This window comes from Pelobates fuscus, chromosome 4, assembly GCF_036172605.1.
Source record: "Pelobates fuscus isolate aPelFus1 chromosome 4, aPelFus1.pri, whole genome shotgun sequence".
NCBI lineage: Eukaryota > Metazoa > Chordata > Amphibia > Anura > Pelobatidae > Pelobates > Pelobates fuscus.
Window position 1 is genome coordinate 206,162,613 of NC_086320.1, and position 72,089 is coordinate 206,234,701.

Here is a 72,089-nt window from a genome sequence, read left to right on the forward strand (position 1 = left end):
AGTAGTACATTGCCAAGAGCATAACACTGCTTCAACCGGCCTGCCATCTCCCCATAGTGCATCTGGCTGCCATCTCTTTCGCAGGTAAATGACGCACACATACACGACCATCCACCAGACCTAAAAGAAAACATGATTCATCAGCCCAGGCACCTTCTTCCATTGCATATATGCAACATATACAATGGGAAAATTACAATAGCTGGGATTGGTATTTAGTAAAAGTTAAGATTTATTAATCTCAAAGACTAAAAATAAAATGATGTACTGTTACCAAGTAAACTAGCAGAAGCCAAACACAGAGAGATGGATGCAGGTCTTCAGGAAGTAAGAAGTCTTTATTAACATACCGATCGGGCCTCAGATGAACTCCTGTTCCAAAAATATCTGAGAGACCAACACATGGTGTACATTCCTTATATAGCACTATAACTCCTCCCATTAATAGCTACACCCACATATACCTTTAACCAATCAATGAGCAGAATATAGACTTGTACATCTGGTCAGACCACATGGCTCATCCACGACAAAGGAAATAAGTGCAATTTCAGTTCCTGCATTCCTGCACATGCTCAGTACATTGATGACAGTATCCTAGCTACGTGTAGCTAACTGACACAACACACATATGCCACATGGAAATCTTGGCCTACTAAATTTTGACCATGCTGGATTCCCATCACAGTACAAACGGTACTATGCATTTTGTCCATGTAGTGGACTTTCTCAGGAAGCCACATTTTACAAACAGGAGTAAAAACAAAATTACAGAACCATCAGATGTATAAAGCCCTCCTTAGTCACATTTAAATGTCCCCCACTTGGATCCCATCGGTCCGGCTGTCAGTGTAACTTCTCTTCCCCGGGGTGTTACATGTTCCTTCTCCCTAATCTTCTTCTTATCTTCTTAACTTAACGTGTGTTTTGAGAACACTTTTGTTTGTGTTTCAATCCATTGCACAATGCATTCCATTCGTGGCTCTTTCTAAACCTGGAATGTTTATGCATGCGTTCCAATTCATCCCATTCGTAACATTTAGTATAGGCTTTATTTTATCCAGAGCCTTATCTCGGGAGGGGCACTCATAGATTATTTAAAGAAACAATCCAGGCATAATAACCACAACAGTCCTCTGTAGTGGTCATGGTGCCTGGAGTGCCGTGGTGCCCTCCCAGAGTAAATAGTCAATTTGACAAATTACCTGGGGTCTGCCAGGATAGGGGCTTTAGTAGGGGATGGGCCTCTAGTAATGTGTGTGTGTGTGTGATTGTGAGAGTAGGCAGTGTGTGTGTGTGTGTGTACGGGAGGCAGTGCATGTGCGAGGGCTGCAGTGTGTGTATGTGGGACAGTGTGTGTATGGGGGTGCAGTGGGAGCACTGTGTGTAGGAGGGGCAGTGTGTGTTTGTGTGAGAGGTGTAGTGTGTGCATGGGAATGCATTGTGTATATGTGGGGTGCAGTGGGAGCACTGTGTGTGTATGGGGCCAGTTTGTGTATGAGGGTGTAGTGGGGGCAGTGTGTATATATTGTTTTTTGTTTTAATTTAAAAAATATTCTTTATATCCCCATTCCCTTTTACCTTTGCCCAGGGAGGGGGGATATTATTTCCGATCCCTGGTGGTCCGGTGGAATCCCTGGCGGTTCTAGTGAGAGTGAACTCTAGCATGTAGCTCCTGGGCTAGAGTTCACTCTCGCGAGAACGAAGCGTTGCCATGGTAACTGCGGCAACGCTCCGTGCTCGTGAGAGGAGACCCGACGGAGCTGCAGGCTGAGCTCCCGGTCTCCTCTCCCTCCTCTCTCCCTGCCGGCTGCCCAGCAATGTGCCTGTGGACCGATGAGGGAGATCTCTGATCTCCCCTCCGGTCCGTGAAGGCACTTAGCAGGGCTGGTGCTTGGATAGCACCGGCCCTGCAGGAGAGAGCATGGGTTCTCTCCGGGGGGCAATTGCCCCCCACCCCATCCTCCCTGGATCCGCTTTACACTTACTACTTTACATGGTAGCAGTGTGTCATTTCTTCAGTGTTGTCACATGAAAAGATATAATAAAATATTTACAAAAATGTGAGGGGTGTATTTACTTTTGTAAGATACTGTGTATATATATATATATATATATATATATATATATACATTTCCTAAAAAAAAAAAATAGCATATTAATATTGAGTTTTAAAAGGTAACCTTTAAAAAAAAAAATCTTTTATTCCAGTGCTAGTATATGTATATGATATAATTCCTTGATATAGTGCAAGAGGGAATATTTAGAAATATATTGTTGGGGCTTCTATTCTTGACCTGGTGAGATATGTTTAATGCAGCCAAAACTTGACACGCAGATTAGATTGTCACATTCTTGAGCTCAGGAAGCCATAATTCAGACAAACATGCATGTGCGCTGAATAACAACTTCGGTATATTAGGTGCAAGCATACTGTTTTTATAGGCTTACAACAGAATGTAAAAACAAGCTTCTCAACCCTGAAAGGGCACACACAAAACCAAAGTAGTTACAATATTTGGCATATGATCACAATTGTTGGATACAAAAAGTGCTGTTAGACAGGATGTTCAGTTCTTGTACATTTGAGAAAAACAAACAAGTACAAAATATTAGATCAGCAAAAACAAATGCTTACTTGTCAATATAGCATGATATAATAACCCTTTCCCATATATATATATATATATATGTGTATATACAAAAACTATTATAAATCACCTTAAATAAGGAGCCTGCTTCCAAGTACATAATTTATTCATGTTATCCATGTTACATAAATTCTTACAAAAAACTAAAAATAAAAATCACAAGAAAAATTTAAATCTACATTCAATCCCTTAGGTTCGAAAGTTTCCAATTTGGCATTGTGGCCAAAGACTTATCACCACCTGTTCCTGAATAGCAACACCCTTGATAAATAGCTGTCATAAGCTAAGGCCAATCCTCAGCTACTGCCCAGCTACAATTCATGTAAATTTCTTTCTGCACAAATGTATTGAGTATATGTATGGAGTATACAGAGACTCCCTCCCTCTGAAACACATACATACATACACTCACACACCATCTAACACAGGTGATCTTTAACTTTGATGATAAAGTGCAACAGGGACGGGCTACATAGGCAATTCCATGATTGACCCCAGAGAAGGCAAAATCAGGGCATACTAATACTGTTTCTATCTGATTTCCACCTTGCCCAACAGTTCTGTCACGTTATGTCTCACCTAGTGTTTGCAAAAATTTTTGATGTAACCTAAATACTTAACTTATATTTCTTTGGAGTTGTACAGTGTTAGATTTATTTAGAAGAAAATGAAGCCTATACTAAATGTACAATAATAATTTTGAAGCTATACTTCTAATATAATTATTTTATGTCTGATATTCACTTTTTTGTTTTTGCTGTTTTAAATATTTTGAGACTCCACAACCAGTGACTAAAGACCATAGCTTATTTAATCATACATGGTAAGACGGATAAGATTTTCCATGTTGCTAAGCCACTAATGTGGCTTGTCATAGATTTTATCTGTAAACTTAGCACAGAGATAGCCATTTTAGTTCTTCACACGTTTAAACGGACAGTCTAAGCAGCAAAATAACCACGTTACTGAAGTGACATTTGAGCATAAGTGTTGCCCTGCAACCTTGTAAATGAAAACAGAGTTGTTTCTAAGAACCGACACTGTTTACAATTTGCAAAGCGCCTAGTAGTAGCTTTCAGAGAGACAGACAGCACCCCCCAACTAAATTCAGATTAATACTAGATTCAGTTATTGAATATATAGGAAAGCCGTCATATTGTTCAGTGCTTATCTGTAAAAATCACTGCTTCTTACAGAGAAATAAGTGATTGGTAGATTGCAGAAATTGACACGAATGTGGAGTGTATCCTCAATGCTTCTCCAGAGAAGCTCAGGGCCAAGCTGGCCCACCAGGATACCAGGAAAAGGATACCAGCAAACAGCCCTAAATTAGGCTACCGGTAATTTCATTTAAATGATTTTCCCCTGAGACTGTGACAGCCTGTGTCAGTCAGATTGAATTAAATAGGGAGATGCTGATGCTGGTGTGGCTGCAATTAGGCTCCTGGCACTTTCAGTCTCTTTTTTAGAATTCCAAGCAAATTAGTGCGCCCCACCCCTACACTTAAGACCAGCTTCCTGCACACATGCTCTGCCTCCCACATGCATCCTGCTGACCTCGTTAGAGGGAAGAAGCCAAACAATGGCAATTTAACCTACCAGTGCCAGGTAAGCTTTAGTCCATGGCAGTGATTGTGTGTGTGTGTGTGTATGTATGTGCCTGCTAGTGAGTGAACTTGTATGTGTGTGTGTCAGTGAGCTTGATGTAGAATTATTAAAAATCTTTATTGAACTTGTATTGAATTATTGTACTAACTCCATTTTAACTGCATACTGTGAATCCTCCATTTTGTCCTCCTAACCTGACTTCTTCAATCCTCCATTTTGTCCTCATAACCTAACTTGTTCATTTTAAAACTACATTACATGACAGAATTTCCCAGCACATCTAATACAATAGACAAAGACTGTATTCTCTATAAAGATATGATTAACTCAGGAACTGCTGACTTTACTGACTTTCCCCTAACTTGCAACATAGTATAATTTGAAGGCCACGAGAACACAGTAGTAATGAAATGTTCTATTCATAAGAGACCTTGCACCTGGACATGAGGCCCGATATCACTGACTGTGTAAAATGACGCTCAAGCCCCCCTTTCCACCGAGTAAACCTCATGCTGGGAAAGATGGCGCCTGAGCCTTCTGTCCACACCCTTGTCCAGAACAATACCACCTCCCGGTGGGAGGACACCTAGCTGGTCACTCAAACCCCTGAGCCAATTAATAATATTGGTGGGTGGACACGAAGTTAGTCACATAATGTTTAATCCAATTAATGATGTTTATTTGTTATTATCTGATATTCAATGATGATGTCATTTTGCTTTTAAAAAGATCTGCACAACTGTTTTCCAACCAGATTGTATTAAATTTTCTGAAGTGCTTTTAACCTGAACTCCATGTGTCAGTGTGAGCTTACTTCTGCGTATACGCAATTTAATCATCTCAGATTTGGACAGGAACAGATAGACATTTAAACATATTTGTTTATTTCTAAATTAATCTACATCAATTTGGCGCATCCAACGTGGGGCATCGGGCTATGGCCTCTGGCCGGTGAGCCGTCCTAAGGAAGATACTGTTGGACGGGGGAATCCTGGGGGTAGGAAAGGAGACTGATCACCTCCAGATACACGGTAGAGACTTCTGCAGAGTCACCGGTATGTTCCGGCCCCTTTGATTGACCCGTCCACGTGTCTGTGACTGCTTCCCGGGAGGACATCAAAGACAGGTAATATCTTGCCCGGTGTCTCGTTACTCACTTGTTTACCTGCATTTTAGTCTATCTGTTGCCTGGGTGTGTTTGAATTGTTTGCCTGTTTCCCCATTTTGAGATAAAGGGGGGGGGTGGACCTGCAGGGGATTTGCCTGGGGTTCTGTCTTGCTTGTTTTCCCCTTTTTGGGATAAAGGGGGGTGGACCTGAGGGGACTTGCCTGGGTCTTCAGTTTGTCTGTCTATCTGTTTGTATTTTACCCCTTTTGGGATAAAGGGGGGTGGACCTGAGGGGATTTGCCTGGGTCTTCTGTTGCCTGTTTTACCCCTTTTAGGAACCACGGTGCTGTGGTTGTAGGGAAAAAGGGGGGTTGACCTGTGGATGTGTTCCTGGGGGTCATCTTTTCCTGTTTAACTCTTTTAGGAGCCTCGTGGCTGGGGCTGTAGGGAAAAAGAGGTGTGTTGGATCTGTGGAGATTGTGTAGACTCATAGTTTCCTGGGGATCCTTCTTGTGTCACTTTGATAGCCTAGCTAGCTTCTCTGTGCACGTTACTCTGCTTGCAGAGTGGTGGTACCCTCCAGCTTTGAGCGCTGAGCTGGAGCCATTCCAATTTTTATTTGGTGGTGTGTGAATTCGGGCAGGCATTGCTGTCTTCATCACCACGGAGTAGTGGGACTTATAAAGTGGGTCTTTATAGGGGCACTACAAGAGTGAGGGTAGCGCAGACACTATTAGTGGGCTGCTGTGACGAGGGAGGCATATGGATTTCGAACCGGTGTTAGCTGTTATCCTTGGCCGCTGGTAGTAAGATACTACGGGATTGAGGGAGGTGACTTTGGAGTAAGCACACGAGTAAAGGAAAGGGATTATTGTTGATTTCATTTGAACTGTGATGCATGCACTGTATTTCAATTGTACTGTTGTTTTGTTTGTGTAATTAGGAGTTATTTAAACTCCTGTGTCTGTCTCTAAGGATTTTTCCTTGCCTTTTCCCTTTTCTATACTTCCTATATTATTATTCTATCCTCTCCTATTTCTATTGTGAGAGAAGTGATTGGTCACACACTTCTCACCTCCAATTAGTGACTAGTCTACGTTTTGGGAAGACGCACTGGGGGGGGACCCACCCCTCTCGAGTGTCAGTCCACCATTGTAGACACTGTTTAAAACCTTTTCCCCCTATATCTGGGACGCCTGTATAGGAGGGGAATGGAACAGGGTTAGAAAAGCCCAATAAGGGCTGGCTAGCGCGTGTGATCTAGTTGAAGATAGAGATTGCTAAAGTGTGTAAAATTGCTGTGCCTTCATGTGGTAGATTACTGACAGAGAAGAAAGCAAGCTTACTGGTACAGAGTAGCACTGCTATTCAGCAGGAAGGTAGGGTTGAGGAAGAACTAGATCACAAAGGGTTAAGAATGTATGTATATTATAATAATTGTTTTTGTATTTTGTGTTAGCCATTACCCTGGTAGAGGGTGGGGGTTTTGTATTGAGTTTCACTGAAGAGTATTATTAAATGTTGTGTTTTTGTGTCTCTTTGCTTTTGCAATAATTGTAACGTAACTGTCTTTCCAGCGCTGACATGGTTAAAAAACTTCATGCTGGCTCTCTCCTTGCCTTCTGTGAGACGCGAGGGGGGAGAGGGAGGGGTGACATTCCTGGTTTTTCAGTTCTGCGTTCAGTAAAATTATTCAGAAACTAATGATAAGATTTAGCAATGGAACAAAGTATTTTCTCCAAGACTGTTGTATAAGATAAGGAGTCAGGGATGTAGCTCAGTGTTTATTACGAAGGTTAGGAAAGTGAATCTGATGCAGGAATAGAGAATTATTTGGACGAGTTAAAAATGTAAAGGCAAGTGTGATTTGTTGCATTACTATGCAATGTGGATAGAGGGAATATGCAAAGTTGTTAAGCTAGATTGTGAAGAGGAAAAGTGATTAATGGCTGTAGGTATATTGTTTGCATTCCGTGAGTTTATTTATTTATTTTATTTATTTATTTTCCGCCCGTGTATTGTGTCATGCTCATCCTATCTTAAAGACATGCTGTCTTCCTTAATTCCCATATATTATGAACAAAAAGGTTACGGTTACTAGGATTATCCTGCTATTAGTTTCCCTGTGTCAGGAAGGTGTCTGTGACAAGTATTGGTTAATATGTAGATAGAATATATATGTCTATCGTTTCACGTATAAGTAACAAGTGTGTTTTAGCTTTGTGTACAAAGATTGATAGATAACATGCTGAAAGAAGGGTTATCTTAAAGAACATTTACTAAAAGAAAGTTCTAATAAACCAAGATTTCTTGAACAAATTAATAAGCCAAGTTTAAAGACTGACTAACATAATTTTTGTTGTAAGCCCAGATATTTTATTATTGCATATGCGTAGGAATTGAGACTTTGGGCATTATAGTATATTAATTCTAGATCTGTTACTAGCAGCAAGTGCTTAGCCTTATGCCTATCCCACGCATGCTTAAAACACTTCTACTGAGTTAACCTCTACCACTCCAGTTGGAAGGCTATTCCATGCATCCACTACCCTCTCAGTAATGTAATACTTCCTGATATTATTTTTTAAACCTTTGTCCCTCTATTTTTGAGACTATGTCCTCTTGTTATGGTAGTTTTTCCTTCTTTTAAATATAGTCTCCACTTTTACTGTGTTGTTTCCCTTTATGTATTTAAAATGCTTTTATCATATTTCCCCTGTCTCGTCCTTTCACCTAGCTATACCTGTTAAGATCCTTTAACCTTTCCTGGTGAATTTTACCCTGCAATCCGTGAACCAGTTTAGTAGCCCTTCTTTGAACTCTCTCTAAGGTATCCATATCCTTCTGAAGATATGGTCTCCAGTACTGTATCCAGTACTCTAAGTAAGGTCTCACCAGTGTTCTGTACAATGGCATGAGCATTTCCCTCTTCCTACTGCTAATACCTCTCCCAATGCAACCAAGCATTCTGCTAGCATTCCCTGCTGCTCTATTACATTGTACATTGTCATTAACAGCCAGAAACTGGAGGAAAATAAATGTGGATTAATGTATAGCCATTTATAAGCTTAACAAAATCTCCATTATCTTTTCCATTTATTTTGCAGAAGGCAATGTTATTTGTCTATTTTGTATGTTTTAAAAATACATTATCAGTGAAGAGTAGAATAAATTTTATCCCATTTACGAGACATAAAATTGTGATAATGTATATTTGTGATATAAGTAGAAATTACATTTTGAGATGTTAGATATAAATTATTAAATTAAGAACGAGAGTCAGGGATAGCGTCTGTCTCCGCGGGCACAAGACCCCGTGTGGAGAAGTGGTGGGCAAGCCATCATGGGCCACCCATGGGAGTGAAACGTTCGAGGCTTGTGGAGACAAGATGAGCATGTTAGCCTTTTATTATTTTTCTCTAGGGAAAGCATAGGGCCAGTTAATAGTTGTTGTACATGGGCTATTTGCAGCCTCCATTGCATTTCTACCTAGTCTTGATTTCTGATGTATCCTCCATTGCTACATCACCTGTTTGCTCCCTTACCTGCCCATCCCCGCTTATTCCTCCCACCGATCCCTCCCCTTCATCTACAGTCCCCCACTTTCCCCTACTGCCCCTCCCTCTACTCCTCCTTCTCCTCCTCCTACTCCTTCTTCCTGCTCTTACTCCTCCCTCCTCTTCCTACTCCTCCCTCTACTCCACTTTCTCCTCCTACTCCTCCCTCTACTCCACCTTCTCCTCCTCCTACTCCTTCTTCCTGCTCTTACTCCTCCCTCCTCTTCCTACTCCTCCCTCTACTCCACTTTCTCCTCCTACTCCTTCCTCTACTCCACCTTCTCCTCTTTCCTCCTCCTTCTCCTCTACCCCCCCCCACTCCTTCTTCCTGCTCTTACTCCTCCCTCCTCTTCCTACTCCTCCCTCTACTCCACTTTCTCCTCCTACTCCTCCCTCTACTCCACCTTCTCCTCCTCCTACTCCTTCTTCCTGCTCTTACTCCTCCTTCTTCTTCCTACTCCTCCCTCTACTCCACCTTCTCCTCCTCCTACTCCTTCTTCCTGCTCTTACTCCTCCTTCTTCTTCCTACTCCTCCCTCTACTCCACCTTCTCCTCTCTCCTCCTACTTCTCCTCTACTCCTCCTTCTCCTCCTCCTACTCCACCTTCTTCCCTCTCACTCTATCCGCTACTCATTCTTCCATCTCCCCACCACCATATCTATATCCTTTATATGCTTCCTCCCTTCTTATTCCTTACCAATTTCCTCCACCCATAGACAACTCTGCCTCTACCTGACAACATTATATTTTGAAGAAAAGTTGCTCTGGCCACTCTTCCGCCACTCCCCAGGGGGGAATACCACACTGAAAGAACTGTTTTGGGCACTCTCAAGGAAATAGTGCGGCCCTGACCCAGATTCCCATGGAAGTAAGGGAGGTGGCTGTCCCTCATGTTTTTTCTTCACTAAGTCCCCAGAAATCTCATGAAAGGAACTTGACTCATTAGAACAAAACATGAACATTCAATTTACAAATCTCTACAGAGGGGGGTCAGCAAGAGAACTGTGAATAGAAAGACAAAGTAGCTTTACCAGATCCTGACTCCACTCTGTTTGCGGATAAAGAGGAAAGGTACCATACTGGATTTGCTGTTGCTACAGAAGATCAGGTACGTCAAGCACCTTCACTTTCCTCACTCACATCTGCTCAAGACGCTGAATTGACAGCCTTCTCAGTGGCATACAAAATGCCTGAAGGAAGACATGCCAATACCTACACTGACTCAAGACATGCCCTGGGTGCAGCACATTATTTTGGATCAATCTGGAAGATAAGAAGCACCACTCAGCTGACTAAAAGCTGCCAACCAAGCCACAAGTGCACCAAGGGAAGTGGACAGAATGGTGTCCGCTAAAGAAACTTCTATACTCACCATGTAGATCCTACCTACAGATCTCAAGCTTCTAAAAGAATGACAAAGCAGCTACTGACCCTGAAGAAATACAAAGCTGGAAAAACAGAAAGGGGCAACCCTTGAAGACGGGCTGTACTCCAACGCTCTTAAGCTCTGTTTACCCAAAAACATGTACTGGGCAGTGAGCCCATGGAACTTTATACCTATCCAAGACCCTCATGAACTCTTTGATCTCTAAATACTCTAAAGCACCTAGAATTACTCCTCTAATCACCAGTCACTGCCGATCCTGTGTTATTTGTGCCAAGGACAGCTCAGGCAGAAGAGGAGGAGAATCCTAAGCACCTAGCTAACTCTCAATATCCCTTTCAAGAATCCAGGTGACAAAGAGCTACTGGGTCAAATATGCACTAGTTATAATAGACATTTTGTCAGGATGGCCAGAAGCCTAGCCGGTCATCAATGTGACAACCAAGACCATATATCCAATAGTGCATTGTGAAAGTTGCAGAGATCACTCAGTGGATTCATTGTTCCAGATTCAAGACTCTCTCTATCTCTGCAACATGAGAAGTAACATTTGTTGATTTTGACACACTTTTGACTCTAAAGAAAAAAAATGACTTGTTAAATAAAAAGATACCAGCAAGTAGGTGTTTGATGGCCATAATAATGCCTGACCACCTGCCATCGATGGAAAGCCGAGGACCCCAAAAGGAGACCTCGTGAAGCTGAAGAGATCCAAATGCCAAGCTTCCTCAGGATTATTTGCCCATCCTGAGTTTGTGGTGATATTAATATTGACTAAATGATCCGAGTCCACCTACGCTGATGTAGCGTGGGACAGGTTTAATACTACACCCTAACCAAGGTTATTATGTCAATACACATAATACATGACAAGGTACTCTTGACACACCACATTCATGCTTCAGAACATAAAAAGGAGCACCCCTCTAAAGGGAAAGTTTGATATATATATATTGATGCCATAGGTGTGCCAAGGGGGGTACCAGATGATTTTGCAGTAAAGGGAAAGTTTGAGTCCATTTTCTCAACCGTCACTGCTAATAATAATAATAATATTTTGATTTGCTTTTATTATATCTATTGCAACCAACAACGTTTACCTGTCACCATGACTTGTTGTGCCTATATTCCAGATAACACAGGTCCATATGGTAATGTAAGCTTGTCTATTTATGATGTCCCTCTGAAGAACTAAGAAGACTTTAAGAACCGTTACTTCATAGGGTTTTGTGCCTTTGGGCTAACCTGTCTTCTGAAACTAACTGATAAAGTTTATCTCTTAGAATATTAACATTTCATAGGGGGGACTGATGTAGAATTATTAAAAATCTTTATTGAACTTGTATTGAATTATTGTACTAACTCCATTTTAACTGCATACTGTGAATCCTCCATTTTGTCCTCCTAACCTGACTTCTTCAATCCTCCATTTTGTCCTCATAACCTAACTTGTTCATTTTAAAACTACATTACATGACAGAATTTCCCAGCACATCTAATACAATAGACAAAGACTGTATTCTCTATAAAGATATGATTAACTCAGGAACTGCTGACTTTACTGACTTTCCCCTAACTTGCAACATAGTATAATTTGAAGGCCACGAGAACACAGTAGTAATGAAATGTTCTATTCATAAGAGACCTTGCACCTGGACATGAGGCCCGATATCACTGACTGTGTAAAATGACGCTCAAGCCCCCCTTTCCACCGAGTAAACCTCATGCTGGGAAAGATGGCGCCTGAGCCTTCTGTCCACACCCTTGTCCAGAACAATACCACCTCCCGGTGGGAGGACACCTAGCTGGTCACTCAAACCCCTGAGCCAATTAATAATATTGGTGGGTGGACACGAAGTTAGTCACATAATGTTTAATCCAATTAATGATGTTTATTTGTTATTATCTGATATTCAATGATGATGTCATTTTGCTTTTAAAAAGATCTGCACAACTGTTTTCCAACCAGATTGTATTAAATTTTCTGAAGTGCTTTTAACCTGAACTCCATGTGTCAGTGTGAGCTTACTTCTGCGTATACGCAATTTAATCATCTCAGATTTGGACAGGAACAGATAGACATTTAAACATATTTGTTTATTTCTAAATTAATCTACATCAATTTGGCGCATCCAACGTGGGGCATCGGGCTATGGCCTCTGGCCGGTGAGCCGTCCTAAGGAAGATACTGTTGGACGGGGGAATCCTGGGGGTAGGAAAGGAGACTGATCACCTCCAGATACACGGTAGAGACTTCTGCAGAGTCACCGGTATGTTCCGGCCCCTTTGATTGACCCGTCCACGTGTCTGTGACTGCTTCCCGGGAGGACATCAAAGACAGGTAATATCTTGCCCGGTGTCTCGTTACTCACTTGTTTACCTGCATTTTAGTCTATCTGTTGCCTGGGTGTGTTTGAATTGTTTGCCTGTTTCCCCATTTTGAGATAAAGGGGGGGGTGGACCTGCAGGGGATTTGCCTGGGGTTCTGTCTTGCTTGTTTTCCCCTTTTTGGGATAAAGGGGGGTGGACCTGAGGGGACTTGCCTGGGTCTTCAGTTTGTCTGTCTATCTGTTTGTATTTTACCCCTTTTGGGATAAAGGGGGGTGGACCTGAGGGGATTTGCCTGGGTCTTCTGTTGCCTGTTTTACCCCTTTTAGGAACCACGGTGCTGTGGTTGTAGGGAAAAAGGGGGGTTGACCTGTGGATGTGTTCCTGGGGGTCATCTTTTCCTGTTTAACTCTTTTAGGAGCCTCGTGGCTGGGGCTGTAGGGAAAAAGAGGTGTGTTGGATCTGTGGAGATTGTGTAGACTCATAGTTTCCTGGGGATCCTTCTTGTGTCACTTTGATAGCCTAGCTAGCTTCTCTGTGCACGTTACTCTGCTTGCAGAGTGGTGGTACCCTCCAGCTTTGAGCGCTGAGCTGGAGCCATTCCAATTTTTATTTGGTGGTGTGTGAATTCGGGCAGGCATTGCTGTCTTCATCACCACGGAGTAGTGGGACTTATAAAGTGGGTCTTTATAGGGGCACTACAAGAGTGAGGGTAGCGCAGACACTATTAGTGGGCTGCTGTGACGAGGGAGGCATATGGATTTCGGACCGGTGTTAGCTGTTATCCTTGGCCGCTGGTAGTAAGATACTACGGGATTGAGGGAGGTGACTTTGGAGTAAGCACACGAGTAAAGGAAAGGGATTATTGTTGATTTCATTTGAACTGTGATGCATGCACTGTATTTCAATTGTACTGTTGTTTTGTTTGTGTAATTAGGAGTTATTTAAACTCCTGTGTCTGTCTCTAAGGATTTTTCCTTGCCTTTTCCCTTTTCTATACTTCCTATATTATTATTCTATCCTCTCCTATTTCTATTGTGAGAGAAGTGATTGGTCACACACTTCTCACCTCCAATTAGTGACTAGTCTACGTTTTGGGAAGACGCACTGGGGGGGGACCCACCCCTCTCGAGTGTCAGTCCACCATTGTAGACACTGTTTAAAACCTTTTCCCCCTATATCTGGGACGCCTGTATAGGAGGGGAATGGAACAGGGTTAGAAAAGCCCAATAAGGGCTGGCTAGCGCGTGTGATCTAGTTGAAGATAGAGATTGCTAAAGTGTGTAAAATTGCTGTGCCTTCATGTGGTAGATTACTGACAGAGAAGAAAGCAAGCTTACTGGTACAGAGTAGCACTGCTATTCAGCAGGAAGGTAGGGTTGAGGAAGAACTAGATCACAAAGGGTTAAGAATGTATGTATATTATAATAATTGTTTTTGTATTTTGTGTTAGCCATTACCCTGGTAGAGGGTGGGGGTTTTGTATTGAGTTTCACTGAAGAGTATTATTAAATGTTGTGTTTTTGTGTCTCTTTGCTTTTGCAATAATTGTAACGTAACTGTCTTTCCAGCGCTGACATGGTTAAAAAACTTCATGCTGGCTCTCTCCTTGCCTTCTGTGAGACGCGAGGGGGGAGAGGGAGGGGTGACATTCCTGGTTTTTCAGTTCTGCGTTCAGTAAAATTATTCAGAAACTAATGATAAGATTTAGCAATGGAACAAAGTATTTTCTCCAAGACTGTTGTATAAGATAAGGAGTCAGGGATGTAGCTCAGTGTTTATTACGAAGGTTAGGAAAGTGAATCTGATGCAGGAATAGAGAATTATTTGGACGAGTTAAAAATGTAAAGGCAAGTGTGATTTGTTGCATTACTATGCAATGTGGATAGAGGGAATATGCAAAGTTGTTAAGCTAGATTGTGAAGAGGAAAAGTGATTAATGGCTGTAGGTATATTGTTTGCATTCCGTGAGTTTATTTATTTATTTTATTTATTTATTTTCCGCCCGTGTATTGTGTCATGCTCATCCTATCTTAAAGACATGCTGTCTTCCTTAATTCCCATATATTATGAACAAAAAGGTTACGGTTACTAGGATTATCCTGCTATTAGTTTCCCTGTGTCAGGAAGGTGTCTGTGACAAGTATTGGTTAATATGTAGATAGAATATATATGTCTATCGTTTCACGTATAAGTAACAAGTGTGTTTTAGCTTTGTGTACAAAGATTGATAGATAACATGCTGAAAGAAGGGTTATCTTAAAGAACATTTACTAAAAGAAAGTTCTAATAAACCAAGATTTCTTGAACAAATGAATAAGCCAAGTTTAAAGACTGACTAACATAATTTTTGTTGTAAGCCCAGATATTTTATTATTGCATATGCGTAGGAATTGAGACTTTGGGCATTATAGTATATTAATTCTAGATCTGTTACTAGCAGCAAGTGCTTAGCCTTATGCCTATCCCACGCATGCTTAAAACACTTCTACTGAGTTAACCTCTACCACTCCAGTTGGAAGGCTATTCCATGCATCCACTACCCTCTCAGTAATGTAATACTTCCTGATATAATTTTTTAAACCTTTGTCCCTCTATTTTTGAGACTATGTCCTCTTGTTATGGTAGTTTTTCCTTCTTTTAAATATAGTCTCCACTTTTACTGTGTTGTTTCCCTTTATGTATTTAAAATGCTTTTATCATATTTCCCCTGTCTCGTCCTTTCACCTAGCTATACCTGTTAAGATCCTTTAACCTTTCCTGGTGAATTTTACCCTGCAATCCGTGAACCAGTTTAGTAGCCCTTCTTTGAACTCTCTCTAAGGTATCCATATCCTTCTGAAGATATGGTCTCCAGTACTGTATCCAGTACTCTAAGTAAGGTCTCACCAGTGTTCTGTACAATGGCATGAGCATTTCCCTCTTCCTACTGCTAATACCTCTCCCAATGCAACCAAGCATTCTGCTAGCATTCCCTGCTGCTCTATTACATTGTACATTGTCATTAACAGCCAGAAACTGGAGGAAAATAAATGTGGATTAATGTATAGCCATTTATAAGCTTAACAAAATCTCCATTATCTTTTCCATTTATTTTGCAGAAGGCAATGTTATTTGTCTATTTTGTATGTTTTAAAAATACATTATCAGTGAAGAGTAGAATAAATTTTATCCCATTTACGAGACATAAAATTGTGATAATGTATATTTGTGATATAAGTAGAAATTACATTTTGAGATGTTAGATATAAATTATTAAATTAAGAACGAGAGTCAGGGATAGCGTCTGTCTCCGAGGGCACAAGACCCCGTGTGGAGAAGTGGTGGGCAAGCCATCATGGGCCACCCATGGGAGTGAAACGTTCGAGGCTTGTGGAGACAAGATGAGCATGTTAGCCTTTTATTATTTTTCTCTAGGGAAAGCATAGGGCCAGTTAATAGTTGTTGTACATGGGCTATTTGCAGCCTCCATTGCATTTCTACCTAGTCTTGATTTCTGATGTATCCTCCATTGCTACATCACCTGTTTGCTCCCTTACCTGCCCATCCCCGCTTATTCCTCCCACCGATCCCTCCCCTTCATCTACAGTCCCCCACTTTCCCCTACTGCCCCTCCCTCTACTCCTCCTTCTCCTCCTCCTACTCCTTCTTCCTGCTCTTACTCCTCCCTCCTCTTCCTACTCCTCCCTCTACTCCACTTTCTCCTCCTACTCCTCCCTCTACTCCACCTTCTCCTCCTCCTACTCCTTCTTCCTGCTCTTACTCCTCCCTCCTCTTCCTACTCCTCCCTCTACTCCACTTTCTCCTCCTACTCCTTCCTCTACTCCACCTTCTCCTCTTTCCTCCTCCTTCTCCTCTACCCCCCCCCACTCCTTCTTCCTGCTCTTACTCCTCCCTCCTCTTCCTACTCCTCCCTCTACTCCACTTTCTCCTCCTACTCCTCCCTCTACTCCACCTTCTCCTCCTCCTACTCCTTCTTCCTGCTCTTACTCCTCCTTCTTCTTCCTACTCCTCCCTCTACTCCACCTTCTCCTCCTCCTACTCCTTCTTCCTGCTCTTACTCCTCCTTCTTCTTCCTACTCCTCCCTCTACTCCACCTTCTCCTCTCTCCTCCTACTTCTCCTCTACTCCTCCTTCTCCTCCTCCTACTCCACCTTCTTCCCTCTCACTCTATCCGCTACTCATTCTTCCATCTCCCCACCACCATATCTATATCCTTTATATGCTTCCTCCCTTCTTATTCCTTACCAATTTCCTCCACCCATAGACAACTCTGCCTCTACCTGACAACATTATATTTTGAAGAAAAGTTGCTCTGGCCACTCTTCCGCCACTCCCCAGGGGGGAATACCACACTGAAAGAACTGTTTTGGGCACTCTCAAGGAAATAGTGCGGCCCTAACCCAGATTCCCATGGAAGTAAGGGAGGTGGCTGTCCCTCATGTTTTTTCTTCACTAAGTCCCCAGAAATCTCATGAAAGGAACTTGACTCATTAGAACAAAACATGAACATTCAATTTACAAATCTCTACAGAGGGGGGTCAGCAAGAGAACTGTGAATAGAAAGACAAAGTAGCTTTACCAGATCCTGACTCCACTCTGTTTGCGGATAAAGAGGAAAGGTACCATACTGGATTTGCTGTTGCTACAGAAGATCAGGTACGTCAAGCACCTTCACTTTCCTCACTCACATCTGCTCAAGACGCTGAATTGACAGCCTTCTCAGTGGCATACAAAATGCCTGAAGGAAGACATGCCAATACCTACACTGACTCAAGACATGCCCTGGGTGCAGCACATTATTTTGGATCAATCTGGAAGATAAGAAGCACCACTCAGCTGACTAAAAGCTGCCAACCAAGCCACAAGTGCACCAAGGGAAGTGGACAGAATGGTGTCCGCTAAAGAAACTTCTATACTCACCATGTAGATCCTACCTACAGATCTCAAGCTTCTAAAAGAATGACAAAGCAGCTACTGACCCTGAAGAAATACAAAGCTGGAAAAACAGAAAGGGGCAACCCTTGAAGACGGGCTGTACTCCAACGCTCTTAAGCTCTGTTTACCCAAAAACATGTACTGGGCAGTGAGCCCATGGAACTTTATACCTATCCAAGACCCTCATGAACTCTTTGATCTCTAAATACTCTAAAGCACCTAGAATTACTCCTCTAATCACCAGTCACTGCCGATCCTGTGTTATTTGTGCCAAGGACAGCTCAGGCAGAAGAGGAGGAGAATCCTAAGCACCTAGCTAACTCTCAATATCCCTTTCAAGAATCCAGGTGACAAAGAGCTACTGGGTCAAATATGCACTAGTTATAATAGACATTTTGTCAGGATGGCCAGAAGCCTAGCCGGTCATCAATGTGACAACCAAGACCATATATCCAATAGTGCATTGTGAAAGTTGCAGAGATCACTCAGTGGATTCATTGTTCCAGATTCAAGACTCTCTCTATCTCTGCAACATGAGAAGTAACATTTGTTGATTTTGACACACTTTTGACTCTAAAGAAAAAAAATGACTTGTTAAATAAAAAGATACCAGCAAGTAGGTGTTTGATGGCCATAATAATGCCTGACCACCTGCCATCGATGGAAAGCCGAGGACCCCAAAAGGAGACCCCGTGAAGCTGAAGAGATCCAAATGCCAAGCTTCCTCAGGATTATTTGCCCATCCTGAGTTTGTGGTGATATTAATATTGACTAAATGATCCGAGTCCACCTACGCTGATGTAGCGTGGGACAGGTTTAATACTACACCCTAACCAAGGTTATTATGTCACTACACATAATACATGACAAGGTACTCTTGACACACCACATTCATGCTTCAGAACATAAAAAGGAGCACCCCTCTAAAGGGAAAGTTTGATATATATATATTGATGCCATAGGTGTGCCAAGGGGGGTACCAGATGATTTTGCAGTAAAGGGAAAGTTTGAGTCCATTTTCTCAACCGTCACTGCTAATAATAATAATAATATTTTGATTTGCTTTTATTATATCTATTGCAACCAACAACGTTTACCTGTCACCATGACTTGTTGTGCCTATATTCCAGATAACACAGGTCCATATGGTAATGTAAGCTTGTCTATTTATGATGTCCCTCTGAAGAACTAAGAAGACTTTAAGAACCGTTACTTCATAGGGTTTTGTGCCTTTGGGCTAACCTGTCTTCTGAAACTAACTGATAAAGTTTATCTCTTAGAATATTAACATTTCATAGGGGGGACTGATGTAGAATTATTAAAAATCTTTATTGAACTTGTATTGAATTATTGTACTAACTCCATTTTAACTGCATACTGTGAATCCTCCATTTTGTCCTCCTAACCTGACTTCTTCAATCCTCCATTTTGTCCTCATAACCTAACTTGTTCATTTTAAAACTACATTACATGACAGAATTTCCCAGCACATCTAATACAATAGACAAAGACTGTATTCTCTATAAAGATATGATTAACTCAGGAACTGCTGACTTTACTGACTTTCCCCTAACTTGCAACATAGTATAATTTGAAGGCCACGAGAACACAGTAGTAATGAAATGTTCTATTCATAAGAGACCTTGCACCTGGACATGAGGCCCGATATCACTGACTGTGTAAAATGACGCTCAAGCCCCCCTTTCCACCGAGTAAACCTCATGCTGGGAAAGATGGCGCCTGAGCCTTCTGTCCACACCCTTGTCCAGAACAATACCACCTCCCGGTGGGAGGACACCTAGCTGGTCACTCAAACCCCTGAGCCAATTAATAATATTGGTGGGTGGACACGAAGTTAGTCACATAATGTTTAATCCAATTAATGATGTTTATTTGTTATTATCTGATATTCAATGATGATGTCATTTTGCTTTTAAAAAGATCTGCACAACTGTTTTCCAACCAGATTGTATTAAATTTTCTGAAGTGCTTTTAACCTGAACTCCATGTGTCAGTGTGAGCTTACTTCTGCGTATACGCAATTTAATCATCTCAGATTTGGACAGGAACAGATAGACATTTAAACATATTTGTTTATTTCTAAATTAATCTACATCAAGCTTGTCTGAAGGGACCATGTGTGTGTCAGTGAGCGTGTCTGTAGGAAGCATGTGTGTGTCAGTGAGCTTGTCTGTAGTAAGCGTGCATGTGTGTGACAGTGAGCTTGCCTGTAGTAAGATTCTGTGTGTATACAAGTGAGTTTGTCTGTAGTAAACTTGTGTGTGTGTGTCAGAGTGTCTGTACTAAGTTTTTGTGTGTGTACCAGTAAGCTTGTCTGAGATCGTCTATCAGTAAGCCTATTTGTGTGCATCAGTGAGCTTATGTTTTTATGTCAGTGAGCTTATGTATATCATTTAGATTGTCTGTGAGCCTGTGTATCAAGAGCTTGTGTCAACGAGATTGTCTGTGCCTGCATGTGAGTATGCTAACTGTATAATTTTTTTTTTTTTACCAATATTCTAAGTTAGAAAAAGAATCATATCAATAATATGTATGGTTATGTCTTGCCACCCAAGATGATTGAGTAATTTATAAACACTTTACAAGTAACGCCAAGCCTCCATAGCAAGCCAGTAACCAACCTGATGCTGATAGGTTGCATTAACAGGGAGACAGCTGTCCATGAGTTGTTCACTTGCTTTGCTCCTCTTCCTGAGTTCTGTTTCAAAGCTGTTGTATACAGCAGACACATACTCCAAGGAATCCACATACAAAGTGGAATTGAGGCAAAAATGTGGTTCTTTGTTGAGCTAATTTGCATACACCTACCCAGAATCCCTTGCAGTAGTAAGAGCACTGCTAAAATGAGATTTATGTGGGAAAAGCAAGTCTTATGGCTTGGCTGGTGTGTATATTTGTGTTCAGCAATGTATTAACTATCCACTTACTTCAGGTGGAAGGCGTTTTCATTCACACTTTTTTCCCACCACAAATCTGTTGGTATGTACTTTACAAGTAACGCCAAGGCTCCATAGCAAGCCAGTAACCACCCTGATGCTGATAGGTTGCATTAACAACTAAACAGCTGTCCATGAGTGGTTCACTGGCTTTGCTCCTCTTCCTGAGTTGTGTTTCAAAGCTGTTGTATACAGAAGACACATACTCCAAGGAATCCATGTATAAAATGGAATTGATGCATAAATGTGGTTCTTTGTTCAGCTAATTTGCATACACCTACCCAGAATTCCTTGCATAGTGAGAGCACTGTTTTAGTGAGATTTCTGTGGGAAAAGCAAATCGTATGGTTTGACTGGTATGTATATTTGTGTTAAGCAATGAATCAAATATATATATATGTATGTATATATATATAATGCCAAAATACCAGAGTATTGCAGTATGCAATGATACCTTTTTTATTGGACTAACAATATTTCAAAGACAAGCTTTCCGGAGTTTTCCTCTCTTTCTCAGGTCTGAAGCAATACTATTGCTTCAGACCTGAGGAAAACTCTTGAAAGCTTATCTTTGAAATATTATGTTAGTCACAAACAAAGGTATCATTGCATACTGCAATACTCTGTTATTTTGGCATCTTGTCTACTGGACTAATACGGCTAATCCAATGTACACTATACGAGACCAATCTCGCCACATTGCATTGGAGAAGCCTGGTTGCCCGCCTGTTGCCTCTAGACTATGGCCCCATGTTAAAAAGCCTTCTTTTCCCCTGCAGAAAAGGCTTGTTCGTGCCTTTTCTGCCCGGTGGTCGGTAGATTAACCGCAGCTTAATTGACAAATGCTGGGTGGCCTTTGTTCATTTGCCGAACACATGGCGGCGGCCATTTTAAAGTCCCGAACGGCCAGCGGTGTTCAGCGCCCAAACTATGGAACTGGAAACGGACACTTATTTGCGCGAACACCGCTGAGCCGTCAGCCTCCTTGCTTCTGCATTCGGTAATTTAACCGGATGCCTGTTCATTCGGTAGTTTAAACAGTATGAACAGCATTACCCCAGATAGCCATGCCATGGAGCCTATTCGTGTAACGAAAGACTATGGGAAAGACTTTGGCTCCATGGCGATTGAAATGTATGTATGTGACCTGAGCACCATTCGGTAATAATGTGCGCTCAGATCTAAGCTATCTGGGGATAGGTAGAATGTATAAGTTTTGTTCAACAGTTGTAACTTTATACTTTTTTATGTCTTTTACTGCCATGTGGTTAATGGAGTTTTGCCTCTGTCCTGTGAGATAATTGGATTACTTCCCAATTATCTCCAGGATAGAGGGAGAGACATTAGGATGCATTGTGGGGATGTTTTACCTCTGTGTGTCTGTCATTATTTCATGTCTGTCCTTTGTCACAGTCTTCCATCTGGTCCCCTAGGGGAGTGTCCACCAGGTGGAAGATCTGCATAAATACTGGGCAGGTAGCCCTTAATAAACCAGACCACTGCTTGACCCCTCAACACGGAGCTCTGTCTCGTTCTTGGGGGGATTTACTCTATGCTGTTAGAGACTGATTGCCAGGAGTGTAAGTCGCTTGGGTGCTTTTCCTTTTCGTCTGCTAGTAGCTATTCGGGAGGTTCCAGTTCGGGAGTTTGGAGTGCTATTTTGTATGCAGTTCGGGAGTTTGGCGCATTCCCTTGTATTCAGTTCGGGAGTTCGGTGTTCTGCAGTAGCTGTGCCTGTGTCTCTGGAAGGGAAGATCTACTAAACGGCTTTTAACCCCCTTTTATGCCTGGGGTGCCGTTACAATATATATATATATGTATGTATATATATATATATATATATATATATATATATATATATTACACACACACACTACATGACACAATAACTTATGGGGCTGGCATAGATTTTTATTCAGGGCTGCATCCCCAGTCTGGCCCTGGAGAAGCTACTATCAAAACTCATCTGTATTGATAACGTCACAGCAAGCAGGACAGGAAGCCAAAATAAGGAATGCCCTGCCAAAATGGGAAAGGTTGGGAGGCCTGTAAAATCCAAGTAGACTTGCACTGAGGAGAGGACTGCAGCAAATGTAATGCCCATGCTTTAATCCAGTACCCAGATCAGGGCTGTATTTGCCTTGAACAGCACTTTTCAGGGGGCGGCAATAAATGCCGCCCCAAAATGCCAAGGAAAATGCCTTGTTAGCCTAGGGCCAGGTGGCTAGTTGAGCTCCAGGTGGGCGGTAAGGAAGAGCTGATTTGTGAGCTCTTCCTGCTTAGCTCCCTCACGCCGTAGAGTGATGCCGGGAGGAATATGACATGCCTGCATGCCTGCCGAAACAGCCCAGCCAACAGCCCCACTGCACCCCAGGTAAAAAATCCACCAGGTAGGAAGGCTGGGTGGATTTAAATTAAAATAAAAAAATGTGTGTGTTGGGGGGGGAGGGTAATGTGTGCGTGTGTGTGTGTATGTATGTCTGTCAGTGAGTCTGTGTGGGTATATCTGTCAGTGTGTGTCTGTGAGTGTGTCTGTCAGTGAGTGAGTGTATGTCTGTCAGTGTTTGACTGAGTGATTGTGTATGTCTGTGAGTGTGTCAGTGAGTGAGTATGTCTGTCAGTGTGTGTCTGTGAGGGAGCCTGTGTGTCTGAGTGAATGTGTGTGTCTGTGAGTGAGTTTGTGTCTGTCAGTGAATGTGTGTTTGTGTCTGAGTGATTGTGTGTGTCTGTCAGTGTGTGTCTGTGAGTATGTGTATGTGAGGAAGCCTGTGTGTCTGAATGATTGTGTGTGTCTGTGAGTGAGTGTGTCTGTCAGTGAATGTGTGTGTGTCTGTGAGTGAGTTTGTGTCTGTCAGTGAATGTGTGTGTGTGTCTGAGTGATTGTGTATGCCTGTCAGTGTCTATGTGTGTGTCTGTGGGTGTGTGTGTTTGTCAGTGAGTGAGTGTGTATGTGTCTGCATCATTGTGTGTGTATGTCAGTGAGTGAGTGCGTGTACAGAGAAAGGATTGGGGGCACACCCGAGACCTGCATTTTGCATGAAAGGTGCAGGCAGAAACCACGACAGGGCAATGAGAGAATGTAAAAAGTAGTTTAAATAACCCTCCTGTTATTCTGATTAGCTATAACCGGCCTTTGACCCCAAAACGTGCGCGCGTGTGATGTCACACGCATGCCGACATGGGCGGCCATGGGGCTAAAAAATGGTATAGATCCACATCGGCCAGCGGCCCTAGACAGGCTGGGTTTATCAGGTATACGGGCGCATGGTTGCAGATGGGCACAACTAATTCTGTCAGGATGGTAAATACCATCATAAACATTTCTATGTGCGGATGAATCCGTTACACCCGGATCTTGTACCTGTTCCAGACAATCCCGATCAGCTTGCCATCTGCCTTTTTTCAATCACTAAACTCGACCCTGATAAAGTTTATATGGAAAGGGCATAGACAGCGTCTACATCTAAGGCACCTGATGAGACTAAAATGCGAGAGGGGACTGGGCCTACCAGACATACTGGGCTATTACAGGGCAACGCATCTCTCTAGAATTGTGACGTGGCACTACAAAAACACTCAGAGGATCTGGAAGAAATTGGAAACTGAAGTAGCAGGTGGGAGTATCCCAGGTGTGGTGTGGCTGCCGAGGACTCAGCCAGAAGATTAAGACGTGAACAACCGTTTATCGGGGCAACCTTGCAGGTTTGGAACCAAACCCGTTTCAAGCTCTATTTCACAATGCTAACTGGCCCAATGTACCCGACTGGACAAGAGATGCGGAACCTAGAGTTTCTAGGGAAGGGACAACAAATCCGCCTCTCTGAACTCTGCAGATGAGATGCACTGATACCTCTCCGGGATCTCATGCCAGACCATGAGCCTACTATGATCGAATGCTTCAGGTACCACTGTAACGGAGCTCCCTGTACCCCTGGCTGGGTACCTCTGCCAAGGACCGCTTCCTAGCTGGAACAGGGGACAAACTTCTGCCCTCAGTCGCCGTGGCTTGACTGGGGCCCTGAATCTGCTCTCTCCTGGTCCGAAAGGGTCCACAGCATGTAAGCAGGGCCAAATTACCCATGAGATCACTGTCCCGCCAGCCTCGAGACCAACGCCCTGCATACCAACGCCCTGCATACCAACGCCCTGCATACCAACTCCCCTGGAAGTATGCCCCGAAGTCCACAGACCCCGAGGCATCTGTGAACAACTCCAAGTCCACGTTGGAAATCGCAGAATGCAACCAGCAAGACTCACTGTTGTATGTCCTCAGGAAGAAACTCCAAGTCTGGAGATCCCCCCTGAGGCAATCAGTGATTTAAATAAAATGAAACGTTTGTGTCACCCAAACCGTCGCTAGTGACAACCTGCGACAAAACGCCCTGCCCATGGCCAGAACTCGACACGCAAAATTAAGGTGTCCCAACAAAACCTGCAATTGGCACAGCTGCACTTTCTGTGTGCCTTTAACCCGATCCACCATGCACATCAAGTGCACCAACTTATCCTCTAGAGGCCGAAACACCATCCCATCCAAGTCGATTTCAATGCCCAGGTACGACAAGGAGGTGAAATGCTGCTTCGATGACCGACTTGGCCAACTGAGCACCTGTCCCGGCGTAACGAACTAACTCAAGCGCCCTATCAAAAAAGGTGTACCTAACCCTAGACACCTCCTTATTAATCCTATCATTCACCAACCCGCTCGAGGAGTACAACAGGTGGTGAATGAGTTGAAAAGATCCCGGATCCTTTTTGGAAACCAAATTAGGGAAAGGAAGGCCATCAAAGGGGCCTGCCATACGTCCCAGGCAAACCTCCCTCTCAAGCTTGTCCTCCAAAATGATCTCCTTCCCCACCACCGACCATAAATTACCTGCAAAGGTCAGAGAGGCCGAAGGAACAAAGGGGATCCAAAACCCAACTGAAAACCCGTCCAACAAAACTTGCATCTCTTGACGCCTAGGATACCGGTCGAGCCTCGACCGCATCTTTTCCATGCTCACTGGCGTTCTCCGCCCGAGATACGTCGTACTTACCTGAGCGGGGCCCCTTCTTAAAACACCTCAACGCCGGGTGAGCCCCACCACAGTGCGAGCACTCGTGCCGGAAACTGCAGGATCCGTACCACCTGCAATGGCTCTCATTGAAAAGCCAACATACTCCTGTCATGCCCCAACTACCGGTAATTCCTTGTCTCTTCCGGGTTGACGGAGTTTAGCCACACCCCCTCTCTGACGCGGTCTCGCCACGCTACATAATGCGACCGCGCCAGATACAAGACGCTGGATTATTGAACAGCGTACCGCGATATCAAACCGGCTAAAAGTTTCTCTGCAAACATACCTGTGTACCGAACCGGACTGGAACTCGAACTAACCTCCTTCTCCTCCGCTCGACCACGGCTAGTATCTGGACTTCTCTCATCCTGTCTCCGAAAGAACCTCCCCGGAGGAGAACTCCGGGAACCTGATTTTCACTCTCTGGAAGCTAAGTCAATTGTTTCATCTGTGATAAGAGCTTTTCCCTCTCTCAAGCCTGCTGAGCATTCCTTCCATAGTCTGCTCTCAAGTCCGTTAAGCATTCAAGCACCAGCTGCTCCCTGGCCTGCTATCTCTAACCCCAAAACAAATCTCTTGTTACAACTTCAATTATAGCGTTTTATTTTTCCCTAAAACTTGCAAACACCAATGTGCTAGATTGCATGTATATAGGAAGCTGCTTACTTCAATTAAACCAACAGCGAAGTAATTAAAGATACAGTACCTGTATTTTCCTATATTAAAAAATACAATTCCTATATTATTCTCTATTTTTCCTAATCATCAAATTAAGTCCTAAGAAATATGCAGTTGCGCTCCATATCAATCTATGTAAACCTGACAACTCCCTTTCGTGGTCCTGCCAACGCACAAGCATGTGTGCCGGCAGCTCCCTGAAAGAGGTCATCAACAGCAGCCATAGGCTACCGTCCTGCACCCCATATCCATTCCCAGACTCACCGCCATTTTCTGGCGAAACTGCTGATCATAGCGACACCAGCACTGTTCTCTCCATCCGGACATCAGTGCTGCCAGCGCTCCTCGACCATGGGACTCCTGGTAAGCTTGCAGGAGTCTCAACAGGTTCCGCCATGCTTGCCATGTTAGTGACCACGTGTATGGGGGGGAGGGTTGAAAGCCTGAAAGAACAGGGCAATAAATACCTCCTTTTCTCTTTAACAGGGCCTACCTACTTCAGCCAGGACAGAAATTTAGCCAGGTTCCTTCTAATGTCTCTGCTGACTGGTAAGTCTCCTCCCCACTTCTCTCCACCAAAAACCCCTTGCATTTGCAACAATCTATCAATTTAACACCAGCCCACCATACATGGGCAGCAGTTATGTTCCCCCTTCCCAAGTTGTGCAGGTTGAAACTAAACAATCATCTAAAAGCCTGTCACATTGGGAAACGTATACTAAAGTTCTAATGTGATGGTACTTAGTACCACAGACATTCTAGCATGTACAGCAGCACTGCTAGCTCTGCATATTCTTGGATTTCACACTACTGACACAGTTCTGGAAAAAGATTAGTCAGCTTATAAAGGAAGTGAGCAACACAATTATTGCGTTTTGCCTAGAGACATATGATCCCTAAGATAAACGAAAACCCCAAATAAAACAGTCATTTTAAACCTTCTCGCAGTAGCCAAATCCTTCATAGAGTACCACTGGAAAAGTGCTCACATTCCCTCATAAAGTAAAAACTTTACATAAACTAGAACTTACATATCAATACGAGAAAATGGCATATAAACCCCAAATAAAACACACAACACTCTGGACTGGAACAGTTTGAAAGATAGCAGGAAAACCTTGAATTGCTTGTGAAACAGTTACATAGGAAGGGAAAATAAAAAAGAGCGGGGCATAATAAGGTCTACACAAATGAGTTCAGTCAAACGTGGGCTGCTATACTTCTCTACAGCATCAATAAAATGGGAGGTCTACAAAAACCGGCTGGGGTTATACTATACAATGTTATATCTTATGTTTTATACTATATGTGTTGAGGATAATAAAATCACGTGAAACAACTGGTCCAAATTAAAATATTATTATTGAACAGATAAGCAAAATTACAAAACAAAGTGACAGGGGTTTTAGCACTCAATGTTATTTAGCTGGCGCGCACATAATCAGATAAAAAGCTGTTTCTTATACGTTTTGCAGATATCCCAGTGATGCAGTTTGTCCAATAGAATTCTCTGCAAGTTCTCCAACTCAGGGTTTTCTTATCTCGTCCTTACAGTTCTTGGGTGTTGTAACATCATTTGTGCACGTAAAACAGAATTTAGCTGAACTATACAGAAAGGCTTTTGTTTAATATGACTGTAAGCATCAAACTGATATTAAGCATTGGGCAAGATATAGGCAGGTCATGTTTTCTTTAACATATGTTATATATAATATTGTATATTGTGTGTTATATTACAAAAGATATCTGACGAGCAGTCAGTTCTCCTTGCCAATGCTGGATGCTGCGAAGTGCATAATGTAGCAAAGAGGTGTACAATTGTGGGTCCATATAAGATACGTACATAAATTGCATATACAAGCCTATTACAATGGAAGACACAACTCCATGGTTTAATTTCTCTCTCCAGACTTACTTCTTTGTCTTTGTCTTTATAATTTCCCATCCCTTCCTCTTCTCTTTTCCCCTCTCACCTCCTCCTATAAGGATATGTGCATGACAAGCAAATGGTTTGCATAGGAAAATCCAGAGTTATTATGCATGGATTGTATCTATTATTATTATTGGTATTTATATAGCGCCAGCATATTCTGTAGCTCTTTACAATATTATCAAAGGGGGAGATTTAACAATAAATAAGACAATTACAGAAACTTACAGGAACAATAGTTTGAAGAGGGCCTTGCTCAAACGAGCTTACAGTCTATAGTCTTAAGTCAGTTGATCCCAGTACACTGCCATACATTATATTATATTTTTGTATATTATACTAAACTTAGGACCACGCTGTCGACTCATAACAGTGCTGTGCAATGCAGCACTCCTCTAATTACGAGATTCCTGTACTATCTGTTAAAAGAAGTGTTTTATACCACATATCTGTAAATGTTTTGTGTAGTCCTGTATCCATGCACGCTTTCAATAAAAATCAGACATTGGGAAATAAAAAGTTTTTATTACTTATTTAGATTCACTATATTTATACTTTATGTGTAACCCAGAGAACCCAAAATGTTGGAACACCATGCTTAGTTTAAAGGGACATGTTACTACTCTCCATGCTGATGGGATGGGCAGGATGGCTGATGGAATGGGGGCGTGGTCAGCCTTCTGGCACTGTGTCTGGACAACAGGGAAGGAGTCAGCTTCAGCATCAAGCCCCGCCCACTCATAATGTCAGCACCGTGACAGTGTGGGAGTGGCTCCCGTGTGAGCGCGTGAGACCGTGGAGTGTCCGGCACGCAGGATGAAGCCGTTGGTCGCGCGGTGCCCGGGGCTGCCCTGCTTGTTGCTGGTGGCCGCCATATTGTGTCTGGGGAGCACCGGGGGAGACCTGGCAGTCACCGTCACCCTGCCAGCGCAGACCGGTACCTTGATACCGAGGAGCAGCAGCAGCCAGGTGCCCAGCTCCAGCCCGCTCACCACCGGGGTGGACTCGGTGTTAGCGGCCGGGGCTCAGCGTCAGCACCTGCTGCTCCTCTTCCAGCGATACGGCGACAATAACCACAGCCTGAGCGTGCACGGCTTCCGCCAGCTGCTGAAGAGCCTGGGAGTGGAGAGGCTGAGGACGATAGGCCGGGAGACCGAGCATCACTCCCATCAAACCAAGCACCACCACGGCCGCCACCATCACCATGGTCACCACCCCCATCACCCTCAGCCTACCTCTCAAGGCAAGGCCGGGGGCCAGGCATGTGCCGGGGAGGGCAGGGAGGCACGGTACGTGACGTCACCGGCCCAGCCAGCCAACCACAGAGTGGTGAAGAGACACACTGCTGGAGACAAAGTTGGGAGCATCCTTCCTGGGGCACAGCTAGAGGTGAGGGGCCCATCATGGGCCATGACAGGGGGGGAGGCATCCTGGGCCATGACAGGGGGTGGTCTCCCATCCTGGGCCATGACATTGCGGGGAGGCATCCTGGGCAATGATGAGGGGCAAGGCGGGGGCATTCCACCTCAGTCAAAAGATATAAGTACTACATTTTTATGTATTTTTCCTATTCTTGACAAAAAGGCAGAGCTGCTACTGTAAAGCCCTCAGTCATCATGGCAACAATCAAGAGTAAAAATGCTTAATCTAGAGAGGCTCTGATGGGATCCTCAATAGACATCATGATGCCGGCTCTTGGCAGATAAAGTTCCTAGAGCTGAAGAAGATGCCGTGGAAGAGGATTGCATCAGCTGCAAAGGACAAGTTCAGGATAGTAATACTTACCATTCCCTGTGACCACCGGCAAAGTTGCCATCATGGGGGTCTTGCAAAATATGCTGTTCCTAGAAGGTGACAGAGCCTCTTTAAGGAAGTTATTTGCCATCCAGTAATATTGGAAGCCAAAGGAAGTGATTCGTTTATCAAGGGAGGCGGTATAGATTGAGAATAGTAAGGGACCAAGAACAGAACCTTGTTGAACGACAACAGAGACGGGTTGCCGATCATAGAAAGAACCAGAAGAAGAGACACACTAGAAAGAGACACACTAGAAATGGAAGAAGGAGAACCAGGAAGGAGCAGAGTATTGTAGATTGAGTTTAAAGGGTGAGAAGAAGTTGATTAGCAAATTTGAAAGCAGTCTTCCATAGACAAAACCCTTTTCACTAGTAATTGCTGAGAGCTTGATAAACAATGACATCTGTATCTCTGCTTTTTTGTCAAGGGTAGGAAAAATACATAAGATAAAGTAAGTCACTACTTTGTCTTATGATATCTTTAGACGGAGTTAAAATTTCAGTGAAATTCCAACATGGCCAATGTGAGTATCTCATACAAATTTGGAAATCTATATTTAATTAGTTAAGCCAAAAACTATAAAACATGTAAAGGAATTTGTGCACAACCTCCTTCCTGTGTATTTTTCAATTTCATAATGTAACAGAATAAATTAAATAATTGCACACTGTTTTATTCTCTTCTAGTGTTTAAATGCTTCACGACTTCTCACTTCACATGGGATAGACATGCAGGTGCTTCTTGGTGAAGCTGAATTTGGCTACATCTGCCCAGCAATAATTAATCAAATAGATAGGCAGTCTTGTTTGATCCATCCTCCTGACAAAACTTCACCTGGGTATTCAGTTAAAGTAGGTAAGGAAATGTAAATCTGAATTGTATTCTTCTGGTAGAATTTACATTTGGCTTCTTTAGTTATATGAATGCATTATGCTTGGGTAATAAAGTAGTGTATTACACACTGCTTGTTTTATTTATGTGTAGAAGATATCTAGTTTCTAAACAGTGATCAAGCTGCCTAGTATGAGCATAGTGTTGCTGGTTTTCACAGCTTTTTCCGGGGTCCATGTAAAACAGTGACATACAACCACAAGCAAACATTCCTTAACTACAAATTTAATAATTCAGTGTCAAAAATCTTTTGTGTTTGCAACCCTGCGACTGAAGGCCAGAACATGACATTCCTGCCATATATACTGATTGTAAGAGCATGTTGCTGGAAATTAGTATTCTGGTGGATATTGCCACTATATAACTGTAACAGTGTATGTGTGCCAAGTCACTTTGCCCCCAATCTCTCACATTAATGGATTTTTGCTTGTTTAATGGATTTGAATTTGAAATGTAAGTATTGTAAAAAATTGATTAAATCAATTATATTAAACTCCTGCTCTTTTATTCACAGCTTGGCTTGGTGGCTTCATATCTATAAGTGTCATCAGTGTTTTGTCTCTGTTGGGCATCATTTTGGTACCACTGATGAACAGAGTCTTCTTCAAGTTCTTGTTAAGCTTTCTTGTAGCTTTGGCAGTCGGCACTTTAAGTGGAGATGCTTTTTTACATCTGCTCCCACATGTAAGTATTTTGTTTCATAGTTTCTTTCAGTTATAAAATTGGTATACATTTATATTTCTGGAACTTGCACTGTGCACACATTTGTGTATGTCATATTGGCATATCAGGTTTAACGTTCATTTGAGTACAGTATATTGGAATATCTTTAATCTAATATCACAAATACATTTTACTTTTATACATTAACAAAAATCTTTTATTCACACTTTCGAATTGGGATGCATGCATTTGCATGTATCAAACCTGCATCTATTATAGTATATTCAATAAATGTAATCATGTTGAAGTAAAGGGACACTCTAGACTCTTAAAGCACTTTTGCTTGCTGAATTGCCCTTTTTCTTTTTTCCCCAACAAACAAAAAGATTTTAACAGAAATTAGAACCTTTTATAAATTAACCTTGCCACACTCCTCGCTTTCCTGATGTATTCATCATCATACAAATAATATTATGGATCATTTCTGCTTTCTTTTGTTGTATTCCTATAGGACACATCAGTACAGACGGTTAAATTTTTTTTTTTTTTTCCAAGTCTTTCTATACTTGATTCATTAATAGACATATATTTAAGATCCGTAAAAACAGTAGGTAGAGCAGGGCTCGACAAATCCCAGGTGCAATGGTGACCAGGAAATTTTGTCCTGGCGCCTGGGATTTGTGAGCCTGTTCAGTGCCTGAGAGCAGAGGTGGCAGCCGGCTCATTGAGTGCTTAGATAGGGAGGAAGGCGGCTGACTAAGATGGAGGGGCGGCCAACTAGCTAATGGAGAGCTGAGGGAGGCAGGTGGCTGACAGTTTGGCGGCGAAGTAGGTAGCTGTAATCTTCCTGCTCTACTCCCTCTCGCGTCTTGTAATGATGCCAGGAACTGGGTTATGACCTCACTCCAGCCTGCGGCTCACTAAACAGTGCGCAAAAGGGAGATGACAGCAGCCCTACTGGACCCCAGGGAAAGCCTATTCACTCCATGTCTCCTAAGGTAGGGAGACTGAGTGGATTTAAATAAAAAAAGTAATTATTTGTGTGTGTCTGTCAGTGAGTGTGTGTTTCCTCCAATCAAATGGGAAAAGTGTCTTTACTTACCATTTTTCCCATGCCATGCTGGTAACGCCGCGGCTGGCCCCACCTCATGGCTGAGATCATCAATCTAAGTAAATCCAATGCTTCCCCATTGGAAAGGATTTGGGAGACTATTGCGCATGCACAGCAAAATGCCACAGCTCCAGTTATTTTTCTCATAGAGATGCATTGAATTCATGCATCCTTATAGGGAACATAAACGTAGGTGCTGTACAGTGTGAAGCACTGAACAAAGAGGCTGCTTATGTGACTGTTACTAGAGGTGTCACCAGGCAGTAATATAAACACTGCCTTTTGTCTGAAAAGTCGGTGTTTACATTGAAAGCATTCAGGGACAGGATATAGACTTCAGAACAACTACATTAAGCTGCAGTGGTTCTGGTGACTATAATAGTGTCCCTTTAAAAAATTTATTTTTGGCGTTGATTTCTCTGGCTCCTAGATTCCAAGCAAATTTGTCAAGCCCTGAGGTGTAGAGAATATCCCAGAAACTGGTGGGGAAAAAACAGTATTGGCAAACAATTACCGTATATACTCGAGTATAAGCAGAGTTTTTCAGCACATTTTTTGTGTTGAAAAACCCCAACTCGGCTTATACTCGAGTCAATAGTCTGTATTATGGCAATTTGCATTGCCATAATACAGACTGGGGGCTGCAGAGATGTTACTTACCTCTCCTGCAGCTCCTGTCAGCTCTCTTCTCCTCCGCGCCGGTCCGTTCAGCACCTCGGTCAGCTCCCACTGTAAGTCTCGCGAGAGCCGCGGGGTCATAGTGCGGCCGCGAGACTTACAGTGTGAGCTGACAGAAGAGCTGCACGGACCGGCGCGGAGGAGAGGAGGGAGCTGACAGGAGCTGCAGGAGAGGTAAGTAACCACTCTGCAGCCCCCACAGCCCCCCACTGAACTACCAATGCCACTGGACCACCAGGGAAGCAGAGCCCCCCTCCCTGACCAGCTAGCAAGCAGGAAGGGGGGACGAAAAAAAATGAATAAAATAAAAATAATAATAATAAAAAAATAATAATAATATAACAAAAACAAATAGAAGCAGGCTGGAAATAGCTCTATTTATGATTTCAATGAAAATATGAAATTGTGTTCTACTCTGCTCATGCTTCATGTAACCTTTGTGCTTCTGAGGGAAAAGACGTAACTAGGTAACATTGCACCTGACTCACAAATGTATGTTGGCACCCCGACAACCCCAAATCTAGATTTTATTATGTATTTATTAATTCATTGTTTTTGTTGATAATATACTTTGATAATTTCAACAATTTGATATAATAAAATTGGCACTTGTGCTCTTATGTCTAATCTAAATGAGATACTTTCTGGGACCCAATAGAGAATAGAAGCACTTTAAGTTAGCTGTATCTTATTCCATTAAATGCTGAATATGTGCCCTCCTTAATTGGTTTACCTACATCTATATGTAATGACATCATGAGCTGTTGTGCTGTTATGGGCAATACAATATACTGAAAATAGGAAGGTTTTATCCATCAAAATGAACAAAATATATAAGAAAAAAACATGTTAACCTACAAATGAGAATGTATTTGTGTCTGGAGTGACCTTTTAATTATTAAATATTAAAAATAAATTAATAAAAATGCCCACCCCCCCACCAAGGCTCTGCAACACAAAACACACACTGCATCACAAACACACACACTGTGCACTCATACACACACACACTGCACTCATACACACACACACTGCACTCATACACACAGAGCTTGGTTGCTTCATCTAAGTGTTGCTTCTAAGTGTGTGTGTGGTTGGAGATATTCTGGAGAGTTTTACAGAAGCTTCAACTGTCTAAGAGTTGTGCTAAGAGTTCTTTTTTACTGTTACAGGTAAGATTCATCTGTAGGAAAAGGTTACTGACTGCACAAGGTTTGATTTCCTGTTGGTAATTATAAGGCATTTAATTGGATTAGGTAGCTACTTGCTATTGATTGCTATTTAAATTAGCTATTGTTTGCTAATAAGCAGAGGCCTACCCAGGTGTTAAACTTTCCTAGTGAGAGGTGATTTGAGGAGTATATAAGGGCTGTTGTCATTAGCTTGGCTAATAGAGCTTGGTTGCTTCATCTAAGTGTTGCTTCTAAGTGTGTGTGTGGTTGGAGATATTCTGGAGAGTTTTACAGAAGCTTCAACTGTCTAAGAGTTGTGCTAAGAGTTCTTTTTTACTGTTACAGGTAAGATTCATCTGTAGGAAAAGGTTACTGACTGCACAAGGTTTGATTTCCTGTTGGTAATTATAAGGCATTTAATTGGATTAGGTAGCTACTTGCTATTGATTGCTATTTAAATTAGCTATTGTTTGCTAATAAGCAGAGGCCTACCCAGGTGTTAAACTTTCCTAGTGGGAGGTGATTTGAGGAGTATATAAGGGCTGTTGTCATTAGCTTGGCTAATAGAGCTTGGTTGCTTCATCTAAGTGTTGCTTCTAAGTGTGTGTGTGGTTGGAGATATTCTGGAGAGTGTTGCTTCTAAGTGTGTGTGTGGTTGGAGATATTCTGGAGAGTGTTGCTTCTAAGTGTGTGTGTGGTTGGAGATATTCTGGAGATAAACTGGAGGTAATCCGAGGTATTCAGGAGGATAAATAAAAAGTTAAGGTTTGTTTGATTTAAATTATTCACCTCATTGGAATGGCAGACTTAGTTCATTGTAATAGTTGCTTTGCATTTGTTTCACGTTCCACTTTTTGGAGGTTTGGTTGTTGTCTAATCTGTAGACAGTTCTCTATTTTGCGGCAGGAGATTGTATTTTTGAAGTCTGAGATTTGTAAATTATCTGGTAAACAAACTCAGGCTGGAACTGCTGCAAAACCACTGCCGCAGAGACATACTAGGAATTGCAGATGGATTACTGTAGGATCTGGTAGACTTGGAGTTGTGGATAAAAGGCATATTGCACAGTCTGTTGCTCTACATAATTCATTTTCTGCACTTTCAGAGTGTAGTGGTGTCGTGGAGAGAGGCACTGAGGCTACAGGTGTTGTGCAGAGAGGCACTGAGGCTAGTGGTGTTGTGCAGAGAGGCACTGAGGCTAGTGGTGTTGTGCAGAGAGGCACTGAGGCTAGTGGTGTTGTGCAGAGAGGCACTGAGGCTAGTGGTGTTGTGCAGAGAGGCACTGAGGCTAGTGGTGTTGTGCAGAGAGGCACTGAGGCTAGTGGTGTTGTGCAGAGAGGCACTGAGGCTAGTGGTGTTGTGCAGAGAGGCACTGAGGCTAGTGGTGTTGTGCAGAGAGGCACTGAGGCTAGTGGTGTTGTGCAGAGAGGCACTGAGGCTAGTGGTGTTGTGCAGAGAGGCACTGAGGCTAGTGGTGTTGTGCAGAGAGGCACTGAGGCTAGTGGTGTTGTGCAGAGAGGCACTGAGGCTAGTGGTGTTGTGAAGAGAGGCACTGAGGCTAGTGGTGTTGTGAAGAGAGGCACTGAGGCTAGTGGTGTTGTGAAGAGAGGCACTGAGGCTAGTGGTGTTGTGAAGAGAGGCACTGAGGCTAGTGGTGTTGTGAAGAGAGGCATTGAGGCTAGTGGTGTTGTGCAGAGAGGCACTGAGGCTAGTGGTGTTGTGCAGAGAGGCTTGAAGACTATGGTGAGGCCGAATAGAAAGCAGTTGTTGGTGGGGGATTCCATCATAAGAGGTGTGGAGATGGACAATGGTGGTCTTGTGAGGTGTCTTCCCGGAGCTACTGCTCACAGAGACAGGAGACGTATCTGTAATATTGTTAAGCAAGCAAAGCAGGAAGGGGAATTGGATGTACTTGTCCATTTAGGGACAAATGACTTGGCTTGCAATGAGGTTTCAGAGGTTAAGGAAGTTTTTAGTGTTTTTGCCAATGATATACGGCAGGTTGCTTCCACATTGTCATTCTCTGAAGTTCTGCCTGTGCATAACACTCAGAATGACAGGCGGATGCGTATTAGGGACTTTAACTTGTGGCTTGGTGAATGGTGTCGGGAGCAAGGATTTGGCTTTATTGCTCATGGTAGCTCTGTTTGGAATGGAAATAAACTGTACAAAAAAGATGGTTTGCATCTTTCTCAAAAGGGAACAAATGTTCTCAGTGAGCAGTTCAGAGGTTTTGCTAGGATGTATTTAAACTAGGAGGGGGGGGCAAAAGGGTGATAAAACATCAATCCAATTGTCCCCCAAAACAAGGACAGAAGGTGCCTGTAGCAAGTGTGTTAAAAAATGCTAAGCTTAGAGTCATGTCTACAAATGCTCGCAGTTTAGGGAATAAGATCCATGAACTTGTGGCAATAATGGCAACTGATAGTGTAGATTTAGTCGCTGTTACTGAGACATGGTATAATGAGAAAAATGACTGGGACATAGCAATACCAGGGTACTCTTTATATAGAAAAGACATGGAAGGCAAGAAAGGGGGAGGGGTGGCCCTGTATGTAAAGAATAGCATAAAATCTAGCCTAATAAAGGTTAGTGAGGCGAACATAGAGTCAGTTTGGGTTACGTTAGAATTTGGTAATCACACAGTAACTCGTGTAGGTGTGATTTATAGGCCCCCAGGACAAATTGAAGAGTTAGATAATCTACTAGTTGAAGAAATAGCTAAAATGACAATGAAGGGGGAAGTTATCATCATGGGTGACTTTAATCTTCCTGATGTAAATTGGAAAACAAAAATAGCTACTTGTGTCAGGAGCACACATATTCTAAACTCCCTACTGGGATTGTCTCTAAAACAAGTCGTTGAGGAGCCAACTCGTAAAGAGGCCATACTAGATTTAGTGTTAACAAATGGAGATTTGGTATCAGATATTACTGTAGGTGAAAGTTTAGGATCCAGTGATCATCAGTCAGTGTGGTTTAATATAAGAACAGTGACTGAGTCACACCACACAAAAACAAAAGTTTTAGACTTTAGAAAAACAGACTTTTCCAAAATTAGAATATGTGTAAAGGAGTCATTATCAGACTGGAGCAATTTAAATGGAGTCCAAAAGAAATGGGATTATTTAAAAGTTGCACTACTGAAGGCAACAGAAAATTGCATTAGGCTTGTCAGTAAAAGCAAAAAAATCAAGAAACCACTGTGGTACTCCACAGATGTAGCCAAAATAGTAAAAAACAAAAAGTTAGCCTTTAGTAATTATAAAAAAAACCAGAGTGAGGAAGACAGAATGACCTATAAGATTAGGCAGAAAGAGGCTAAGCAAGTTATAAGAGCTTCCAAATCATACACAGAAGAGAAAATAGCACAGTCAGTAAAAAAGGGGGACAAAACCTTTTTTAGATACATAAATGAGAAAAGAAAAGTAAAACAAGGATTAGTTAGATTAAAAACAAAAGAAGGAAGGTATGTAGATGAGGATAAAGGTCTAGCTGACTGCCTCAATGAATATTTTTGTTCGGTATTTACAGATGAAAATGAAGGAAAGGGACCTCAGTTAAGAAAAAGGATAAATGAGTCATTTATTACACGTGAGTTTACAGAGGAAGAGGTTCTATTTCATCTGTCAAAAGTAAAGACAAATAAGTCAATGGGACCTGATGGAATACACCCAAAGCTATTAAAAGAGCTTAGTGGTGTACTAGCAAAACCATTAACAGATTTATTTAACCAATCATTGATAACAGGAGTAGTCCCAGAAGATTGGAAGTTAGCGAATGTTGTGCCCATTCACAAGAAAGGTAATAGGGAGGAGTCGGGCAACTATAGGCCAGTAAGCCTAACTTCAGTAGTGGGGAAAGTGATGGAAACCATGTTAAAGGATAGGATTGTTGAACATCTAAAAACACATGGATTTCAAGATCAGAGACAACATGGGTTTACTTCAGGGAGATCATGCCAAACTAATCTTATTGATTTTTTTGATTGGGTAACTAAAATTATAGATCAGGGTGGTGCAGTAGACATTGCTTACCTCGATTTCAGTAAGGCTTTTGATACTGTTGCACATAGAAGGCTTATCAACAAACTACAATCTTTGAGTTTGGATTCCAATATTGTTGAATGGGTAAGGCAGTGGCTGAGTGACAGGCAACAGAGGGTTGTAGTCAATGGAGTATATTCGAAGCTTGGGCTTGTCACCAGTGGGGTACCTCAGGGATCTGTACTTGGACCCATTCTCTTTAATATTTTTATTAGTGATATTGCAGAAGGTCTTGATGGTAAGGTGTGTCTTTTTGCGGATGATACTAAGATATGTAACAGGGTTGATGTTCCAGGAGGGATAAGCCAAATGGAAAATGATTTAGGTAAACTAGAAAAATGGTCAGAGTTGTGGCAACTGACATTTAATGTGGATAAGTGCAAGATAATGCATCTTGGACGTAAAAACCCAAGGGCAGAGTACAGAATATTTGATAGAGTCCTAACCTCAACATCTGAGGAAAGGGATTTAGGGGTGATTATTTCTGATGACTTAAAGGTAGGCAGACAATGTAATAGAGCAGCAGGAAATGCTAGCAGAATGCTTGGTTGTATAGGGAGAGGTATTAGCAGTAGAAAGAGGGAAGTGCTCATGCCATTGTACAGAACACTGGTGAGACCTCACTTGGAGTACTGTACACAGTACTGGAGACCCTATCTTCAGAAGGATATTGATACCTTAGAGAGAGTTCAAAGAAGGGCTACTAAACTGGTTCATGGATTGCAGGATAAAACTTACCAGGAAAGGTTAAAGGATCTTAACATGTATAGCTTGGAGGAAAGACGAGACAGGGGGGATATGATAGAAACATTTAAATACATAAAGGGAATCAACACAGTAAAGGAGGAGACTATATTTAAAAGAAGAAAAACTACCACAACAAGAGGACATAGTCTTAAATTAGAGGGACAAAGGTTTAAAAATAATATCAGGAAGTATTACTTTACTGAGAGGGTAGTGGATGCATGGAATAGCCTTCCAGCTGAAGTGGTAGAGGTTAACACAGTAAAGGAGTTTAAGCATGCGTGGGATAGGCATAAGGCTATCCTAACTATAAGATAAGGCCAGGGACTAATGAAAGTATTTAGAAAACTGGGCAGACTAGATGGGCCGAATGGTTCTTATCTGCCGTCACATTCTATGTTTCTATGTTTCTATGTTTCTATGTTACACTGCACTCATACACACACACTGCATTCATTATATACACACACTGTAAATAAATATTCAATTAATATAATTTTTTTAGAATCTAATTTTATTTAGAAATTTACCAGTAGCTGCTGCATTTCCCACCCTAGTCTTATACTCGAGTCAATAAGTTTGCCCAGTTTTTTTGGGTAAAATTAGGGGCCTCGGCTTATATTCGGTCGGCTTATACTCGAGTATATACGGTAAATGGTTACTCGAACTAAAATCCAGTGTTTTCTGTGGTGGTACTCTCTCTCGCTCTTTCTTTCTCTCTCCCACTCTCTCTAAGGTTGCCTATTTTCCATTGACGATGCCCAGTTCTTCCCTCAACCCAATCCTCCTTGGATAATTTTCCACTTAATGTTAGGAAGGGGAGGACGTGCTGTCAATGGCTGTCTGGTACCAGCATGCAATGCGTTTTAGTGTCAGCTGCCAACTTTGCACAGAATTGATATTAGTCTACATAAGCCTTGACTACAAATGATGCTGCCGGAGGTTGAGTTAAACCTCCAGCAACAGAGGGGTTAGTCTTTGTATGTGCAGTGTATCTTACTTAAACGTTGCTTAAACAGACTCCAGGAACTATGATCACATGAAATTGCTGAAGTGGTCATGGTAACCTTTTAATTTATACTTTCTACGGATACATTCTTGCTAAAGTATAGGGGAAATATAATGGAAAGCAAATAGTGCACATTGTACTTCACTTACAAAGCAGATTCTTCTGTGAGAATAAATGTAGTAATCGAGGAGGGGTAGATCGTTTTCTGCTTTTAAAATGTATAAAAACAAACTTTACTTTGCTAAATATATCCTTCTGATGACTTCTCTAACTGGCTTGGATTGGAATGACCTAGAGATAGCAGTGGGTTTAATTCAGGTGAGAGTGTAATGTCACCATGTTTACATTTGTGTGAATTGGAATGCAATGGTCAATCAGTAACCCAAATCCATCATCTGGTTATGAAAGCGTACCTTAAACAGAGAGGAAAAATAACCACACCTGCCAAAATTGTTTATGGAAATTATTTTTTCCTTTCAGTCTCATTCAAAACATTACCATAGCCATGGGGGTTTTCTGCATGAAATTAGTCCTGCAGATGAAGTGGAAGAAGAACATGCTCTCTTAGATGCAACCTGGAAGGGATTGACTGCTCTTGGAGGCCTTTACTTCATGTTTTTGGTGGAGCATTTAATTACCTTAATGAAGCAATACAAGGACCAAAAACAAAAGGTAAGCACTCCAGACATGGTTGTTTAGTGCATATTGTCAGTACATTAACCCTTACAGACAAATCATACTTAAAGGGACACTTGTCACCAGAACAAATACAGCTTAATATAATTGTTGTGGTGTGTATAGCCTGTCCCTGCACCCCCTTTTAACCTCTTAAGTACAGACTGCATGCTAGGCCGTCCTGAAAAAGGTGGGATTAAAAGCCGCAGGGCAGCATAGCATCCTTGTTGCCCTATACCCACCTTTCCCAGCGATTTTGGGGGGGCGGGGGGGAGGGTGCTTGACAACCCAGGGAGTACCCCTGCACCAACCAAGCCCTTCGGGTCACGTGATCACGATGAAATGTTCAATTTTGAGATAAGAAGTTTTAAAGACTAGAATGGTCTAGTAATCAGTCAAAGGACACTGCTGGTTGAATTTGAGCCTTCCTTTTTCATGATGCATTACCGATGCAGTCGGGTTAAAAACATGACTTAAATGGACACTATAGTCACCAGAAAACTACAGCTTAATGTAGTTGTTCTGATGAGTACAGTCAGTCCCTGCAGGCATTTTGCTGTAAGAGAAAAGCCAGTGTTTACATTACAGCCTAGGGACACCTCCAGTGGCCACTCCTCAAATGGCTACTAGAGGTGCTTCATGGGGCAGTGCTGCACAGTGTGCTGTACTGACATTCAGTGACTCCACCCTCTGCATGGGGACACAGCACTTTCCTCAGAGATGCATTGATGCAATGCATGTTTATGAGGAGATGCTGATTGGCCAGGGCAGCATTTGGCCCCACCCCTGGCCTGTCTCCTTGGCTGAGATCATCAAAATTGACAATCGCAAGCAATCCAATGCTTTCCAATGGGAAAGCATTGTGATTGGCTAAGCTTATCTCTTCTGATTTCATAAGTGGATAATGATTATTCAGATCAGTGTAACTTATATTAGAACTGATTTTCTATATAACATTAGAAATACATAGATAAAATTAATGTAAAGTGAATTTAACTGAAAGGCCTACTTTCAGCATCAGAACCTGTAGCCTGCTGTACTGGTTATGGTACCAGCTTACCCTCTTGACAGGGTCTCCGATGAAAATTTGCCCATGATTGACATTAGCCTACCAGAAACACTTGTGCTCCAGAAGGTCGCATGACGACTCTGGCAGCCGAAGAGTTAAATTCGGTATATACAGCGTTTCATAGCGAAACACTGCACATACAGGTTCCAAGCATTATAAACATCTCAAAACACTGAAGTGGTCATAGTAGTTGGAGTAAGCCTTTAACCCCTTAAAGACTGAGCCAATTGTACAAGGTGTGATCAAAACGTAAACAAAACCTAGAATTTGCGCTATGTGGTTCAACCATAATTCACCTTTCATATTAAGGGCACCCTCACTTATCATATATCATTTTGTACAGAAGTTTTGCACGACATTTTAACTGTGAATGTCATAACACTGTTAGATTTTACTGAAATAAAATACACATATTTGTATTCATAAATGTCTCACGAGTATAACCATACCCCCAATGTACAGATTTTATGGGTTTTTGGAAACTTACAGGGGTGAAATGTAGGGCTTTTCCCTTTCCATGTTTGCATATTAAAATTTGCCAGATTGGTTTGCTGGGCCCAGGAATGAAAATTAAAATTAAAATCATGGCATAAAATTTGAAAAAGTAGATCACTCAGAGTATTCAAAATGGGGTATATCCAGTCTTTTGTAGAAGCCACTTAGTCACAAATGCTTGCCAAAGTTAGCGTTCATATATTTTTTTTTTTTTAGCCCTTTTTTTTTAACACAAAAATTGCACTTTTACTGGTGATCTCATCGTCGTGATAAGTTTTACTTTTTAAAACACTAATTTGTATTTAGCTAAGTCAATACCCCCCATGTAAAGGTTTTATGGTGTTGTAGAAAGTTACAGGGTTAAATATAGGGCCAATTAAATTCTCTGGGTTGTCAGACAGGTCCTTCAAATTATAATGAATAAAATCAAATAATTGTGTCAAATGAATACCGTATTTATCGGCGTATAACACGCACCTCATTTTAAGAAGGAAATTCCCCCCCTCCCATAGAATTCCCCCCCCCCATCCCATAGTGTCCCCCCCCTTCCCATAGTGTCCCCCCCCTTCCCATAGTGTCCCCCCCCTTCCCATAGTGTCCCCCCCCTTCCCATAGTGTCCCCCCCCTTCCCATAGTGTCCCCCCCCTTCCCATAGTGTCCCCCCCCTTCCCATAGTGTCCCCCCCCTTCCCATAGTGTCCCCCCCCTTCCCATAGTGTCCCCCCCCTTCCCATAGTGTCCCCCCCTTCCCATAGTGTCCCCCCCTTCCCATAGTGTCCCCCCCTTCCCATAGTGTCCCCCCCATTCCATAGTATTCTCCCCCTCTTTCCATAGTGATTCTCCCCCTCATCTCATAGTGTTCCTCCCCCTCATCTCATAGTGTCCCCCCCCCCTCATCCCATAGTGTTCCCCCCCCTTTCCATAGTATTCTCCCCCCCTCATCCCATAGTGTCCCCTAGTGCACTTTCCCTCCCCTTGTCCCATATTTACTTACCTGTCTTGAAGCGTGGGCCGGCTTCACAGTGCACACTTCCTTTCAGTCCTGCCGGAACCTGAAATTGAAGTTCCAGTACCGCGGTGCGCGCTGAACACCGGCCCACGCTTCAAGACAGGTGAGTAAATATGGTATATCGGTGTATAACACGCACCCATCATTTCCCCCCTATTTTCAGGGAGAAAGTGCGTGTTATACACCGATAAATACGCTAGTTAAATAAATATATACACAATAGTCAGCGTTTCAGACTGTTTGCTTTTAGCAGTTTGAATTTACTTTATCAGACTCCAGAGTGCTCTCTACTAGGTGTGTGTGTGTGTGTACGCACGCGCGATTGGATTACCCGTATTAGTCCAGTAGACAAGATGCCTCCCCTTCTCTAACATCAGTTGTTTTAAGTGTTAAACTATATCAGTATTTCTTCAGACCCGAAAAGAGAGGAAAACTTTAGAAAGCTTGTCTTTAAAAATATTATGTTGGTCCAATAACAAAAAGTGTCATTGCATACTGCATATATTTTGGCATCATATATATGAGTGCAGCCCCCTGGGTTTTTGTATGTATGTATGTATGATATTACTCAAGATCCAGGTAACTCGCTTATCCACTAAACCGCAACTTCAATACTGACAGATTTTATTAGTTTTATTAAAAACACCTAATCTAGGCAAAAACAATGGGGGTTTAGTTACATTATATGATCATACATTGCATAAGCATGCCACAATGTCAATGTACCCCATCTTTGGCAGGTCCTACTCTAACAGGCCAATGACCCTCAAAACTACAGAATTAATATTAACCATTTAATTTTAAAGTAAATGTCTGCTCTTATGAGATGAACCCACTTACTTGGGGAAAATATTCCATCTAGGGCTCTCTGCAGTACAAGGCTAAATAGGGCCCTGGGATGAGGCACCTGTTACAGGGAGGGGTGCAAAACCAATTAGTTGGCTAGACTGTACTGCAAAGAGCCCCAGATGGAATTTTTCCCCAAGTAAGTGGGTTCATTGAATATTCATGCGCATTATGTCTCCCCCTGCTGGCGGCAGAGCGTGGGCACAGCCTGACCCAGTGCCGAGGGACATCGGTGCTGGATTCAGGTAAGTCACTGGAGGGGTTTTAACCCCTTCAGCAACATGGGAGGGGGGCACTGCAGGATTCTGCAGTGCCAGGAAAACGGATTTGTTTTCCTGGGCCTGGAGAGTCCCCTTTAACATTTCAATTCGACAGCTGGCAAAAAATAGCCATTTTTGGTTATTAACCAAATTTTTCAACCAAAATTCTAGTGTGCATGTATTTTACTCCCCCAGTGAAAAGAATGATATCTTTAAATTTGTAGCCCACAATTGCATGTAAGATTTGTGAGATATCACATAACTTAAAATGGTGTACGGCACTGTATAGGCTGTAATACTCCACAATAATTGGACTCCTTAATCATAGTCTTTTTTAGAAAGTTGATTTAATGAAAAACAATTATTGTAGAGTTTTATATAGGCAATTTGGCTTGCTCTGTTTATTGATTAAATTATGTGTAACCATCTTATGCGACTGTCACATCAAAACAATTTTTAATATAATAATAATTTTATCAAGTCTTTGAAGGAAATAGATTGCTTGTTTTTTTAATGAAGTGTATGTAAAAATCAGAAAAATGTATTCCACCCTTTCTTATATCAAAAAATCTTTTGAGGTGTTGCCTTTTAAAAATTGCTGATTTTACTAATCATGTATGGCAAAGTAGCTAGACATCTTAGATAACTATGTAGGTAAGCCTTACATTGACTGTAAATGCTTTGGTTTTTTTATTATTAAAACCAACTATGCATTGTTTGCAATTATTTAAGAATCAGAAAAAAAATGAAAATGAAGAGGAATTGGAAATTAAGAAGAATCTTTCTAATCACTCAAATATTGAAGAAAAGGGTGGATCTGATGCCGGATCTCGTAAGTAATGTATTCACTTTAATTATAGTCAAATTGTGCCTATAGATATATCAATTATCCGTTCACATATTTTCTATTTTTATATAACTTTTCAATTCATGCTTAGCATTGGACTGTGGCCCTCTGGTGCAAACAAGAGGGCTTAAAGGTTACCCTCAATTTCCCGGTAATAGGGCAAACTGTTTTGCAATGGTTTTCCCTTTTACCTGGATCCCTGCCTGGTGCTGAGTCCAGAGCTGCAGAAGCAGGATGCCAATCACATCAGCTATTCATTGGCTGATAGCCCCAGCTGATCGATCTTCACTAATGAATTACACTTTTAGAGCCTATAAATATTGACCCTTTGTTCTGGGCTAGCTAAAAAGGCTCCATTTATACTGCCTGAGGTCGATTCACACCTCTGGCATCGATAAACTCTGTATATGCAGTATTTCTTAGCAAAACACTGCATATACCAACTCCAAGCTCCATGACCACTTAGACACTGAACAACTCATGGTCCTTGAACTAACCCTTTAAAGTAATATCCGACAGGCATCAAGTGAGTTTTTAAGTTTTGTTTCTATGGTAGAAGCCGTATTTGTATATAAATTGCAATCTGACCATGGTAAGGACAATGTGCATCTTTGCATTGTTACCCTGATACTGACCAGACACATTATATGCAGTCTCTGCTTTATGTGCACCTTCTACTTAAAGAAGCAAAGTTAGGGGGAGGGGGAATATGTCTAACCTTTTCCCTTCAATTCAAACTCCATAATTTGTATATAATGACATTTAGTCTACTTGTTCTTATTTCCTGTGCAAAGGTGTGTGTGTGTGTACAGTTTCTTTCATATGTGGAGTAAAACACCTCCAAAGTTATACAAATTTAGCAAAATGCATTTAAAAAAAACAAACTTATCTACTTTTAACCCCTTAAGGACCAAACTTCTGGAATAAAAGGGAATCATGACGTGTCAGACATGTCATGTGTCCTTAAGGGGTTAAAGAGACCCTCTATGCACCAGAACCATTAACACTTAAAATAGTGGTTTTGTGGCATAGAGGCAGTGTTTACATTGAAGAAGCCAAACGTCAGTCTTGCGAGCACCAAAATGTCTTGCAGAGCCAATGTTTGCTTCTTCAAACTCTGCATGAAGGAACTTAATGATCCTCATAGAAATGGATCGAATCACTGCATCTCTGTGAGGAGATGCTGATTTGCGCAGGGCGGAGATTGCCTCCTCAATTCTTCTGCATGGTGATCTCTGCCAATGGAGCAGTGGTGGCAGCAGGAGTGGCGCACATGGGGGATATAACATAAGTAAAACTATTTTCTTTTTCCCCTCTTTTTATTAAGTATAATATGCTGGTGCTTATTATGACTAATGCCAATATTACCATGATCTATTGATGCAATAAGTCAAGATTTCATCAGCTCCAAGGTTTAGAAACTGCAGTTTATTGAATGTGTGACATTGGGCTTCAATAAACTGCTTTTTTCTGAACTTTGGAGTGCCTAAACTTCTTTGTACTTTATGCATATTGTAATTGGGACCTGGTGCTGAGTCCTAGTTTGATTGCACCCTGGCATAGAGTGCAGTTCCTTTTTGGGTTTTTGGAAAAGATTTAATTAGCTGACATTTTCTTAATCCTTTTTTTTTTAATTTTATTATTTTTTTCCTTTTCTTTAAATGCTACAATATATGTAAGAAATTAATATATTAATTTATATTTAATCTATTAAAAAAAAAAAAGAGAGAGAAATAGTCGGGTAGTATAACATTTTAAATGATTTTTCATTAGTATTGTGGATTTATTATTTTTTTATTTTATTCCCTACATAAAAATATAACATTTCTAATCTAAGTATCTGTTGTTTTCCATTAATATTTATGGTAATTCTAGTGTCAGCTTATAATTTGGGTTGCAATTGCTGTGCATACTATTCCATGCTATGGCTTGGTTGAATCTTCTCTTACAGAGATCACAACATTTTCTCTTAAAGGGACTCTCCAGTGCAAGGAAGACATGTTTTCCTGGCACCGCATGTTCCTGCAGTGTCCCTCTCCCTCTAACCCATTCCATGTTGCTGCAGGGGTTAAACCCCCTTTCAGTGACTTACCTGAATCCAGCCGGCAGGGGAGACCTAATGCGCATACGTGGCAATTCAATGCTTTCCTATGGGCATTCCAGCGACACTGGAGTTTAAGGGTGATGGGAGTTGGCACCCAGACCACTCCAATGGACAGAAGTGGTCTGGGTGCCTGCAGTGTCCCTTTAATTTGTTATTTTGTTATATGGCATTGTCTAGGTGCCATGTAACTAATACTATTTTCTTTTTTAATATTAACTTTTTTTTTCTATTTAAAGATCATGAGAGCTACATGGAGAATGAGACACAGGATGTTACACAGTTTCAGACTCAACAGCCAACAGTCCCAGAAGAAGAGGAGGAAGAAATAATGATTGCTCATCCAGATGATGAAGCAGACTATTTAAAATACGGTTCTAGAGGCTGTGAAAATAAGTGTCATTCCCATTTTCATGACACACTTGGTCAGTCTGACGATCTGAATCATCATCACCATGACTATCATCATATTCTACACCACCATCACCACCAGAATCACCACCCACACAGCCACTGCCAGCGCTATTCCAGGGAAGAGCTGAAAGATGCTGGCATAGCCACACTAGCATGGATGGTGATAATGGGCGACGGATTACACAACTTTAGTGATGGCTTAGCTATTGGTAAGGAAAACAAAATGTTTTACAACTCTGGATTAAACCTAGCAAATGGAAAATTGTTTGCTTGTTGCCCCACAAATAATTTAACCTGTAACATTACATGTGTGGGTTTATAACACATGCCATCCAATAAACAGGCAAATTTATAACTGAACTTTGAACCATTTTGACTTGCATCCCATATTCTTTCCAATTGTGTCTCCTATGGTGTTGGCAATGTATACTTGCCTATTGTACACACAGATGGACTTGTCAGCTTCTAAACCCCTGTAGTTAATTATGCATTCCTATAAGGTACCATAATCTAAAAATACACTGAACAAAATTATAAACGCAACACTTTCGTTTTTGCCCCCATTTTTCACGAGCTGAACTCAAAGATCTAAGACTTTTTCTATGTACACAAAAGGCCTATTTCTCTCAAATATTCATAAATCTGTTAGTAAGCACGTCTCCTTTGCCGAGATAATCCATCCACCTCACAGGTGTGGCATATCAAAATGCTGATTAGACAGCATAATTATTGCACAGGCGTGCCTTAGGCTGGCCACAATAAAAGGCCACTCTAAAATGTGCAGTTTTACTGTATTGGGTGGATCCGGGAGGGGGGTCCGAAAACCAGTCAGTATCTGGTGTGACTACCATTTGCCTCACGCAGTGCAACACATCTCCTTCACATAGAGTTGATCAGGTTGTTGATTGTGGCCTGTGGAATGTTGGTCCACTCCTTTAATTGCTGTGTGAAGTTGATGGATATTGGCAAGACCTGGCACATGCTGTCGTATACACCGATCCAGAGCATCCCAAACATGCTCAATGGGTGACATGTTCGGTGAGTATGCTGGCTGTGCAAGAACTGGGATATTTTAAGCTTCCAGGAATTGTGTTCAGATCCTTGCAACATGGGGCCGTGCATTATGCTGCAACATGAGGTGATGGTCGTGGATGAATGGCAGAACAATGGGCTTCAGGATCTAGTCACGGTATCTCTGTGCATTCAAAATGCCATCAATAAAATGCACCTTTGTTCGTTGTCCATAAAATATGCCTGCCTATACCATAACCCCACCGCTACCTTGGGCCACAACGTTGACATCAGCAAACCGCTCACTCACACGACGCCATACGCGCTCTCTGCCATCTGCACTGTACAGTGAAAACCGGGATTCATCCGTGAAGAGAACACCTCTCTAAAGTGCCAGACGCCATCGAATGTGAGCATTTGCCCACTCAAGTAGGTTACGATGACGAACTGCACTCAGGTCAAGACCCCGATGAGGACGATGAGCATGCAGATGAGCTTCCCTGAGACGGTATCTGACAGTTTGTGCAGAAATTCTTTGGTTATGCAAACAGATTGTTGCAGCAGCTCTCTGGGTGGCTGGTCTCAGACGATCTTGGAGGTGAAGATGCTAGATGTGGAGGTTCTGGGTTGGTATGGTTACATGTGGTCTGCGGTTGTGAGGCTGGTTGGATGTACTGCCACATTCTCTGAAACACCTTTGGAGATGGCTTATGGTAGAGAAATGAACATTCAATTCACGGGCAACAGCTCTGGTGGACATTCCTGCAGGCAGAATACTAATTGCATGCGTCCTCAAAACTTGCAACATCTGTGGCATTGTGCTGTGATAAAACTACCCATTCTGGAGTGGCCTTTTATTGTGGCCAGCCTAACACACACCTTTACAATAATCATGCTGTCTAATCATCATCTTGCTTATGCCACACCTGTGAGGTGGATGGATTATCTCAGCAAAGGAGAAGTGCTCACTAGCACAGATTGAGACAGATTTGTGAACAATATTTGAGAGAAATAGGCCTTTTGTGTACATAGAAAAAGTCTTACATCTTTGAGTTCAGCTTATGAAAAATAGGGGCAAAAACAAAAGTGTTGCGTTTATAATTTTATTCAATGTATAATAAAAAAATCTGCATTTACCATCATGACCTTAATCTGAAAGTGAGCTGTACTTTGTCCTTGTACAGCACTAATCCTGAAATGTAAATTAGCATGGATTAAAAGAACACTCCACATATACATACAGCTTGTTGTCTTGAGTCTTTCACATTTGTAACAGTTTCTAAAAGTTCTGATTTCAATAGAAATCAATATTCCATGGAGCCAACACAAGTAACAGCCTCCCTCAATTCTAAATCCGCTTTATTACAGCTCTTTGAGAAGCATTTGAAAGCTGTAATCACTTGTGTACAATCAGAAGCCTCTGATCGGCGTATTCCTCAGCACAGACTGAGAGTTTGCAAATGCTGCAGATAAGATATGCAGCTTTGCAGGAAGTTTGTAGATATACACAAAATAATGCAGAATTAAGTGCACGCTTGTTTACACTAGGGTTTATGGACTTTTTTTTTAAAATTGGAGGACAATTGATTGCTTCTTTAAAAAAAAAAAAAAAAAATATATTGCTTAGAAGCATTATTTGTAAATCTATAGCAATACCCGATTTCCTTTTTCTTTCGTTATTGTGAGTGCTATGTTAGAAAAAAGCAAACTAGACTCTTCAGAGATTGCAAGGAAAGTGAAATTAGCTAATTCAGTGGCCACAAATGTTTGGCTACCCATTCAAGGTACTTATTCCGAACAAAAGTAGATTAATCCATTTAAAAATCACAAAAATATATCTTACAGCACTCACTGTGGTTTGTTACTCTTTGCTTTGTGGTTATATGTGCTTTTATTTATTACATTGAACTGTATAATTAAACTTGTTAGTAAAAACAAATGGGTACATAATTACTTACTATGTGTTGAATAATAGTTGTACCACCTAATGCAGATTGTATATTGTATTACAGGAGCAGCATTTACTGAAGGCTTATCTAGTGGATTAAGCACATCTGTGGCTGTTTTTTGCCATGAACTGCCACATGAGTTAGGTATGTAAACACTGAAAACACAAGTGGGGTTGCTATGTACATCAAAACAATTATATGCTTTGACACGGCCAAGGCAATTCTTTCATTTAGTGAGACACACTTAACCAATGATTCACATAATTTAAAATAGAATGTTCTTGTTAACTGAGTTATTTTAGATCTGGCTGCTGACATATCTAAAAATGTTTGACTATTCAGTGGAAAGCAGTATGCGTTTAAAAAACAAACTAAAGTAGGAAAGTTGAGTGTTACATTTCCTTGTTTGTGTATAATAATACATTCCTCTGTGTGTGGGTGAATATATATATATATATATATATATATATATATATATATATATATATATATATATATATATAAATTTTTTTTATTTTTTTCAGGCAAAAGTCTAGTGTATGCTGTCAAGCTTAACTTCTGTCAACCTGTAATGTTTAACCCCCTTAAGGACGGCGGGCGTGCTATGCTGTCCTTGGGGACCCAGTCCTAAATGCCAGCAGGTGGCATAGTAGGTCCACGCTGTCCTTCCCACTTACCTGATCGCTGGCGATCGCGATGGGGGGACTTACCTGGCATCCCAGGGAGTCCCCCTACGGCTGATCCGGCCCTCCTGGGCCATGTGATCGCAATGAAGTCACGATCACATTGACGGAACAGCCATCCACAGCAGTGCCTGCAGGCCGACTGCTTGGAATGACAGGCAGTCCCCCAAGTGCTTGTAAGAAAGTTTACTAAAGTTTTAAACAGTTGGTAATTAAAAAATATATACTTAGACCGTGTGTGTGTGTGTGTGTGTGTGTGTATGTGTGTGTGTGTATATATATATATATATATATATATATATATATATATATATATATATATATATATATATATATATATATATATATATATATATACACACACATACACTGTCTCAAAGTTAATTTTAATATTAATATATGATTATATATTAATATTAAAATACACTCAGAATTATATTATAGTTATAATTTTATAAATATATATTATAAAATAAATAAGTAAAAAATAATAATGATATATAAATGCATAATTTCGTTCTAACTGTATTTTGATAATATATATTAATATGAAAATACACTTAGAAGAATTTATATATATATATATATATATATATATATCTCTAATATATCTAATAAAAACATTTTTTTTTTAAATTCTGTGTGTGTGTTGGTGGTGGTTGGTTTTTACCAGGAAAGATACATTGAGACTTCTCTTGTTTTCAAGTATATCCTGGGTCCACAAAAAATTGCATTGATACATTAGGGTGAACAGGTAGGAAATATATAATCAACCATCACACATGCATTCTGTTTTGAGAGATGTAGAGAGGGATCTCTAGGCTTGGACTTTAGGCTTGGGGAAGATTTTAAAGTGTGTATATATTTATGTAATATTTTTACTAAGTCATTTTATTAATTACTATTTGAGGGACCTGCCTTACAACTCCAGCATAAAGTCCACAGAATTTGCTTTGCAAGCCCTATATTTAACCCTGTAACTTTCCAAGACACATTAAAACCTGTACATGGGGGGAAACCCCATGTACAGGTTTTATGGTGTTTTCAAAGGTCACAGAGTCAAATACAAGGCTTGCATTTCTGTTTTTTTTTTACATTGAAATTTGCCAGATTGGTTTTGTTGCCTTTGGGACCGTATGGTAGCACAGGAATGAGAATTACCTACATGATGGCATACCATTTACAAAAGTAGACAACCGAAGGTATTACAAATGGGGTATGTTCAGTCTTTCTTAGTAGCCACTTTGCCACAAACACTGGTCAAAATTAGCGTTTAAATTTAGTTTTTTTGCATTTTTCACACACAAACATGAACGCTAACTTTGGCCACTGTTTTTGACTAAGTGGCTACTAAAAAGACTGGACATATACCCTATTTGAAATACCTTGGGTTGTCTACTTTTGCAAATGGTATGCTATCATGGGGTTAATTCTAATTCCTGGGCTATCATTTGGTCTCAAAGGCACCATAACCAGTCTGGCAAATTTCAATGTGTATAAACTGAAAAATTTAACATGCTATATTTGACCCTGTAACTTTCCAAAACAAAATAAAACCTATACATGGAGGGGGGAACTGTTTAACTCGTGAGACATCGCTGTATACAAATATGTGTACTTTATTGCAGTAACAGCTAACAGTATTATGACATTCACAGTTAAAATGCCATGCAGAACTAAAAAAAATTACATTTCTTATTCATATTAAATTATGTTTCATATATTAATATGAAATGAAAGCCCTGTTTCTCCTGAACAAAATGACATAAAATAAGTGTGGGTGCATTTATTTTGCAAGAGGTGAATTATAGTTGAACAGACATATAGCCCTAATTTAAAGTTTTGTTTTAATCTGAACCTGTACAACTGCCTATGTCCTTAAGGGGTTAAAAAAAGTTTGTTTGTGTTTTCTTTTTCAAGGTGACTTTGCAGTTCTTTTGAAGGCAGGCATGACTGTGAAGCAGGCTATGTTATACAATGCTCTGTCTGCAATGCTTGCATACCTGGGGATGATAACAGGCATTGTTATTGGCCATTATGCAGAAAATGTGTCAATGTGGATTTTTGCTCTTACAGCCGGTTTATTCATGTATGTGGCATTTGTTGACATGGTAAGTTCTAATTTTCCAATAATTGATAAACTAATGGTTAATTCAACAACGTGATCAACTATTGAATTGAGCAGATTATTTTTAACCACTTCCCGACCTCGGACTTACCAGGTACGTCAGACAAAAAATGGTAAATAGTAAATCGCCACTTACCTGATCGCTGGTGATCCCCCGCCGGCGATGGCGATCCTGACACACACACACACACACACAAATTAGTTTTTTAAAAAGTAAAAGTTATCACGACGATGGTATCACCAGTAAAAGTGCAGTTTTTGTTTAAATTTTTTTTTTTTTTTTTTTTTATTAAAACGCTAACTTTGGCCAGCGTTTGTGACTAAGTGGCTACTACAAAAGATTGGACATACACCATTTTTAATTCTTTGGGCTGTCTACTTTTTCAAATTGGTCTGGTATGCCTATTGCAACACACAGGAATGAGGGAGTCTGACTTGTGGTGAATGGCTCAAACTGGATACGGGCAGAAATTTCACCAAGTAATCTGCCTATAATAATATACTGGTTTGTTTAGCATCTGAAATCAGGTGCAGTGGGTCCAGGTGTCTACTTTTTCAAATGGTATATCATCAATTTACAAAAACAGAAATTGGCAAATCTTATCTTTGACCCTGTAACTTTCCAAATCACCATAAACCTGTACTTGAGGAGTACTGTTGTACTCGTGAGACATTACTCTATACAAATATGAGTGTTTTAGAGCAGTAAAATGTATTATACTGATATCATCTGTGAAATGGCATTTTTTGTGTGAAAAATGCAAAAAAAAACCTAAATATAATTGCTAATTTTGGCCAGGGTTTGTGACGAAGTGGCTACTAAAAAAAAACACTGGACGTACCCCATTTTGAATACCGTGGGTTGTCTGCTTTTACAAATGATATGCCATGATGGGGTTAATTTTCATTCCTGGGCTGCTATACAGTCTGAAAGGCAACATAGGCCCAGCAAACCAATCTGGTAAATTTCAATGTGCAAACATGGAAAAGCCCTACATTTGACCCCTGTAAGCTTGCAAAAACCCATAAAACCTGTACATTGGGGGCACTGTTGTACTCAGGAGATATTGCCAAACACATTTGGGTGTCCTTTGTCAGTAACACATAACAGGAACTGCAAATCCATGCCTAAAGAACAATGTGAGAGAAAACTAACACAAAAAAATTACTACCCAAAAGTTTGACAAAGACTGGTGGTAGAATTAGTGCATGGAAAGTGTTAAAATACCATTTGAAATACCCTAGGCTATCTACTTTAAAAAACAAAAAACAAAAACATAAAAAAAAAATGGTTTGATGCAGGTAAATTACATTGGCGACTTCAAGAATGTCCCAAATAGGACATGGGTGCATGATGACCAGCTGTGAAAAAGTTGGAAAACTTGAATGCGCGCCCTCCTAATAAGGTCTTTTAGCCCACAGAGAACCCGACACATCTATACATGGGTAATATCACTGTACTTGGGAGATGTTGCTGAACACATCTTGGTGTTCTTTGGCAGTAACCCTTAAAGTTCTCAGTACATGTATTCTTAAATTGCTGTGTGTCTCAAAAAAAAAAATCACCAATAATTATTTATTTTTTTAATTTGGTCTAGATTGGTGGTAAAGAGTCAAAATACCCAAAGTTTGATACCTTGGGTAGTCGTCTTTAAAATAAAAAATGTGTGTGTGTGTGTGTGTGATTATTCAGGAATTCCTAACAGATATCGGTGTTAAAAAGTAACTTTTTTTGTTAATTCTGAAAAAAAAATGGTTTGGAAATAGCAAAGTGCTACTTGTACTTCTAGCCCTATAACTATCCAAAAAAGCTAAGAACATGTTAAGATTGGATATTTCTAAACTCAGGACAAAATTTAGAAACTATTTAGCACGGGTGTTTTTTGGCGGTTGTAGATGCGTAACAGATTTTGGGGGTCAAAGTTAGAAAAAGTGTTTTTTTTTTTTTTACTTACATTTTTTGCATCATATTTTAAAAAAATAAAAAAAATTATAGTAAATTATATGATATGATGAAAATGGTATCTTTTGAAAGACCATTTAATATAATATGTGTGGGTACAGTAAATGAGTAAGAGGAAAATTACAGCTAAACACAAACACCGTAGAAATTTAAAAACACCCCTGGTCCCTAACGGTAAGAAAATTGAAAAGCAGTCTGGCCACTAAGGGGTTAAACAGTTTTTTTTTTTTTTTTTTTTTTTTTTAAATTAACATTTTTGGAAATTGTAACAGTGTAGCAATCTAAACAAATCCCTTCATCTCTGGTATATGCTTTAGTCTGATAGGCCAAAGCATGTGGAATACGGTGTGTACTTTTTTTTTGGCCATATTACTGTATTCAATGGGTTTGTTTGTAATGTTGCTTTGCCATTACCTCTGGACTTAAAAATGAACGTTAGTAGCTAACTGTTTGTTTTTATAACTGACCTCAATTGCTACCTGTGTGATTATATTTAGAGGGACACTATAGTCACCAGAACAACTATAATCTGCTACATTTACATATTTACAGTTTAATGAGGATATATTTTTTGATCCCTACTCATTATATTGAGTAAGAGACCGCCTTCACATAAGTGACATCGCCATACAGTTTCTTTACTGTGATGGGCGTGATATCTACTGCTGCTATCTGCACTGCAGACTTTGCCCTTTTAAACAAAGGGTCACTTTTGCACCTGCAACAACTGAAAAAGTAATTGATGCCCTACCCTTGTACCCTTATGATTTTTTTTTTAATATCTGACTGGAAAAACAATTGCTAGAATTGGTTTTAATACAACGGAATTGATTTTAATAAATCTGTTTGACAACTGGAATTGATTATTACATATGATTGACATTTCTCATAACAAGTTGCACCATTTTGATTTCTCTCTCTCTTTTTAGGTTCCAGAAATGTTGCATAATGATGCAAGTGATCATGGCTGCAGCCGATGGGGATATTTTCTGTTACAAAATGCAGGAATTCTATTGGGATTTTTCATCATGTTGGTTATTTCTATATTTGAACACAAAATATTGTTCATCATTAACCTATAACTTTTAGGTTATTTATGTATCCTTAAACCAACTCATGGTTGAGATTATTTTTTCCATAACTTTATTTTCTAGCGAATTCTTACTAATTGTACGAAAACATCTGCACTTCGGTACTTGCCTTCAGACAAGATACAATCAAAAGACTTTGTTGCAAACTGGACATTTGTGCCAAATGTGTCTTTGTCAGTTCTATTTTTACTTATTTTTAATTATTTTTTTTACTTTAATTTATTTAAGTAGAAAGCTGTTGCAAAATTATTCCATAGTGTGGTCTTTCTGTGTTCTTCAGTGTAAAACTTGAAATTGGTATGGTCCTCTTCCACCTTTTTATTACTTATATGTACAATTAGAAATGCAAGAAAATTGTTTCTGTATTTTATTCACTAAGATGAGAATTGTCAGTAATTCTAAGTACATTTAAGGTCAAAGTATGGAAAGCATCGGTGAACTTGAATTCCTGACAATTCTTACTTTAGTAAATAACATGGTTTTAAGAACCAAGTTGAATACCTTAAATGAAGACACCAAGGCTCCTTACAGCAAGCACTGCTCGGTTGCTTGGTAAGTGTGTTGTGCACTCTCAGTATGTACTGTATTTCTGAACTCTGGGCATAGCTTATTGCTCCTGAGTTTGTATTCAGTTCTTCACTGAGTTTAGCTGTTCATGGCAGAATTCAGTGTTCATACTTTTAATGTGACTTGGCAATGGCTCATGGGCCAAATAGCTTTGAGTTACTGGTTTGAATATTTCATTATGGTGAACCGTAAACCAACATTACCTATATAAGCTGGGCTGTTCATTGGTGTTGCACAAACTTGGTGTTTGTACCCTTACGGTTTATTTATTTTATGTTCCTCATCTGACTGGAAAAAAAAATACCGGTACTAGTATTTTACTACATAATTTCTTTTAATCTCTGGTCCTATAGTCTATGATCTTAGATATATACACATTTAAAAAAAAAAAGAAAAAAAAAAAGCAGCAGACGTGCTAAATGTGATGCATATAAAAATAACCATAAAGCAGTGGATTTTATCATGTGATCAGATCTAAGTTTGGTCTTCGTTAACTCATTGGAGAATTCACATGTTCTAACAGTAATTTTTTAATGACTTGACTTGCCAAGCAGACCTTAAAACATAGCCTTAAACACAGCACATAATCTTGAGTTGTGTGCTTTAAATATGTTGTAAATTAGAATTGAATTGTGTTTTTTTTTGTCTAAAGCAGGCAACATTTTTTTTTCTCTATCCTATAAACAAGAAAGGTGTTGGCAGTTATTTTATTTGCCTGTAGCCTGTACATGTTTAGTGTATAAATATGCCAGAGGTGGCCAGGAAAGATCTATCCAGCGGATGCAAGAAGACCGCTCCAAAGATATTTGCAATGCTTACGACTGATAAACAGTTCTGCAATAGCTGGGGATCTACAATTTGGCCACCCCTAGTCTAGGTGTATTGACCCTAAACCTATAGCACTTATAACACATTTGGTTTAGAAGCATCTTGTTCATATCTAATAGACTTTACAAAACTTTATAAATGCCAGGTATTTACTATAATCGTCTAGCAGGTACTACAAAATGAAGTAGAATCTGTTGTTCTAGGAAAAAAATAGCATTTTACATCTGCTTCACATTCAATCATTATTCAAATCATGTACTGTAAATTGTGGTTACAATATTACTACCAAAAGTGTATGTATGTATGTATGTATATATATATATAAAGTGTTCACCTTAAGTCTGCCTCTATCAGTTGGCATTCTGATAGAATCATACAGATATACTGTACAACCTCCAGCACGGAATGAGCATTTAAATATTAACTAGCAATTTTTCTTGCACAATACATATAAAAGATTGAACATTTGGAAACCTATACTATAATTTTTGTAAGATAAACACATTGTGGGGTAGGTTTAAATTTCTAGTAGAGCTACTATCACAATATAATGTGTTGGGAAACAGAAAGTTATAAAACAGTCAATTTGATTGGCAACTTGCCTGCTTGTTATTGCCATTATAAAGCTCACCTGAATACAAGAGAGAGATAAGTTAGTTACCATAAAACTCATACAATTTGCATTACGCTACCCATGACCGTACACATTTTATGGGCCAGGGGGCTAGGGTACACCCTAACCCATCACCATAACTATTACCCTCCTGTTATAGCAGCAGATGATAAGGTAGGAGAAGAGAAGTGTCCTCATGCTCATAAGATGAAAGTTGCTGTTACTGTGTTTTCCCTACTATAAGATCCATCAATTTGTTTCCTCCAAATTGCTGGAGAAGTAACTACATGTTTCTGTTTAGGATAACTCTGGTTAGCACTATACTTTTTTTTTTTATGCCTGGATTCACAGGTTGCACTAGAGATAATAGTGTAGTTTATTTTGATGTTATTGGGGTATGGTGGGCAATAGACTTATTGACCAAAACACTTTTGTGCTGGTAAGATTTTTCCTTGGATGGTTGCCTATTATGGTAGAAATAAGATTGTCTGGTAAATTATGGTAGCATATTGCGCTGAGTGGTAACTGATTTACAAGTCCTTTATGAGATAGATGCATCCATCACGCTTTTGCACTTATTGTACTCACACTTAACTGTGCTCTTTAGTTGTCAAATACCAATAACACTTACCATTTTGCTCTTATCAGATTTAGCCTATGACACAGACATGCCACAGGATGGTTAGAGATTGTAATAAAATCTTGAATTTCCTTGTGAACACCTTTTATTTAGTCTACACAAAACCAATGCTTGTTATTGGCAGTCGTGTTGGTGTAATTAACCTTCAAATATTAATTAGGTTTCTAGCTGGTCCTCCTAAGTTGAGCTGAAACGTATGGTTTATTACATAGGTATTATTTTGGTAGGCTCCTACATTATGAATATTGCAGCCAATTTACTTTTAAGAGCTGCATGCCATAATAATCAGAATTGCTGTTAACTACTGTTGAGTAAAAGTTAACTTAAAACACATTGTATTGTCATCCATGATAATGGCAATTCATATGTTTCCTCAATGCATTATTGCATTCTGAATTATGTGCGGGAGTACATTGTGTACTCTGTGTATACAGTGTTTACATTGCATTGATATCATTCATGTCATTCAATGCCAGTTGTAATAAGAGCGGCTTTTCCACTAACCCATTCAAACTGTGTGTGTTAATCAACAAGCATGGATATTTCCCATGTGTGCACATTTCCAGATATGACAATTGGAGCATTCAAATGGTGTGTATGTGTGGATATATGTCTCTCACATACACATCCACCCACTTTTTTAACTTTCCTTTTTATGGTTTGTCCGCGTCATGAAACATGCAAATCTTTGTTTTGATGGTTTCTCTAAGATGATTGTATCAGTTACATTTATACTAGGACTAGGTTACATTGCAATGATGTTTACACTTCACTATTTTGGTTTATCAAGTGGAACTTGACCGAGTGGACTATGGTACGGTCAAACAGTTGGCTATTACAATGCTCAGAATGTCAATATGAGGCAGTTTAGGACATTACAGGATGCTGTTCCTCACTGCATGCAAGCTAGTGGTTGCAGATTAGTCTGGTGAACATTTCTATGACTGTATATCGCAAGGCTTCATCTCATGTAACCTAGTCCTTATCTTTTCTATGTATTTTGTGTGATACAATTTAACTTTTTTGGTTTCCTTTTTGGAATAACCACATTTCTTTGATTCTGTATGAACTTTTATGAACTTGGCAATGATCTTTGTTTAACAGATACTGTTTGGATGACCCTTGTATAAATGTATGATGCCAATACTGATGTTACAGTATCGCTCACTCCATTAGGAATCGTACAGACTTTTGTTTATGCAACCTGAACATTGTTTACATTTACTGCAATTGTTTGCCAGGTAAAATGTTAACACATTACAAATATGTTACATGTTTTTTTTATTTGACTTTATTTTTAATAGAAGAGCTAAATTATGTATTCTAGATGAAAATAAACTAATTGAAAAGTGCAATACATTGTTCATTTTGTTACATAGATCCATAACATTTAGAACAAAAACAATGTCTATTAAGTACAATCTTTCATATATCTTTTTCCGCTATTGATCCAAAGCAAAGGTGAAAAACTCAATTTGTAGTGCTTTAAAATTGTTCCACAAAGGAGAATAATGCGTCTTGAACTGAACAATGACAATTAGATTTCATTTTTATTAAATTAGCTGTTACCCTTCATTTTATTAATCAGATCCTTGAATATTATGGTTTTCCATTTACTAAGCAACAGTACATTTCATATTGATAGTTGCCTCCTCTTCAGCAGAAATATCATGAAAGGCAATACTTATGAACTTTACTTCTGCCAAAGCTGTATCTACTCCTGTTACATAAGAGCAACTACTACTAACCGGTTGGAACAACTACCTGTGTGTGTTCTTTCTTTGGAATGAGCATGTTTCAGTGCAAGAATGCATTCTCTCCTTGTTACTGACTCTTAAAGGCACACTCCGAACCCCTAAAGCACTTTAGCTTCCTAAGTTGCTTTATGTGTTTTTTCTTTTAGTTTTTTATTTTAAAAAAAAAGTGCAGATTTCAATAGAAATAGCACTTTTATAAATGTAACTTTGTTACCCACACTTGGCTCTCAAGTAGATAACTGGTCATATTATGTCCTGGTTTGTTTTGCTCAGTGGAGCTAAACTCATGAAACCGGCAATTGCTCAGTGCACCTGCCCTTCAAAGATTTTTTTCATTAAGCTGCATTGGGAACTCTATGATTGAGCAGCCACAGCAAGTCTAGGCTGAAGAAGAAGGGAAGGGCTTACAAAGAAAGCAGTCAAGAGAAGCACCGCTTTTGAAAGCTGTTATTGGATATACCCTCAATAAAAAAAAAAAGTACACTTAAAGGCATTCATGTTTTTATTAGGTGTACATTTACTTTTTTTACTTGGGTCAGTTTATTGTCCCTTAAAGACAAAACAAAAAAATGAATTCAAACAGTGCTAAGAATAAAGCATATCTGAGAAAAAAAGAAATGTCACTTTGATGTCAATGAATGCAATATATTTTTGTCATATCTTTGGTTCCTTAGTCCCCATGACATTTTGTGCATAAATATGTGCCATGGGAACTAAGGGACCAAAAATATATTGTCCCTTAGGATCACAATTAATAGCAGAAACTAACAAGATAAGAGGAGTCTCAGAGTAGATTTCCCATTCCTTTGGTTGTATAAGTTTGTAGCTTGTTGGGAAACTTTGTTTCTTAGATATCAACCTGATGGGTTTCCTGAAAAGAGAAGAAAAAAAATCCACTAAGGGTTTTACTGAACTCAGCTCAGTGATGTGCATATTAAAAAAAATATATATAAATACATTCTTCAAGATGTTAACATTTTTATCTGTCAAAGTCCTCAATGTAAGTCAGGGGTAGTCAACCTTTGAATACCTACCTCCCACTTTTCTATCTTAGTTGATGCTAAAATTTCCTTACCGCCCACCAGTGCTGCAGTAACTAATTTTATAGCGCAAATGCAATCTTTTTTTTTTTAATGATTTTTTTTTATATATACTTAAATTCATCTTGTGTTTTTTTTTTTTTTTTTTGGTGTAAAAATCTATCTCCCCCTCCCGTCTTACCTTTTACCAGGGAGTAGGACAATATGCTGCAAACCCTGGTGGTCCAGTGGTGGCATGTTCACTTTAGCCTGCAACTCCTCTGGCTTTAGGCTGACTCTCCTGTCATCCTGCGAGCACAGCACTGCTTACTAGCATTTCCATGGTAACGTGTGTCAACACTCTGACCAGCCTGCTCGAGGGAGGAACATAGAGCCTCCCAGGCCCTTCCCTGCTTCGTCTGGAAGGAAGTGCCAGCGGGCCATTGAGGGAGGATTTTGATCTTCTCACTAGCTCGAGAGGGCTTACAGTAAGGCTGGCTCTGCATGGGCCGGCAGGGGAGATAAAAGGATCTCCCCTACTGGCCTTGCTCCACGGCCATCGAGGCCCACTGGGCATTTTCTGCAGAACCCACCACTGCCCACCTGAAATCCCAAACCGCCCAGTAGTGGCCTGATGCAAGTCATAATTTCAGCTATTTACATCCTAAAATAAGTAATTCACTAACATCTAAAGGGCGTAGCAACTCCCACACACCAGTATAAATCCAGCATTAATGAAAGGACATCTAACATTCTTTTTGGTGTATCAATCCTTTAATTTGTGCCAACTGAAAAGTAAAAACAATATTTCACGTAATTAACAACATTGTATGAGGGGACAAAAAAAAAAACCTACTAGTATATTGTTGTTTGAAAATTCTCAATTTTACACAGATGGTATTTGACACCAGAGAGATTAAGTAAGTTTCAACCCAACATTAGTCATCTTTGTTGGAGATGCGAGAGGGAAATTGGAACTATACGGCATATATGGTGGGAATGTACCTGCCTATTACCTTTTGAAGGTCACACCCACACTCGTTTTGTTCCATTTGGATTTCCCCAAATTGAAAGAAGAAATAAAAATGCTAATTGTGCATACATTTTTTTTTTAATTCTTTATTTTATTGTGCTCATGGGATACATAGTATCAAGTAATGCCACAACAGCATGTACCAGCCGAGCTGTCAACCTTTTTAAGACAATATTGGGCATTAGTGTACATTGCACATTTTTATGGTTTAAGTTACAGGTTTATACACATGAACAGTATACATCTCTTGTGCCCCACGTGGGTGAGTTAACTAAGTGTGACTCTAAGTTCGTGTTGGACACGTGGGGGATCCCCCTAGCTGGATAGCTATGTGTGTGTTTCAGAGTGGGCTCAACCATTGACCGGTAGAGAAAGACGAGGGGGGAGGGGGAAGGCTACTCCACTGTGGCTGTGGCTGGCAGCAGATTGGTAGAGCCTGGCTGTAGTCTTGTTATGATAGCCTACATGTATGTCAAGCTCTTCTGTGTGGTCGGCCTGTTGTGTGTGGCTAGTTCCGCCAGCTGTCTCGAGGATATGGAGTAGACCTAGGTCACTAAGCAAGGATTGCATTTGATTAAAAGTAGAAGTGAGAATTGTAACTTTCAACGAAAATAAAACAAAGGAAATAGACCTTCTAGCAGCGGTCTCAAACTAAGCGAGAAATGCTCTTGGTGGAATAAGTGTCCCCATAACTTGGACTGTCCTTAATGCCTCAGGTGGGGTGTCTAGTTGGTGATGCCTTCCGAGTCTCCCTTGGGGTGAACTCACGTACATTCGCTGGGTTGAACTAGGACAGTCCTGTGCCTCTCGTTGGTGCCGCTTGGAGTATGCCCGCAGATATGAGGAGTGACTTGTTCCTGGAAGGTCTGTGCTTTGTGTGTTATCCCGTTGTGGGTAAAAAATACTGCTTGCGGTGTTCCCCATTGATAGGGCATCTCTTTGGCTCGGAGGTGGTGCAGGAGAGGTTGCATTGATTTCCGCCAGATAAGGGTGCTCTTGGTAATGTCTGGAAAGGCAAAGGTGTCTTGTTTCGTAGTGCAGCTAGGAGAGTAGCTTTGTCCGACAGGGATTGGAAGTGCAGTATGAGGTCTGCATGTGCGGCTGCTGGTGCTCTTGCCGGCTTTGGTAGTTGGAACATCCCGTCTAATCTCAGGGATTATACTTGTTTAGGTGGAATAAGGGCCCCCAGGAACCTCCTGATGTAGTGAGGCAGCTCAGAGAGGCCAATTGAGTCGGGTATCCCTCGGATTTTTAAGTTGTACCTCCTCCGCTGAACTTCTAATGTGTCTAGTCGTTCGTGGTGGCGTTCTGCTGTTTCGTCAGGTCCGCCATTTGTTGTTCCACTTTGGCTAATCTGGAGTCCTGTGTACTCGAGCAGGCTTCTAGCCGCGTGATTTTGGACTGGGCTCTTTCTATGGCCTCTCTATAGTGGGCCATGTCCGCCGCCAGGTCCCTGCGCAGATCAGCCAGCATTCTCTTTAGTTGGTCTGCTGTGACCGGTTCCCCAGACGCTTTAGGTGCAGTGTTACGGTCCGGTGCGGGACCGAAGCTCGCTCCCTCCATGAGGTCTGTGTTGAACTCCTCTGAGGAATATGAGGCGAGGTCGTCCGCCATCTTGGACCATGCGGCCTGTTGTGTGTTTCTCTGCATGTCGTGATGTCTCTGCCGTGAGTGCCCTTTTCTGCTTTTGCCTTCTTAGTTTTTCGGCCCATGGTCTGCAGTGAGGCTTAGTTAGCTGTGTGGGTTCTTTTGGGTCTGGTTCCACCATGAAAAGGGTTCTTTTAGATTAAAGTTTGAGTCTGAGTTCACAAAAGCGTGACCGCTGCGCTGCTAGCTCCGCCCCCTAATTGTGCATATATTAATGGCCACCAAAGTCTGTTTGGTCAGAAAATGGAGATCTAAGGGTTATATAATGACATATGGAGACTCTGGCCTCTGGTTACAGACTTGCCTGAGACTCCTTCCAACTAACGCTTTCACTCTCACGCCGCAACAGGTCTGAATGGTTGTGTGAATGCAGTTTGATTTTCTATGTCAGCGTATTTGTAATAGATACTTTTAATAGAATTATACTTTAACACTTTATTAGAGTATAAAAATGTTTTGATACTGGAAAGGGAAAGGAAACTGAGGGGGAAGATGGAAAAAGGGGGGAAATAGAGAAGGATTGAGTGAAAAAGAAACAAGATCACAGTAAATAAAACGGTCACTTTAATTTTCCTACGCTTTTGATAAATCCGTTTAGTATCATAAATATTTGAATCACCTATTTTATCACTGAGGAATTGACACAATGATACACATGAGTGATGTGGAATTATTAAAAATTACTATTGTACTTGTATTGAATTATTGTACTAACTCCATTTTAACCTTATACTGTGACTTCCTCCTCCATTTTGTCCCCCTAACCTGACTTCTTCAATCCTCCATTTTGTCCTCATGACTTAACTTGTTCATTTTAAAACTACATTACGTGACTGAACTTCTCAACCCAATTAGTACAGTAGACAAAGACTGTGTTTTCCTACAAGGACAAATACCAGGAGGTGCTGGTTACTCCTTAAGACTTGCCGGCTACTCCTTAGAATTTGTAAGATAGTATAGTTTGAAGGCCACAGAACACAGTAGTAATGAAATGTTCTATTCATAAGAGACCTTGCACCTGGACATGAAGCCTGATATCATTGACCGTGTAAAATGACGCTTAGGACCCCCTTATCCCCACCCGTGTCCAGAATAATCCCACCTCTGATGGGTGGGCACGGGACTAACCTTTCTTATTTTTGAACCAATAGGTAAGACACTAACACCGACACTTAACAATTAATCCAATTGATGGTGTTTATTTGCTGATATTCTAATAATCAATGATGACGCAAAATGCCTCTTAAAAGGGCCTGCGCGCCCGCTTTTTCTTCACTTGCCAATAAACTTTCTCGAAGTTATTTTAACCTGAACCTCGTGTGTCAGACTTAATTACTTCAGCGTATATACGCAATTTAATTTTATTGATTTGGACAGGAACAGATAGACATTTGAACATTTTGGTTTACTTTCAAAAAGTACCATAACAACTTGGCGCCCAACGTGGGGCATCGGGCTATGTCCGGCCGGTGAGCCGTCCTAAGGAAGACAAGGGTGGACGGAGGAATCCGGGGGGAAGGAAGGGAGATTGATCACCTCCAGATACACGGTAGAGACTTCTGCAGAGCCACCGGTATGTTCCGGCCCCTTTGATTGACCCGTCCACGTGTCTGTGACTGCTTCCCGGGAGGACATCAAAGACAGGTAATATCTTGCCCGGTGCCTCGTTACCCACTTGTTTACCTGCATTTTTAGTCTATCTGTTGCCTGGGTGTGTTTGAATTGTTTGCTTGTTTCCCCATTTTGAGATAAAGGGGGGGTGGACCTGCAGGGGTTTTGCCTGGGGTTCTGTCTTGCTTGTTTTCCCCTTTTTGGGATAAAGGGGGGTGGACCTGAGGGGATTTGCCTGGGTCTTCGGTTTGTCCGTTTATCTGTTTGTATTTTACCTCTTTTGGGATAAAGGGGGGTGGACCTGAGGGGATTTGCCTAGGTCTTCTGTTGCCTGTTTTACTCCTTTTAGGAACCACTGTGCTGTGGTTGTAGGGAAAAAGGGGGGTTGACCTGTGGATGTGTTCCTGGGGGTCATCTTTTCCTGTTTAACTCTTTTAGGAGCCTCGTGGCTGGGGTTGTAGGGAAAAAGAGGTGTGTTGGATCTGTGGAGATTGTGTAGACTCATAGTTTCCTGGGGATCCTTCTTGTGTCACTTTGATAGCCTAGCTAGCTTCTCTGTGCACGTTACTCTGCTTGCAGAGTGGTGGTACCCTCCAGCTTTGAGCGCTGAGCTGGAGCCATTCCAATTTTTATTTTGTGGTGTGTGAATTCGGGCAGGCATTGCTGTCTTCATCACCACGGAGTAGTGGGACTTATAAAGTGGGTCTTTATAGGGGCACTACAAGGGTGAGGGTAGCGCAGACACTACGAGTGGGCTGCTGTGACGAGGGAGGCATATGGATTTCGGACCGGTGTTAGCTGTTATCCTTGGCCGTTGGTAGTAAGATACTACGGGATTGAGGGAGGTGACTTTGGAGTAAGCACACGAGCAAAAGAAAGGAATTACTGTTGATTTCATTTGAATTGTGATGCATGCACTGTATTTCAACTGTATTGTTGTCTTGTTTGTTTAATAGGAGTCTCATGAACTCCTGTGTCTGTTTCTAAGGATTTTCCTTGCCTTTCATCTTTTCTGTACTTCCTACATTATTATACTATCCACTCCCATTCCTCTTGAAGGAGAAGTGATTGGTCACACACTTCTCACCTCGCTCCAATCCGTGGCTACCATCCCGGGTAGGCGGATTCAGTGACTAGTCTACGTTTTGGGAAGACGCACCTGAGAAAGTTTTACGGTTCTCGGGTGGCAGTCGAGCATTGTAGACGTTCTTGTTCCGTTTTCCTTCTCTCTCTCTATATCTAGGACGCTGGTATAGGGGTAAAGGGATTATGGGGCAGGATTTAAGCAAGCCCAATAAGGGCTGGTTAGCATGTGATTTGGTAGAAAACAGAGAGGGTGAGGAGATGGTTAAAGGTGTTGTAAAGATTGCAAAAGTATGTAAAATTACTGTACCAACGGGTGGAAGATTGCAACCAGAAAGTTGGCGTAAGTTGCTGGCAGAAATGAAAGGCAAGCTTACAGATAATGGTTTATTAAAGACTGCTGAAGCATGGTACAGAGTAGCGAAGGCTATTCAGCTAGAAGGTTGGGTTGAGGAAGAAATAAATCACAAAGGTGTGAAATTGTTTGTGTATCATCAGAATTGTGTTGCTGGGGTCTACCCTCAGCCAGCGCCCCAAAGTGGCGCCCAGGGGACGTCTATCCCCAAGGTTCAGTCAGCAGTAGGTGATAGCCAGCTGACTATGTTCCCCGCTCCCAATCCTCCTAACACTCATCCCGCCACCTCCCCTGTTTGCCCGGTCCTGAATTCTGATGGATCTTTCTTTTCCCCCTCCCCGTCCCTAACATTCCCATCATCCTCATCCATCCCTACGCTACCTGCTGTACCTCCCCCTAACATTTCATCTGCCATTCCTTCCCTACGCTCCCTCTCCGTTCATGACCCCCTCCCCTCCTCATCCGCCCAACTAACCACCTCTTCCACCCTCGCCCCGACTCCTCCCCCTCCCATCTCCACCCCAGTCCAATACCCCACCTCCTTCCCCTCCCCAGCCTGGCCCTACCCCTTCCCGTATCCCATGACTCTGCCCTATCCCGGATATCCACTACCCCTTCCCCAAGCCACTCCCCAGGTCCCGGTCATGCCCAGTCCGACACAGTCTGCCCCGGATGTGCCCTCTTCCAACATGGCCGCCGCTTCTTCCCTTAACCCTAATGTAGTACCTTCTCCGGCCACCAATATGGCGGCCCCCAGTTCGGCCCTGATGCCGGTAATCCCCGGTGACTACCTATCCCCAGGTTATGACTCACTAGCCACCCCTGCATCTGGGGCTCGTTCCCAACCACCGATCCTTTCACCTCATTCGGGCCCTGCACCACGCAAAAGAGCCAATATCATAGAATTCGATGATGACGAGATGGACAGGGTGTCCCATGTCTCATCGGAGCTTGCCGCGGGAGCCCCAACTCACCGTTCTATCGATGACCCTTTTGGCCACAAGGGTCGGGGAGAACAGGCCCCTTCTAAATATGTTGCCTTTAACCCCACTCAAGCTAGCGCATTAATGAAATCGCTCCCCGACCCAGAAAAACAGCCTATGCCTTTTTACCGAGGGATAGTTCAAATTCAAAAGACTTATTCCGCCGCATGGCGTGATCTACTCAGCATTTGTGCTATTAAAGCAGGGGATGCCTATTGGCCAAGTATGGCCCGTCACCTCAGTACAGATCTGCTTTCCAGTGATGTTGATTACCCCTCCGGGGTAACCTTTTGCACCCAATTAAGAGAATGGGCTAAGGACAAACTTGCAGATCAGGCTGCTGGCCTTACTGATGTTATTCAAGAAAAAGGAGAATCAGTGGAAAAGTTTCATGCAAGACTGTATCAAATGTTCACAGATTTGGGGTTTGATCTTACTGACAAAATTCATTCACAAATGCTGTCAGGTGCGTTTGTCCAAGGCGTTAAAGACTCTATACGCAAGGGAATTATTGCTGCACGCCCTGAATATAAGGTTGTTCCCCTGGATACCCTGCTTTTAGTCGCTAGGGGCCTAGAATCTGCCCAGACCCCCAGAAGGCCAAGCTCTGCTCCTCTTATGGTATCACGCAGTATCCCTGTTCCCAGGGGCACCAGACCAGAGGATAGCTTCTGCTTTAATTGCAAAGCTAAAGGTCATTTTAAAAGTGATTGCCCGGAACCCAAAAGAGAGATAAGAAAGCCATCCAGACCTGCCCCGGTCACTAAGGCCGAAAAAGGGGTCCCAATAGTTGAGGAACCCGATGAATAGGAAACTGGCAAGCCTGTGTCTGTAACCCCTGTAATGGCAGTGTCTACAGGGGATAAGGGGGGGCCACTTGCCACAGTGACTTTGCCCATTGAAGGCCACCCCACCACATTTCTAGTTGACACAGGTGCAGCCCGTAGTGTTCTGCGAGAACAAGACTTGCCAGACCCATCTTTTCTGTCAAATATTGATGTCTCTTGTGTTGGAGTGGATGGCCAACCGAGACATAGCCCTCTAACAACTCCACTACGAGTTGGTTCTAGCCTGCTCGCTCGCTTTGTAGTATCCTCCACATGCCCAATTAACCTGTTAGGTGCTGATGTTCTCTCACGCCTGCAAGCATCCATCACTTTTACCCCAGATGGGCAGGTAGAAATGTTTACACCTCTATCTGTATCAGACACTTCAGCCCTGTGCTCCTTGCCTCTGATGCTGCATTTAGAAAAGCCCCGTGAGGAAGCAGCAGAATTAAGGTCCAATTTCCCAGAGGAATTAAAAACACAGGTGCCCGCTAAGTTATGGTCCTCAGGCCCAGAGGACATAGGTCACCTAAATGTTCCCCCTGTGGTGGTAAAGCTTATTCCAGGGGCTAAGTTACCAAGAAAACCACAATATCCATTAAAACCAGAACAGTCCGCTGCAATTTCTGTCCACATCAAGGCACTCTTGGAGAAGGGTGCCCTGGTAAAATGTAAATCTGAATGCAATACCCAGTTATTTCCTGTGAAAAAGAAAACTCCAAAGGGTGAACCAGAGAAGTACAGGATGGTCCAGGACCTCCGTGCTGTTAATGAAGCTACCGTCCTGGACACCCCTCTTGTACCAAATCCCCATACTCTGCTCTCTGGAGTCCCACCATCTGCAAAATTCTTCACAGTTATTGACCTGGCCAATGCCTTTTTCAGTGTCCCACTGGACCCATCCTGTCAATACCTGTTTGCTTTCACTCATGAGATGCAACAGTATACTTGGACTGTCATGCCCCAAGGGGCACAAAATTCTCCAAGTCAATTTGCAAAGGCCATGGGCACCATCCTTGACCCATGGCAAGCTGAGCACCCAGAAGTTGTCTTGCTCCAGTATGTGGATGATTTACTGCTCTGTGGAGATGATATACCCACTACTGAAAATTGCTCGATTAGTCTCCTTTGCTATTTGGCAGAACAAGGATGCAAAGCTTCACTCATCAAGCTACAATTCTGTCAATCTTCAGTGATCTTCCTTGGACATTGCCTATCTCAAGGTACCAGACATCTTACTCGGGACCGGGTAAGAGCTGTTTTGGACATTCCACCTCCAAGGACTTCAAAGTCTCTTCATGCCTTCCTAGGCCTCATTTCCTACTGCAGAGCATGGATCCCAGAAGCCTCTCTGCTTATGCAACCTCTCTATGATGCTCTTAAGTCTGACCCGTTCTGTCTGACCAATGAAGCCCTGGCCAATTTCGATGCTTTAAAATGGGCCATTGCTTCTGCTCCTGCCTTGGGCCTACCTGACTACTCCAAACCCTTCAAACTATTTGTCTCTGAAAGACAAGGCCACGCAACAGGAGTTCTCACCCAAACAAATGACTTAAGAGGCCGCCAGAGGCCTATTGGATATTTCTCATGTCAACTAGACATTGTGGCCAGAGGGACTCCTTCCTGTCTCAGGGCTGTTTTTGCCGCAAGAGAGCTCATTGAAAGAACCTCGGACCTGGTCCTTGGCCACCCTCTGGTTGTTTTGGCCCCTCATGACATTTCTGCTATCATCAACCAAGTCCAGCTCAAGCACGTGTCTCCAGCCAGACACCTGCGCCTACAGTGTCATCTTCTTTTGCCTGACAACATTTCCATCCAAAGATGTCAAGTGCTTAATCCATCCACTCTTCTTCCACTCCCTGAGGGGGGTATCTATTATGGATTTATCACGGATGAAACCTACATTTACCTGCTCTGTGGATGTATCAAGAAAGTCATGCACCCACATTTGTCATTTTATGAAGATGAGACACCTCTTTGTGAAGGCCCGGATTACGCCTTCTGTACCATGTGGTACAAGCCAAATATTACTCCCGAACCTTGCTATGAAGATGAGCTTTACCACTGGACCGATGTAAAGCTCACTGCACAAGACTTTTATTGTGACTCTGAAGGTAATAGCATGGTCTTGGTCCAGCTACCTCAACAACTTAACTACCTCTACCGCCATTGGGATACCGCTATCCCACATATTCCTGTTACCAAGTTGAAGACAAGGTCATGGAATGATCTTGGGCCCATGGCAAAACTATGGGCCACCATGAATGAAGAACAGC

The 72,089-nt window shown here is 41.4% G+C and overlaps 1 protein-coding gene across 1 annotated transcript; it reads left to right on the forward strand.

Annotated features, from left to right (window-relative positions):
* The first annotated feature begins 28,967 nt into the window (after positions 1 to 28,967).
* On the forward strand, positions 28,968 to 57,113 carry SLC39A6 (solute carrier family 39 member 6). Its single transcript, XM_063451863.1, has 9 exons — positions 28,968 to 29,588; positions 30,683 to 30,851; positions 31,402 to 31,571; positions 40,791 to 40,982; positions 45,396 to 45,495; positions 47,851 to 48,234; positions 51,049 to 51,129; positions 53,589 to 53,779; positions 56,689 to 57,113. Exons 1-9 carry the CDS (start codon positions 29,016 to 29,018, stop codon positions 56,839 to 56,841), a joined length of 2,013 nt encoding a protein of 670 aa, XP_063307933.1. The 5' UTR covers positions 28,968 to 29,015; the 3' UTR covers positions 56,842 to 57,113.
* The last annotated feature ends 14,976 nt before the right edge of the window (positions 57,114 to 72,089 follow it).

Bases quoted from the DNA above. Each gene is read 5' to 3' on its own strand.
- SLC39A6 (XM_063451863.1), top strand. From the start codon at position 29,016: ATGAAGCCGTTGGTCGCGCGGTGCCCGGGGCTGCCCTGCTTGTTGCTG. The intron at 51,130-53,588 runs GTATGTAAACAC...TTCTTTTTCAAG, and splicing joins TGAACTGCCACATGAGTTAG to GTGACTTTGCAGTTCTTTTG. The intron at 53,780-56,688 runs GTAAGTTCTAAT...CTCTCTTTTTAG, and splicing joins ATGTGGCATTTGTTGACATG to GTTCCAGAAATGTTGCATAA.